The 70,822-nt window shown below is 45.6% G+C and overlaps 5 protein-coding genes and 1 pseudogene across 5 annotated transcripts; 4 read left to right on the top strand and 2 right to left on the bottom strand.

Annotated features, from left to right (window-relative positions):
- Positions 1–21,917: 21,917 nt before the first annotated feature.
- On the top strand, positions 21,918–26,837 carry LOC123428861 (annotated as a pseudogene).
- A 6,698-nt stretch (positions 26,838–33,535) lies between these two features.
- On the top strand, positions 33,536–37,929 carry LOC123428155 (receptor-like protein 13). Its single transcript, XM_045112323.1, has 5 exons — positions 33,536–34,583; positions 34,671–34,820; positions 34,919–35,140; positions 35,238–35,453; positions 35,538–37,929. The coding sequence occupies exons 1-5, from the start codon at positions 34,211–34,213 to the stop codon at positions 37,592–37,594; spliced, it is 3,018 nt and encodes a 1,005-aa protein (XP_044968258.1). The 5' UTR covers positions 33,536–34,210; the 3' UTR covers positions 37,595–37,929.
- LOC123428156 (BRAP2 RING ZnF UBP domain-containing protein 1-like) lies at positions 37,907–42,582 on the bottom strand. Its single transcript, XM_045112325.1, has 12 exons — positions 42,183–42,582; positions 41,990–42,105; positions 41,802–41,910; positions 41,592–41,706; positions 40,900–40,997; positions 40,077–40,192; positions 39,210–39,456; positions 39,064–39,117; positions 38,757–38,900; positions 38,600–38,664; positions 38,352–38,406; positions 37,907–38,248 (listed from the first exon to the last, which is right to left on the bottom strand). Exons 1-12 carry the CDS (start codon positions 42,552–42,554, stop codon positions 38,093–38,095), a joined length of 1,647 nt encoding a protein of 548 aa, XP_044968260.1. The 5' UTR covers positions 42,555–42,582; the 3' UTR covers positions 37,907–38,092.
- A 5,035-nt stretch (positions 42,583–47,617) lies between these two features.
- LOC123431045 lies at positions 47,618–48,867 on the top strand. The gene has a single exon (XM_045114860.1). It carries the CDS (start codon positions 47,864–47,866, stop codon positions 48,659–48,661), a length of 798 nt encoding a protein of 265 aa, XP_044970795.1. The 5' UTR covers positions 47,618–47,863; the 3' UTR covers positions 48,662–48,867.
- A 9,258-nt stretch (positions 48,868–58,125) lies between these two features.
- LOC123428154 (crossover junction endonuclease EME1-like) lies at positions 58,126–64,439 on the top strand. Its single transcript, XM_045112322.1, has 11 exons — positions 58,126–59,074; positions 59,847–59,995; positions 60,097–60,162; positions 60,261–60,414; positions 60,538–60,644; positions 61,321–61,496; positions 61,933–61,996; positions 62,069–62,187; positions 63,162–63,251; positions 63,797–63,911; positions 64,009–64,439. The coding sequence occupies exons 1-11, from the start codon at positions 58,162–58,164 to the stop codon at positions 64,159–64,161; spliced, it is 2,106 nt and encodes a 701-aa protein (XP_044968257.1). The 5' UTR covers positions 58,126–58,161; the 3' UTR covers positions 64,162–64,439.
- Positions 64,440–68,715: 4,276 nt separating this feature from the next.
- On the bottom strand, positions 68,716–69,948 carry LOC123431044. Its single transcript, XM_045114859.1, has 2 exons — positions 69,353–69,948; positions 68,716–69,250 (listed from the first exon to the last, which is right to left on the bottom strand). The coding sequence occupies exons 1-2, from the start codon at positions 69,852–69,854 to the stop codon at positions 68,829–68,831; spliced, it is 924 nt and encodes a 307-aa protein (XP_044970794.1). The 5' UTR covers positions 69,855–69,948; the 3' UTR covers positions 68,716–68,828.
- Between the last annotated feature and the right edge of the window lie 874 nt (positions 69,949–70,822).

Raw genomic sequence — 70,822 nt, 5'->3', positions numbered from 1 at the left:
AGCCGGAGGTTGTAGGTTTTGTCGACCTGTGTGTCCCATAACTAATCCTCCGATAATGTCGCGTCATATCCATGTAATAGAAACGGGTTTTGCTGATGGTCATCGTGCAATCCACTGGCGAGGATGATGTCGGCGAGGAGGGTGTTGTCATCGGTTGTGCCCTTCATTGGGGTGTCTCCAGCTTTCGGTTGCCTGCCGGCAGCAATGGCGGCATATCTTTCTTTTGCTCTGGTGACGGACCGTTCTAGAGAGTTTTGGAGCGCGAGGAGGCCATGGTGGGAATGATGCAGAGATAATAAAGGGTACGGAGGAGGATGAGTGTCGGCTATGGTCGGGGTTGGAGTTTATATAGCGTCATGAATTGTTATGGTGGGAGGCAGCTGGACGGACAGGTGGTATCGTAGTAGGTTCCTCGACAATTGTGTGTCATTAATGTGGGGGCAGAGAAATCGACGGGTGGTCATGGTGTCGTTTGAACGCGGGGCAGACGTCTATCTCTTGGCCAACGCTTCTCTTCAATGTCGTCGCCAATGAGAGGTCGCATCGGCTTTGACCCGGCATGAAGGCGGCCACTAATGCTCTCGAGCGGTGCTCAACGTTTCGGACGGAAAGCACGTGCGGGCGAGGGAGGAGTTTTTGATGAGCCAGGGTGGTCAGAAACAGGCAAGGCAGCGGTCCGGACGCCCACAAATCCCCCCACCCCCAGATTGTCTCCGGCTTGCTGGCAAAAGCAAGTGCGGACCCCTCAGAGAACCGATACATACCCGCGTTGGATGGCTTCCGCGGTCCAGCGTATGCGGACGGTTTAAGGGTTGCCATCAAAGATGCCCTAATCCCTTTATTCATATATATATATATATATATATATATATATATATATATATATATATATATATATATATATATATATATATATATATATATATATCGAGATTGCTATTTTACTGTCGTCCGGAGTTTAGCAACAGATCCGCACGCTTGACCCCCTCTTCGCGTATGCATGTAGGTTATGAATGACTAATCACACATGCATGCAGATTATGAATAGCTAATCATACATGCATGCACAGCAGCCTTGCGCACGATTCATTGCATGCATGCAACTAAATGACAAAGTATGACGTCAGCAAAAGGTTCATTTCATTTCGAAACTTCAAAATATTTTGTAGGTCAAAACGATGATTCGATGAGAAAACCATTTTCACATTAAAAATTCTTTGCGATAAGATCTTCAAAACTAGATTCCATATTAATATGTTTTGATGATTTTTTAGTCAAAAGTTATCACGTCTTGACTACATAAACTATCACTCCTATAGTACATAACTTATCAAGGTGTTTTACACTCAAGTTACCGGGTATGCTTCAACTACTTTTATTTTTGCGTGGATCAAAATTTACCATGGTATTTGTAAGTAAATATCTGGTCTATAAATATCATGGACCATCGATGTCGTGTTTATGCAGCGAGGTGAAGTCCATAACACAACATGGCCCGTTTATAAGATGGAACTTTGTGGATCGTGTTGGGCCAGACCCGTTTAGACGTGTTCCGAGCCATGAAGTGTCCAGACCGGGTCGTTGGCCACCTATATATGATCAGGTCTATTGTGCGTAAACGTATCATGATGTTTACAAAAAAAAATTATCAAGGGTACGTTATTCAACAACTCCTTTTGCCCAGATCAAAATTACCATGGTGTCCAAGAAAAAAATTGTTTTGAAACACCCCTTTATATTTTCTCTATAATGAGCCTGATAATTATATTCACCACAAACCTGATAATCGTAGTGGCTATATTGACCCCCAAAAAGTTAGTGTAATTATACCCTCGATAATTTTTTTTATGAATAGAATGGTAACTCAGACATCGCAGACCTGATAACTTATGCACCCTGAATCTGGTAACTTTAGCAAACCGGGGGAGGGGGCTTGATGAAATATACCCTGATAATTTTTTGTGTGAATAGCATGATAACTCACACATTGCTCACCTGATAACTTATGTACGTCAGTCCAGGTAACTTTGGCGACAGGGGGGAGTTGATGAACTTTTATGTGAATAGCATGGTAACTCACACATTACTGACCTGATAACTTATGTAGCCCGGTCATGGTAACTTTGGTGATGGGGTGGGGGTGAGATTTGACGAAATATCCCCTTCGTAGATTTTGTGCCAATAGCATGGTAACTCACACGTCGTAGACGTGATAACTTATGTACCCCGGTCCTGGTAACTTTGGAGACGAAGAGTGCGGGAGGAGTTAATGAAATATCTTCGCGGTACCTTTTGTATGAATTGCATGGTAACTCGTAACTCGCAGAACTGATAACTTATGTATCTTGGTCCTTGTAACTTTGGTGACGAGGGTGGGGGTTGTGAGTTGATGAAATATCCCCTCATTAACTTTTATGTGAATAGCATGGTAACTCACGCATCGAGACCTGATAACTTATGTACCCCGATCCAGGTAACAACGGCAAAGAAGGTGCGGGTGGGGAGTTGTTGAAACATATTATGTTAAATTATGTGCAGATAATATGGTATTTTACATCTCGGAGACATGATAACTTATGTACACCCCATGGTAACTTTGACCCGATTTGCACTATAGAACATTTTGAAGTTTCGAAATGGGAAAGAATCTAAATAGTGAGAATCTAAAATGACATCATATTTCCGTGTGCTCTAGCACATTTGCATGTGGAGAGAATGTTGGAGGAACCATTTTTATGCCCTGGTAATTTCCATGCAAACGGGATGGTAACTGACGTACCACGTATATGATAACTTACTTAGCCTAGGTCTGATAACTTTTGACCCAAAAAAAAGTTATCGAAACATACCAACATGGGATCAAGTTTTGGAGGTCTCGTCAGGCGAATCTTTTATGTGGAAATGGTTTTTAATCGTACCAACGGTTTGAGCTACAAAACATTTTAAAGTTTTGTTTCTAATGGAATCTTTGCTCACATCAGCTTTTGTTTTTTTTCCGCATGCAGCTAATGTCCAAAACCTGCATGGACATAGAGAAAATCCTTGCATGCGCGATTAATACAGGATTAGAAGAGGTGTTCGGATCTATTGCTTAACTTCCGAACAGTCGGAAGTTAGCAAAGTCCTTCTCAAAAAAAAAAAAATATATATATATATATATATAGAAAGTCTATTCGTCACCCAGGGTGTCGAATAGTTTATTCTTCACCCGAAATAATCTTATAATCAATTTAGAAATAAATTACATTTGAAATACAAATATTTACATTTATATTGAATCACTACGTAAAATTTAACAAAAGAAAAACAACAATATAGGTCACAAGACCAAAAAAATTGAGTTTATTGTATTTTTTGCACTATTTTTGTATGGTCGTAATTTTACGTGACATAAAATATTTTTACATTGATTATATTTTTTTACTGTCTCTTTTACGTATAAAATAAGACAGAATTTACGAAAAGTAAAATTACGGTGCATTTATGTTAAAATAGAGGGCGGGGTGAATAATAACTATTCCTCACCTAGGGTGACGAATAGCGCGACCATATATATATATATATATAAAACTCGCGTGAAATGTGCCAATGTGGGCCTTTACCGGTCGTTAGATATAGATGAATCCAAAACCAATTCCATCGTAAGTGACAAACGGATCGAGAAGGTCGCAACAAGCGATGTACGTATGACAAAATTAACAGCAGTAGACGTGGACTCATAGCGGAACAGCCTTGCGTGCGTCACTTTCCGGCCAGCGATTCAAAAAGAAAGGAAAAAAAACAAGACGAGAGGATGATGAGGTTGTTCCCAAAGCGATTCGAAACCGCAGTTGAGGAGGAAGTCGGGCTCGGCCACCAACCGATGAGGCGGTCATGAGTGCGCGCGTGGTTTGACGGGATGAAGCTCGCGTGCGCCCAACGGCCCAAGCACGTAGAGCTTTGGAACCAAACCTGGCGCGATCGAGAAGCTAAGCTACATTGGTTGACAAGGTGTTGATCAACTCAACCCAGTGGGAACAAAAGGGGGCTGCCTTGTATGCACAAGGGCACGACGCTTCCTCCGCTTCCCTGACGAACACCTCTTCGATGAGGGTGACTACAATTTGCAACCCAACAAAGAGGAAAACTGCCAGCCGGGTTATATGGACCTGGCGCTTGGCAGTGAAAAGCCTAAACGCCCATGGAAGCGGAAGGTGTATCCGGTTTCGGCCGTGCGTAGGAGTGCAAGGTTTAAGACTGCTAAATTTTTTTATGATGATAGATGAGAGGGATCTTTTGGAATAGCAGAGGTCTAAAGGACTTGGCTAAAATTAGATTTCTCGCAGAGGCTACTATAGAATATAAGTTGGATTTTATCGCGCTCATGGAGACTGGACGTGATAATTTTACATCACAGTTCCTGAATACCTTATCCGTAGGAGTGGATTTTGACTGGCACTGTCTTCCACCAAGAGGAAGATCTGGTGGGATCTTACTTGGGGTGCGGTGCGAGTCACTTCAGGTTCGCGATGTGGTGTTGGGAGAGTTTGCGGTGAAGTTTAGGCTGCGCTCGAAATATGACGGTTTTCAATAGGCTCTAGTAGCGGTGTATGGTGCTGCCCAGTCAGAGCTGAAACCGGATTTTCTGGCCGATTTGGACCGAATTTGTGATGACAAGTTACCTCTAATGGTTGGGGTGATTTTAACATCATTAGACGCTCTGACAAAAAAAACAATGATAAGTTTGATGGCAGATGGCCATTTATGTTTAACACTATTATTGAAAGTTTGGATCTTAGGGAGATTGAACTTTCAGGAAGAAAGTACACCTGGGCTAATTCCTTACAAGCACAGACGTTCGAAAAGTTAGATAGGGTGCTCACTAGTACTGAGTGGGAACAGAAGTTCCCGCTAGTGTCTGTTTGTGCACTTAATCGGGCTCTTTCGGATCATACACCATTACTACTGGATTCCGGGGATGCAATCCACTCGGGTAATAAAAACACTTTTTCATTCGAATCCAGTTGGTTCCTGAGAGAGGGATTCATGGATATGATAGCTCGGGAATGGAATGTCGAGTGTGGAGGGATGTCTAATGTTGAAAGATGGCAAAACAAGATTATACATCTTCGACGGTTCCTCCGGGGGTGGGCAAAAAATCAATTTGGGATTTATAAAGAGGAGCAGGATAGACTCCTAAAGTTTATTGACGATCTAGATCGAAAAGCTGAGTCTGGTTTGTTAGATGCAAATGAAAGGGTATCCAAGGATGAAGCTGAACAGAGAGTTCGTGTACTCCTTCGAGAGGAGGAAATGAAATGGGCTCTTCGAGCTAAAGTACATACGATTGTCCATGGGGATAATAACACGAAGTTTTTCCATTTGATAGCGAATGGCAAGCATAGGAAGAAGAGGATTATGCAGCTAGAACAGGACGAGGGTACAATAGTAGGTCATAAAAACTTAAAATTGTACATCTCAACGTATTATAGACAGCTCTTCGGAGCGTCGGCTAACAGTTCTATCACTATGGATGAGCAAATGGTAGAGGATATTCCTCAACTCGAAGATGCCGACAATGAGATACTATCCGCTCCTTTCACGGAGAAAGAGGTGCTTGAGGCAATTGGACAAATGAAAAATAGCAAAGCTCCTGGACCGGATGGCTTTCCGGCTGAGTTCTATAAGAAATGGTGGCCTATCATCAAGGATGACCTAATGCCATTGTTTCACGACCTGTTTTGCGGGAGACTAAAACTCTTTCATTTGAATTTTGATACCATTACGTTGTTACCAAAGAAAGAGGGGGCGACTCGTATTGAACAATTTCGCCCTATTTGTCTGCTTAATGTTAGCTTCAAGATATTCATAAAGGTGGGTACTAATCGGTTAGCTCAGGTCGCTCACTCGGTGGTCCAGTTGACGCAGACAGCGTTCATGCCTGGACGGAATATCCTGGAAGGGGTGGTCGTCCTGCATGAGACGTTACATGAAATTCACTCGAAGAAACTAGATGGGTTAATCTTTAAGGTAGATTTTGAAAAGGCGTACGATAAAGTTAAATGGTCCTTCTTGCAACAAACCTTACGTATGAAGGGGTTTGACCAGCTATGGCGGAAGCATGTAGACTGTTTCATTAAAAAATGTAGTGTCGGTATCAAAGTTAATGATGACATGTGACGCCCTCGGCTTTATCGTACGCTAATCATACACACAAATGCATACGATCAAACCCAAGGACTCACGGGAAGATATCACAACACAACACTAGACACAAATAAAATAACATCAGCTTCATATTACAAGCCAGGGGCCTCGAGGGCTAGAATACGAAAGCTCGATAAACACACGAGTCAGCGGAAGCAACAGATATCTGAGTACAGACATAAAACATGGGGTGCCTTAGAGAAGGCTAGCACAAAAGATACAACGATCGAACGAGGCGAGGCCTCCTGCCTGGGAACCTCCTAACTACTCCTGATCATTAGCGGCCTCCACGTAGTAGTAGGCACCGTCGGGGTAGCAGTCGTCGGCGGCGGGGACCTCCATCTCCTGGGCTTCATCATCTGGTCGCAGCAAACGGATCAAGGGGACAAGGGGGGAGCAAAGCAGCGGTGAGTACTCATCCAAAGTACTCGCAAGTCTTACATCAGAACTATTCTAATAATGCATCAGTATGAAAAAGGGGGTATATGTGGACTGACTGCAGCAATGCGAGAATAGAGAGGGAAGGCCTAGTCCTATCGAAGACTAGCATCTTCAGGGTCTTGCAGCAATAGACGAGAGTAGAACAGGGAGTAACACAATAATAGTCATATTGTTACAGCAATATTAAAGTGAGGTCACGCCTAAAGATCCTCCCTCGACTCCCTGCGAGGAAGCAATCCCGAGGCAAACTAAATCCAGTTAAGTAACAATTGTAGTTGTATAAGATCGGGGCACAACTCCAAGTCGTCCTGTAACCGTGGACACGGCTATCCGAATAGTTAATTTTCATCCCTGCAGGGGTGCACCACATGTTACGTCACGCTCGATAACACTCTGGCCGGACATACTTTTCTGGGTCCTGCCCGGCCTCGGAATATCGACACGTCGCAGCCCCACCTAAGACTAATCAGAGAGGCCAGCCCGCCGGTCTAAATCCTAAGCACAAAGGGTTCATGGGCCCAGTTCCCCTTCACGCTCCTGCACGTGGCGTGGGCGGCCGACGTCAGTCCTAGCATCCCTTAATCACAAGCGCGATGCATCTCGGGACCACTCGGGCGCGCGCCGCTACACTGCTCGCATCTGAAAAGCTTCGGCTGATACCGCGACGTCGAGTACCCATAATTCTTTCCGCGTAGCCGGTTAGTGCGAAAAGGTCTCCGACCAACCTAGATCAAATACCCAAATCCATTAGCATTTTAATTAGGCCAGCAACACAGTCTCGCGGGAATCCACCCGTCTTACAACTAATCACCAAAGATACCAGTAACATGGTCGAGTAACTGTGTGGTCGTAACATCGGGGGGAATCCGTGGTATCACCCTCGTTGGATTCCGAACGATGTACCCGTCAAGGTGGGCTTAGAGGAACCACCCTCGGGGGTCCCACACTCGCGGGGTGGCACGACAGAGACGTCATCGGGAATGGTGAAAGAGGAATCACCCTCGATAACCATGACCGACTAGCTATACTACAGAGATATCATCAGGAGTACTTAGCGAGGTGTCACCCTCGGTACCCGATAGTATCCCTGTAGCGTCGTACAACGAAGGGGGTGAACGTGCTGTGTCGGGTCTGGCTCGTCGATCAAAGATCGAGATTTGAAAACAAGCGGGGCAACTGAACTACGGGGTCTGAGGGGAAGACTGCTCCACCTATACTAAGCATATTAACAGTACAGGACTGAAAGTAGCAGTTCATCAAAAATAGGCTATGCATCAGATATAGGAGCTAACTACAACAGTAGCAAAATACTAATGCAAGCAGTAGAAAGAAAGACATAGGCGATATAGGAATGATCAAGGGGGGTTTGCTTGCCTTGCTGCTCTGCGGCAAAGGACTGATCGGCAGGGTCGTAGATGTACCCGGCAGCAGCGTCAGTCTCGGGGTCTACCGGTAAGAAGAAGGGGAAGAAACAATAAATAATAGCACCGATGCAACACAAATCATGACATGGAAAAATGCAGGCTAGACATGAGCTAACGCAGCAACATCCGTCATAGACGGGTCGGAAGAATATCTGACGATATTTTCTGGGTCTCGGGCTACTACCGGTTATACTGGAAACGATGGAAAAGTTCCATGTTTGCTATGCTAGGGACGCGTGACAAACGAACGGGCCGTGTATCCGGGTTCGTCTCGTTTTGCTGATCAACTTTCATGTTGAAAATATTTTGATCTGACTTACGGATTATTTAATATTAATTTTTAAAGTTTTATTAATTATTTAGGAATTAAAAACAGATTTAAAAGATTTAATAAAGTACTATTATGACATCATCGCGATGTCAGGCTGACATCAACGTTTGACTGGTCAACTGACCAGCGGGTCCCGAACGTCATAGGCACAAGTTTTTACTAAGATTAATTATTTATTAATCAGATTAAATCAACGAGGGACCCACGTGTCATACTCTAATTATTCTAATTAATTAATTTAACTAAATATATCTATTTATTTATTTATTTAATAAAAACATTATTTTTCTAATTTATATCAACTATCGCTTGGGGCCTCCCTGTCATAGACCCGGGTGCATTGGCCCCACCGGTAAGTGACCTAAGGTTTTTTTTCCTATTTTATTATTAGGTACCTAACCGTGCAAATACCGTATTTCTTTAAATATCCAAATACACAAATACATACATCACATCTCATACATGCATACATACATACGCATCTAATACACCACTTATGCTTTTTATTTTTTTCTCTCAAAAAACTCTCAACACTCATCTCTCTCTTTGTTAACACACAAAGAACTCACTTTGCTAACACAACCTAGAGGAACCAAACACTCAAATCCTCCTACCGGAGTCCACCTTCGACGGATCGAGGCCCCGTTTGCCGGAACGGAACCGGGACGTCGAGGAGAACGACAAGGTGGGAGGAGCCCGAGGAGGGGCTCACCGACGGTGACGTGACGGCCCGGTGAAGCCGGAGTTCGCACGAAGGTGACGATGGAGACGGCGTGGAGGCGGTGACGGTGACGGATGACGATGGTGGTGACGTGCCGGCGAGGGGGAGCCGGTCGGATCCGGTCGGATCTGGTGAGTTGGTGATGTCTCCCTGCCCGGTCCCTCCCGGACCGAGCGGGAGATGGCCGACGGGGGCCGGGGCTCGCCGCGGGGAGGAGGAGGCCGAGGGGCGGCCGGGGCTCGCCGCGGGGAGGAGGAGGGGCTCGCCGGGGGAGGAGGAGGCCGTGAGAGGGGGGGCCGCCGGGGGAGGTTAGGCCGTGGGGAGGGAGGCCGCCGGCGGGAGGGAGGAGGCCGAGGGGCGGGTCGCCGTCGACAGGTAGGAGGCGGTGGAGAGGCGGGCTCGCCGGCGGGAGGCAGGGGGCCGACGGGAGATGGGAGTGGAGGGCGTGGCGACGGGAGCAGAGAGAGGGATCTGCGGGAGGGAGAGAGGTCGTGGGGGGGAGGCGCTGTCGGTGGGTGGGGTGGGGGCCCCCATGAGGGGGGCTGGCGGCGGCGGTGGGAATAGCGAGGGAGGGGCTCGCCTCTCGCTAGGGTTTGGCGGGAGGGGCGCGGGAGGTGGCCGGCTGGGCCTTGAGCCCAGTTGGGCCAGGGGGGGTTGTTTCCCTTTTTTTTGATTTGTTTTGTTTTGTTTTACCTTTTCCCTTTTTCTTTTTATTAATTCTTTCTTTTAGTTTTCTTTTCTTTCTTTTATGATTTTTTTAATACTTTCTTTTTTTTACATATATGTTCTTTCGATACTTAACATGAATTTATAAAATACTTTTTGTTTGTTCTCAAAGTTTGGATCCGGACAGACTCGAATCAACGCGGGTCTGAGATGGGAATTCGATGACGTGGCATCATCAGCGGTTGATCACTGTAGCTTAATTACAATCACTACTGTAGCAAAAGTCGAGGATGCCACAATTCTCCCCTACTAACAAGAATTCTCGTCCCGAGAATTAAGAGGTAGAGGGAAAGAGCCCGGGGTATTCATCACGAAGATGATCCTCGCGTTCCCAAGTGGCTTCATCTTCAGAGTGATTTGACCACTGCACCTTAAGGAACTTAGTGACCTTGCGACGAGTTTTACGTTCAGCTTGGTCGAGAATGCGGACCGGATGCTCTTTATAAGAGAGGTCTTGTTGTAGCTCTAGCATATCGTGATCCACTGCTCGAATAGGGTCCTTGAAGCAGCGACGGAGCTGAGAAACATGGAAGACATCGTGAACCTGAGAAAGGTTCGCCGGCAGTTCCAATCGATAAGCCACTCTTCCACGCCTTTCGAGAACAGTGAAAGGACCAATATAACGAGGAGCTAACTTGCCCTTGATTCCGAAACGGTGTGCACCTCTCATTGGTGTGACACGAAGATAAGCCTTTTCGCCAGGTTGATAGACCATATCTTGATGATGACGGTCATACTGACTCTTCTGACGAGACTGAGCAGCCTTCAGATTCTCATGAATAATGCGGACTTGATCTTCGGCATGTTGAATAATATCCGGGCCGAAGAGTGATCGTTCCCCAGTTTCTGACCAATTCAGAGGAGTCCGACACCTTCGCCCATACAATACTTCGAAAGGGGCCATCTTCAGACTAGCTTGATAGCTATTGTTGTAAGAGAACTCGGCATACGGGAGAGATTCCTCCCATTTCTTACCGAAAGAAATGACACAAGCTCGAAGCATGTCCTCGAGAATTTGGTTGACTCGTTCAACTTGTCCCTGGGATTGAGGATGAAATGCAGTGCTGAAGGACAGATGAGTCCCCATAGCCTTCTGAAAACTTTCCCAAAATTTTGAAGTGAACAAACTGCCACGGTCCGAACTGATTACCAACGGAATACCATGAAGTGAAACAACTCTTGACATATAAAGATCTGCCAGCTGACTAGCATTAATCGTTTCTTTGACGGCCAGGAAATGTGCAACTTTAGACAGTCGATCAATGACGACAAGAATAGCATCATTACCTTTCTGAGATCTGGGAAAACCAGTGACGAAGTCCATTTCAACGTGGTCCCATTTCCACTCGGGAATAGAGATAGGTTGCAGAGTTCCAGCAGGCTTTTGGTGTTCTGCTTTGATACGCCGGCATATATCACATTCTGCCACATAGCGTGCAATGTCTTGTTTCATATTGGGCCACCAGAATCTTTGCCGAATGTCTTGGTACATCTTGGTACTACCCGGGTGAATAGACAATGGTGTGTCATGAGCTTCTTCCATCACCTTCCCAGTCATCCTGAGATTTTCCTTCTTATTTGGGACGAATAGGCGACCCTTGAAATATAAGGCGCCACCTTCATCAACAGTGAAAAAGGAGGGTTTACCCTTTGCAATATAGCTCTTAATCCTGTCGACATCATCGTCAAAGTTTTGTATATTCTTTATGGAGCTCACAAGATCTGGTTCAACCACTAGGTTACTGAGGGAACCCTGATTAACAACACGGAGGTTCATCTTTTGATACTCTTCAGGAGGCGGAACAAGGAAACCCTGCGGAACAATGTGGAGGTTCATCTTACGGAATTCCTCTTGCAGACGATCGTGAACCTGATGAACCTGGAGGTGGTTGCAGTATGACTTGCGACTTAAGGCATCAGCCATTACGTTAGCCTTGCCAGGGGTATATGATATACTACAGTCAAAATCTGCTATACGCTCCATCCATCTTTGTTGACGCAGGTTCAGCTCCGGTTGAGTGAACAAGTACTTCAAACTTTGATGGTCGGTGTAGATTTCACAGCGATTACCGACAAGGTATTGTCGCCATTCCTTCAATGCATGAATGACTGCGGCAAGCTCGAGATCATGAACTGGGTAGTTCTCTTCATGAGCACGCAGTTGACGTGAAGCATAAGCGATCACCTTGCGATCCTGCATTAGGACACAACCTATTCCTTGACGAGAAGCATCACAGTATATGACGAAATCCCTTTTCGTATCTGGAGGAGCAAGTACTGGAGCGGACGTCAGTTTGTCCTTGAGCGCTTGGAAACTTTCCTGACATTTATCAGTCCATTCATACTTAACACCTTTGTGAAGCAGGTTGGTTAAGGGCTTCGCAATCTTGGAGAAGTTCTCGACGAATCGACGGCAATAGATGGCGAGTCCGAGAAAACTTCTGACTTGCTTGACATTCTTCGGGGGAGTCCAGTCAAGAATAGCTTGAATTCGTTCGGGGTTGACCGCAATACCATCCTTGGAAATCACATGACCAAGGTAAGTCACTTCGTCTAGCCAGAACTCACATTTGGAATACTTCGCATAGAGTTTATGCTCCCGAAGCTTATCCAGTACAAGACGAAGATGTTCAGCATGCTCTTCTTTGTTCTTCGAAAACACCAGAATATCATCCAGATATACCACGACAAATTTGTCGAGGTAGTCCATGAATATATAATTCATCAATCGAGAGAAAGTTGCCGGTGCATTGGTTAAGCCGAAGGACATGACGGTGTACTCGTATGATCCATATCGAGTAACAAAGGCGGTCTTTGGAATATCCTCCTTGCGAACACGGATCTGGTGGTATCCCAATCTCAGGTCGAGCTTAGAGAAAACGGTGGAACCAGCAAGTTGATCATACAAATCATTTATCCGAGGTAGAGGGTATTTGTTCTGAATAGTGGCCTGGTTGATAGGACGATAGTCTTGAACCAATCGATTTGTCCCATCCTTCTTCTTAACAAAGAGAGAAGGTGCTCCCCAAGCAGAGGAACTCGGACGGATGAAACCTAGACGGAGCGAGTTGTCAATTTCTTGCTTAATTTCAAGGAGTTCATGTGGTGGCATTTTATAAGGACGCTTGGCAATAGGAGTGGTACCGGGTACCAAGTCAATGACAAACTCGACAGCTCGAGCAGGGGGAATTCCTGGAAGTTCTTCTGGAAAGACATCTTGGAACTCTCGGACCACTGGAATGTTTTCAATCCCTTCAAGAGGCGACGCATTTAATGCATTCAAAGCATACAGCCGTGCCTCAGCATTACGGACGAGATGAGCATGGTAGCTTACTAGTTCATCTGAAGGGTGTAGGAGGTGGACGGTTTTGGTGGCACAAACGATCGATGTCGTATGAGCTTTCAACCAGTCCACCCCCAATATGAGATCAATGTTGGATGACTTTAGTAGGATGGGGTTGGCAAGGAATTCTAATCCTTCAATTTCAACTGGAACATGGGGGCAAACCACAGAGGTTCGGCATTCGCCCCCAGGGGTGTTTACCACTATCGGGATGTTCATCTCTTCGCTCCTAATGTCATGCATGTATGCAAAATTTTCCGACATAAAGGAATGCGATGCTCCTGTATCAAACAATACAGAAGCAGGTACTGAGTTAACGAGAAGTGTACCCATCACGGTAGCAGGCTGGTCTTGAGCTTGACCCATATCAATGTTGTTGGCCTGACCACGAACATAAGTAGGCTTAGTGTTGAAGTTGCGGTTCTGGTTGTTGCCACGGCCAGTTGCGGGAAGTGCCAGCTGATTCTGATTCTGCCTGCAGTCTCTAGCACGGTGACCTGGACGGCCACACTTGAAGCACAGCCCGTCCTCAGGACGGGAAGGAGGAACTCGAGGCGGTGGAGCTGGGAGCCTCGGCTGCCTAGGTGGTGGAGGAGGCAGGCGAGGTGCAGCATAGGACGGCCTCGGAGTAGGAGCAGGTGCATGGTACATGTTGTTGGGAATCCAGATCTTCCGCTTCTGTGCAGATGAGCCCGAAGATGAGCCCATGTCACGGTTGCGCTTGCTGCTATCTTTGTATTCCTGCAGACCAGTCTCAACCTGAATAGCCTTGTTCACCAGGGTGGCGAAATCAGCATAGTCCTGAACGAGGAGTGTCAGCTTGATATCAGGGTGGAGGCCTTCACGGAACTTCTCCTGCCTGCGTGCATCAGTCGCAATGTCTTCTTCAGGATAGCGAGATAATTCCAGAAATTCCCGCTGATAAGCATCCACAGTCTTGTTGCCCTGGACCAAGTTGCGGAACTCACGCTTCTTCCGATCCATGATTCCCTGGGGAATGTATCGAGCACGGAAAGCAGCCTTGAACTCTGCCCAAGTGATGATAGTTCCATCGGGCTGAGAGCGCCTGTGGCTGTCCCACCATTGAGCAGCGGGACCCTTCAGAAAGTAGGCGGCAAAGTTGACATAGCTCGCCAGGGGCACATTGGCAGACTCCAACTCATAGGAAATGTCACGAAGCCAGTCATCAGCATCTAGAGGCTGAGTTGAGCTGCGGTAGATCGCAGGGTTGAGACGGCAGAAGTCTTGCAGTGTCACACCTTGTGGTTGGTTCATGTTCGGCCTTTGGACTGATCCATGAGCCCTTGCATAAACTGGCGGTTCAGCTCAAACTGTTGGATCATCCCCGCCATATACTCAGGAGGCGGGGGTGGTGCATCGTTGGCAGGGCCACGCGGGCGGCCAACTGGTCTAACCATCCTGTTAAATATTTAGCAGGGGTAGTTTAGCTTAAAGTAATTGAAAGGCATCGCACGCATTCATGAAGTAATCAAGCATAATGAAAGGGAAATGCGATAGATACTTCATAGTAGTTGAGTTCGACATACAGACCCATACATAAGTTCGATTACAGACTAACGATTAAAAACTCGAAATTTGGCGATAGCCCGGACGCATTTGATGATACCCTGGACTCACTAGGCGGCGCGCAGGCATGCGGTGGAAGAGTACCACAACGAGATGTAGCGATAAGGCTACATCAACGTCGGAGAGGACGATCGAATCCTGGTAGCTGGCGGTGAAAGAAGGTAAGGACAGGACCATGTGTCCCGTTGTGACTCTGGTGAGGGTACCGCATCCAGTCGAGCAGCTGAGGTCCAAGTGCAGGGGTTCTACCCCCAACATCAGTCCACTCGAGAGCTGATGGTAGTTCTGTCCTGCTCGGCTCGCGGATGCGCATAGGTGGAACCCTCGGACAGTGCGATGGCTGCAGCTCTGTCAACGCGTCGTAAAGACGAGCGCGCGTAACATACAACTCCACAGTCAGAGCTCGGAAAGCACGATCCATTGCCTCAGTGTACTGCACCAGAATCCGCGCGTCGTAGCGACGCGTCACGTAGGGGGCGCAGACAGCGACGTAGGAACGGTCGCTGCGCTCCCGAACGTCAGAAGCGTAGGCAGTGAGATCAGACCCAGTCTCATCCCTAGCAGGAGCATGCGGGATGTATCTGAAAGGGCTCTCCTCCAGGTGAGGGTACGCTCCACGGAGACGGGTGATGGCGATGTAGGCCGCATCATGGTCGGCCATCTCGACCGACACTCCAATACCACAGAACACGTGGCGCTCGAGGGTCTCACCGCCCCTCTGGTCGAAGATGCGAACCTCAGCCTGGTACTGGTACTGGTTGTACTCGCGGAAATCCTCGAACACAGTGTACTCGGGGTACCAGCGATATCCCAGCCTGGTCAGGAGATCGACCAAAATGGCCGGGAACCCAGTCGTCTCAATGGCCTGTGTCAGGCGCACGTGCTGTCTTGCGGGACGCATCTGAAAATAAGATTGACGGATGTCAATGACAGTGTGTGTAATACATATTCAGGAGAAAAAGAGTAAATAGTCCAGCGCTCCGGATTGATGTGATTCGAGAACCTAATGTTAGAGTTAGTAAAATCTTTGACCCGAAAGAGAAGAGAAAGTAGAGCCCAGATTATAGGAAAGGAGTAAAAGATACTAATACCACCCAATTGAAATGTGGGCCCGTAAGCCACAACATCAGTGTTAGTAAAGTTTTTCAAACACTAGACTCAACTTCGGCCAAGGAGTTGGAAAGGGGGCTACCTACAGGCAGTTGGCTCTGATACCAACTTGTGACTCCCTCGGCTTTATCGTACGCTAATCATACACACAAATGCATACGATCAAACCCAAGGACTCACGGGAAGATATCACAACACAACACTAGACACAAATAAAATAACATCAGCTTCATATTACAAGCCAGGGGCCTCGAGGGCTAGAATACGAAAGCTCGATAAACACACGAGTCAGCGGAAGCAACAGATATCTGAGTATAGACATAAAACATGGGGTGCCTTAGAGAAGGCTAGCACAAAAGATACAACGATCGAACGAGGCGAGGCCTCCTGCCTGGGAACCTCCTAACTACTCCTGATCATTAGCGGCCTCCACGTAGTAGTAGGCACCGTCGGGGTAGCAGTCGCCGGCGGCGGGGACCTCCATCTCATGGGCTTCATCATCTGGTCGCAGCAAACGGATCAAGGGGACAAGGGGGGAGCAAAGCAGCGGTGAGTACTCATCCAAAGTACTCGCAAGTCTTACATCAGAACTATTCTAATAATGCATCAGTATCAAAAAGGGGGTATATGTGGACTGACTGCAGCAATGCGAGAATAGAGAGGGAAGGCCTAGTCCTATCGAAGACTAGCATCTTCAGGGTCTTGCAGCAATAGACGAGAGTAGAACAGGGAGTAACACAATAATAGTCATATTGTTACAGCAATATTAAAGTGAGGTCACGCCTAAAGATCCTCCCTCGACTCCCTGCGAGGAAGCAATCCCGAGGCAAACTAAATCCAGTTAAGTAACAATTGTAGTTGTATAAGATCGGGGCACAACTCCAAGTCGTCCTGTAACCGTGGACACGGCTATCCGAATAGTTAATTTTCATCCCTGCAGGGGTGCACCACATGTCCCGTCACGCTCGATAACACTCTGGCCGGACATACTTTTCTGGGTCCTGCCCGGCCTCGGAATATCGACACGTCGCAGCCCCACCTAAGACTAATCAGAGAGGCCAGCCCGCCGGTCTAAATCCTAAGCACAAAGGGTTCATGGGCCCAGTTCCCCTTCACGCTCCTGCACGTGGCGTGGGCGGCCGACGTCAGTCCTAGCATCCCTTAATCACAAGCGCGATGCATCTCGGGACCACTCGGGCGCGCGCCGCTACACTGCTCGCATCTGAAAAGCTTCGACTGATACCGCGACGTCGAGTACCCATAATTCTTCCCGCGTAGCCGGTTAGTGCGAAAAGGTCTCCGACCAACCCAGATCAAATACCCAAATCCATTAGCATTTTAATTAGGCCAGCAACACAGTCTCGCGGGAATCCACCCGTCTTACAACTAATCACCAAAGATCCCAGAAACATGGTCGAGTAACTGTGTGGTCGTAACATCGGGGGGAATCCGAGGTATCACCCTCGTTGGATTCCGAACGATGTACCCGTCAAGGTGGGCTTAGAGGAACCACCCTCGGGGGTCCCACACTCGCGGGGTGGCACGACAGAGACGTCATCGGGAATGGTGGAAGAGGAATCACCCTCGATAACCATGACCGACTAGCTATACTACAGAGATATCATCACGAGTACTTAGCGAGGTGTCACCCTCGGTACCCGATAGTATCCCTGTAGTGTCGTACAACGAAGGGGGTGAACGTGCTGTGTCGGGTCTGGCTCGTCGATCAAAGATCGAGATTTGAAAACAAGCGGGGCAACTGAACTACGGGGTCTGAGGGGAAGACTGCTCCACCTATACTAAGCATATTAAAAGTACAGGACTGAAAGTAGCAGTTCATCAAAAACAGGCTATGCATCAGATATAGGAGCTAACTACAACAGTAGAAAAATACTAATGCAAGTAGTAGAAAGAAAGACATAGGCGATATAGGAATGATCAAGGGGGGTTTGCTTGCCTTGCTGCTCTGCGGCAAAGGACTGATCGGCAGGGTCGTAGATGTACCCGGCAGCAGCGTCAGTCTCGGGGTCTACCGGTAAGAAGAGGGGGAAGAAACAATAAATAATAGCACCGATGCAACACAAATCATGACATGGAAAAATGCAGGCTAGACATGAGCTAACGCAGCAACATCCGTCATAGACGGGTCGGAAGAATATCTGACGATATTTTCCGGGTCTCGGGCTACTACCGGTTATACTGGAAACGATGGAAAAGTTCCATGTTTGCTATGCTAGGGACGCGTGACAGACGAACGGGCCGTGTATCCGGGTTCGTCTCGTTTTGCTGATCAACTTTCATGTTGAAAATATTTTGATCTGACTTACGGATTATTTAATATTAATTTTCAAAGTTTTATTAATTATTTAGGAATTAAAAACAGATTTAAAAGATTTAATAAAATACTATTATGACATCATCGCGATGTCAGGCTGACATCAACGTTTGACTGGTCAACTGACCAGCGGGTCCCGAACGTCATAGGCACAAGTTTTTATTAAGATTAATTATTTATTAATCAGCTTAAATCAACGAGGGACCCACGTGTCATACTCTAATTATTCTAATTAATTAATTTAACTAAATATATCTATTTATTTATTTATTTAATAAAAACATTATTTTTCTAATTTATATCAACTATCGCTTGGGGCCTCCCTGTCATAGACCCGGGTGCATTGGCCCCACCGGTAAGTGACCTAAGGTTTTTTTTCCTATTTTATTATTAGGTACCTAACCGTGCAAATACCGTATTTCTTTAAATATCCAAATACACAAATACATACATCACATCTCATACATGCATACATACATACGCATCTAATACACCACTTATGCTTTTTATTTTTTTCTCTCAAAAAACTCTCAACACTCATCTCTCTCTTTGTTAACACACAAAGAACTCACTTTGCTAACACAACCTAGAGGAACCAAACACTCAAATCCTCCTACCGGAGTCCACCTTCGACGGATCGAGGCCCCGTTTGCCGGAACGGAACCGGGACGTCGAGGAGAACGACAAGGTGGGAGGAGCCCGAGGAGGGGCTCACCGACGGTGACGTGACGGCCCGGTGAAGCCGGAGTTCGCACGAAGGTGACGGTGGAGACGACGTGGAGGCGGTGACGGTGACGGATGACGATGGTGGTGACGTGCCGGCGAGGGGGAGCCGGTCGGATCCGGTGAGTTGGTGATGTCTCCCTGCCCGGTCCCTCCCGGACCGAGCGGGAGATGGCCGACGGGGGCCGGGGCTCGCCGCGGGGAGGAGGAGGCCGAGGGGCGGCCGGGGCTCGCCGCGGGGAGGAGGAGGGGCTCGCCGGGGGAGGAGGAGGCCGTGAGAGGGGGGGCGTCGGGGGAGGTTAGGCCGTGGGGAGGGAGGCCGCCGGCGGGAGGGAGGAGGCCGAGGGGCGGGTCGCCGGCGACAGGTAGGAGGCGGTGGAGAGGCGGGCTCGCCGGCGGGAGGCAGGGGGCCGACGGGAGATGGGAGTGGAGGGCGTGGCGACGGGAGCAGAGAGAGGGATCTGCGGGAGGGAGAGAGGTCGTGGGGGGGAGGCGCTGTCGGTGGGTGGGGTGGGGCCCACCACGAGGGGGGCTGGCGGCGGCGGTGGGAGTAGCGAGGGAGGGGCTCGCCTCTCGCTAGGGTTTGGCGGGAGGGGGCGCGGGAGGTGGCCGGCTGGGCCTTGAGCCCAGTTGGGCCAGGGGGGGTTGTTTCCCTTTTTTTTTGATTTGTTTTGTTTTGTTTTACCTTTTCCCTTTTTCTTTTTATTAATTCTTTCTTTCAGTTTTCTTTTCTTTCTTTTATGATTTTTTTTAATACTTTCTTTTTTTTACATATATGTTCTTTCGATACTTAACATGAATTTGTAAAATACTTTTTGTTTGTTCTCAAAGTTTGGATCCGGACAGACTCGAATCAACGCGGGTCTGAGATGGGAATTCGATGACGTGGCATCATCAGCGGTTGATCACTGTAGCTTAATTACAATCACTACTGTAGCAAAAGTCGAGGATGTCACATGACATGGGTCATTTTTTCCAGGCACTGAAGGGTCTGCGACAAGGGGATCCTATGTCGCCGATTCTTTTCAACATTGTTGCGGACATGTTGGCCTTAATGATTAGTAGGGCTAGTGACAGAGATCTAGTAGGACTTGTACCGCATCTCGTGGATGGGGGCGTCTCAATCCTACAGTATGCCGATGATACCATTATCTTTATGGAGCATGATTTAGATAATGCCCGAAATATGAAACTCATTTTATGCTTGTTTGAACAGTTGTCTGGGTTAAAGATTAACTTCAACAAAAGTGAAATATTTTGCTTTGGAAAAGCAAAAGCTGAACAGCTCACTTATAACCAATTGTTTGGTTGTGAGAGTGGGAACTTTCCATTTATCTATTTGGGAGTACCTATTCACCACCGGAAACTAACAAACAAGGAGTGGAAATGTATCGAAGACCGATTTGAAAAGAAGCTCAATTGCTGGAAAGGCAAGCTTTTATCTTATGAAGGACGTTTAGTACTTGTTAATTCAGTATTAACCAGTATGCCGATGTTCCTCCTGTCCTTTTTCGACTTACCAGTAGGGGTAAGGAAAAGGTTAGATTTCTATCGGTCACGTTTTTTCTGGCAGAGTGATGAAGTGAAAACAAAGTATAGGCTTACTAAATGGGACATCATTTGCAGACCAAGGGATCAATGGGGTTTATGGGTGGAGAATTTAGAGGTTAAAAACAGATGCCTCTTAAGTAAGTGGTTGTTTAGAATTTCGGTAGAAACCGAAGGCATGTGGGTGCAAATTCTAAGGAATAAGTACTTGCAACATAAGACCTTAGCACAGGTGACCGTTAAACTGAATGATTCTCCATTCTGGAAAGGATTGATGAGGTGTAAAATTGCATTTTTCAACCAGACTAGAATTGTCATTGCTAATGGTGAATCAACTAGATTTTGGGAGGGTACGTGGTTAGGGGATTTGCCCCTAGCACTGGAATATCCGCAGTTATACAATATTGTCCAACGCAGACAAGCGTCTGTTGCGACAATCTTGAGTCACACGCCTCTAAATATTCAGTTCCGTAGATCCTTGATCGGGGAAAGGTGGACAAGCTGGCTTCACTTAGTTAGAAGGTTAATGGCAATCCAATTGTCGGATAGACCACACACCATTAATTGGAAGCTGACTAAGAATGGTGCCTTTTCGGTAAAGTCTGTGTACTTACATCTTATAGATTCGGGGTACATTCCAAGATCCAAACATATTTGGGAGGTCCATGTTCCGTTGAGAATAAAGATTTTTATGTGGTTTATCCACAAAGGAGTTATTTTAACAAAGAACAACTTGGCTAAACGTAACTGGAAAGGCAACCAGCGTTGCAACTTTTGTGACAATAAGGAAAATATCAAGCACCTCTTTTTTCAATGTCCGATGGCTAAAATTCTATGGCGATCTATACACATTGCTTTTAATATCAATCCCCCCACTACTGTCAACACGTTGTTTGGGACGTGGGTGGAGGGAGTTAGTGGTCATTTGGCAAAGATTGTCCGTGTGGGAGCCTGTGCATTAATGTGGGCGATTTGGAACTGCAAGAATGATTTAGTGTTTAACAGATGCATATCTATTAATTTTTTGCAGGTTATCTTCAGGGCTACCGCACTAATCCGCACGTGGTTATTACTCACTCCTATGGAAACTAGAGAGCTTATGGTTACTGGGTGTGTCCGCTGGAAGATGGTAGCACGGGGTATCTTCAACCGGTTTCAATGGCAGCAGGCTAATATGATAGATGGCTAGTCATCGACCTATACTTCCGTCGCTGGTTGGGGCGCATTGGGCGCTTTGTATCTCTTTTTTTTTGTTCACGGATTGTTGTACTCTTGGCGGACTGGTTTACTTTATTTAAATAAAAGGTTGTATGCATCTCTCGATGCAGAGGTCGGGGCGATGCCTCCTTTTCTAAAAATAAAAAATAACGTGGCCGGGGCAGCCGCCGGCCGGTCCGAAGCGGTGATGGTCCAGGCGGGGAGAACAATTGTTGATCTTCAGAATGTGGCAGCCGCCGCCGCCGCCGGTACGGTGGTCCGAAAGCGGTGATGGTCGAGGCGGAGACTTGTGTGAGCCCGAAATGGTGACGATGGTGATGATGGTCGATGATGACAGCCGGAAAACTTGCAGAAATGGTGCATGACTGCATGCTGCCAAGTGCCAACAGTCTAACCATGCCTTTTCAGCAAAGTTACCAGTAACAATGCACTGAACACGTTTACTTTACTTGACCCCCAATTCCCAACCCGTGACCAGGGACGAAGCCAACATGCAAGTATAGGGGGGGCAAGTTTGTTAATGGAGGAGACAAAGTTCATATGAAGAAAAAAAAAAGTAGCTACAACAACCATTGTTATAGTAGAAAAATCAATTTGTTAGGGACCCCTAGAATCGTCCCTGCGCGTGACATAGGCTGCTGAGTCTTGGGCTAAGTAAAGTTACCGTGGAAGCAATCTTAGTCCTGGTCTCCTAGTAGTAAATAAACTGTATTATTTGCACGCCCCTAGCTATAGTTAACACAAAGCTGGGGAAAGATAACAGCTCGATCGCCTCCCACCTAGAGAGACGTCAAAACCACTCACCATTTCACCATTTTGTCTCGAGGCCTGGCCACTAATTAGAGAGACTAACCAATCGATCCAAGTGCATATCCACGAAGGCCAGAGGAGGAGAACTCATCGTCAGATATGGGTAGCTTCCTGCCATGGCGATCGTTGTCTTTGACAGTACTATTTCTGTTGTTACAGTCCAAGCTTCACTTGTCCTCCGGCTGCTTCGTGGAGGAGAGGGCTGCTCTACTTGACATCCAGTCTTCCCTGCGGAGAGCGCATTCCCTGAGGAGTGCGCTTGATTCATGGGGGCAGGAAGTCGATGACTGCTGCTCATGGGATCTTGTGAAATGCAACAATGGCACCCAACGGGTGTCCCATCTTGACCTTAGCTTGGTATATTTCCCGGGAGATGTAGATGATCGTTGGTATTTAAACTTAACAGTGTTTTCTGCATTCCATGAGCTTCAGTACCTAGATCTGTCATACAACTATCAATCTTCTCTAAGCTGGGAAGGTACGTACCTGCACCTGCTCCACATTCTCCTTAATTATAATATAATAATATGCGTGTGTGGCTGTTTCTTATTCTCCTAGTTGTACAAATAAAACACCTGCAGGGTTAGTTGGACTATCCAAGCTTCGATATCTCGACCTCAGTGGCACTCTGTTGGGAGTGGGTTTCCTGGAATTTATTGCGAAAATTGTCTCACTGGAAGTCTTAGATCTCAATGATAACAACCTGAACGGAAGTCTTCCATCCACGGGTAATACAAAATTATAAGTACTTCTTATAGTACAGAGATAGAGATCAATTTTTTCATAACCATAACGATAATCATCTCGTGTCCATACACACTTTGCAGCTGTTGAAAATCTTAGAAATTTGCGACAATTGAAAATGTCTGGGAATAGATTCAACGGAAACCTCCCAGAATCACTATTTTCACTTCCTTACCTAAAGATCCTGGATCTCTCCACAAATAACTTCGCTGGGCACATTCCAGTTAGTTCATCCTCAGGGCCAATTTCACTTGAAGTCTTAGATCTCAGCGGTAATGGCCTCGGTGGAACTCTCCCAGTTAGAGGTAAAAGTTATCATATAAAGGGACTTCATGTTCCATACCTCAAATTGTTCCACCTGCAATAACTATACTACTTGTCTGCATCTCAGCCTTTGAAAACATCAGGAACTTGAATTTGGGTAACAACCTATTCAGTGGATCTCTTCCTGGGTCAATATTTGCACTTCCTTATCTGAAGTTCCTTGATCTCTCATATAATAATTTCGAGGGAAGTTTTCCTATTAATTTCTCTTCAGAACCAGTTCCACTTGAAGTCTTATGTCTTAACGATAATAGCATGAGTGGAGCACTGCCGACTGAACAAGGTACAGATAGGTTGAGCATTTCCCGCTTATGGCCCTAAAAGGAGTGTTGGCAATATTTCTAATTGTTACATGATTTTCCTATGTTTGCAGCATTTGAAAATCTACAGAACCTACGGGAGTTGTATCTGAGTTCTAACCAATTCATCGGAAGCATTCCAACATTCTTGTTTTCGCTTCCACGCATTGAACAGCTAAATCTCTCAACTAATTATTTTGAAGGACCATTTCCGATAAATCCATCTTCGAATCTTTCATCGTCACTTAAGAGTCTTCGGTTCTCCCAAAACAATCTGAGTGGTAGACTTTCTTTCGTTTGGCTTGGAAACCTCACAAAACTTGAAGAGATAGATCTTTCAGCCAATGCTAACCTGTTTGTTAATATTTCCGGATGGACACCTCCCTTCCAGTTGAAACAACTACTACTCTCTGCTTGTGACCTTGACAAAAACATAATTGCGGAACCACATTTTTTACGCACACAGCAGCGTTTAGAGGTGCTTGATTTGTCCAACAATAACTTGTCAGGCAGCATACCAAATTGGTTGTTTACAGAGGAAGCAACACTACAGGTTCTAAATCTTGGGAATAACTCATTAACTGGATTGCTGGACCCAATATGGCATACCCAATATTCTCTCATAAGTATCGACATACACATGAACCATGTCGCAGGACAGCTGCCGGCCAACCTGAGCTCAATGTTTCCAGTTTTGTTTGTTCTAGATTTTTCTAGTAACAACTTGTTTGGGGATATACCAACGTCACTGTGCGATATCAGCTCCATGAGAATTTTAGACCTATCAAACAAAAAACTTTCTGGGGAGGTTCCAGCTTGTGTATTTACTAACGTGGGACTGATCTTGAAGTTCTCAAACAACAAGCTTTCTGGTCCGATTTTTGGTGGGATGAATAATCTGTCCAATATATATGAATTGTGCCTGGATGGTAATAAATTTGAAGGGACGTTGCCTCATGATCTGTCAGGACAGTCTATAGGGATCATTGATTTGCATGATAACGAGTTGTCTGGCGAACTCCATATGTCATTTTGGAATATGCCCTCTTTGTTAGCACTAAATCTAGCAGGCAACCATATAACAGGCAAAATTGACCAGCACGTTTGTGTCTTCAAAAAAATTAGACTTTTAGATCTGTCGTGCAACAACCTTACAGGGTCAGTACCAAATAGTTGCTTCATAGTGCTGAATTTTCTTAACCTTACTGGTAATTCCTTATCTGGCGATGTCTCTTTTCCCCTTTTTAACACATCAAGTCTAACTGTTTTGGATATCAGACACAATCAGTTCATCGGCAACATCAATTGGGTAGGTTCCCTTGAAAATATTAGGCTACTTTCCCTGGGAGGAAACATGTTTGAAGGACAGATCACTCCAAACCTGTGCCAGCTCATGTACCTGAGAATAATTGATTTCTCGCACAACAAGCTTTCAGGTTCTCTGCCAGCATATATTGGTAACATATCTTTCAAAGGTGACACAGATGATCAAGTTTTTCAGTTAATCGATGGGATTGCAACTCCCACCTACAGAACTTCCTTTAACTTAAGAGGCTTCACCTTTGCTACCAAAGGTAATCTCTACACATATGGTCCAAGTTTCTTCGTTTCAATGTCAGGCATCGACCTATCTGCAAACATGTTGGATGGAGAAATTCCTTGGGAGCTAGGAGATTTGAGGCATATCAAATCTCTGAATTTGTCATACAATTTCTTTGTTGGCCAAATCCCAGCAACCTTGGGCGGCATGGAAGATATAGAGAGCTTGGACCTCTCCCACAACAAGTTGAGTGGACCAATACCTTGGCAGTTAACCCAGTTATCTTCATTGGGGGTGTTCTCTGTGGCATACAACAACTTGTCAGGATGCATACCAAACTCTGGTCAGCTCGGCTCATTCAGCATGGACAGTTATCTAGCCAACACCAACCTTCACAACAGTACTCAGGCGAATACTTGTGCTGCTCCCGGTCCAGATCCTGCTCCAGAGAAAGATGTGGATGAGACGCCCAATGACGCAGTTCTATGTGCGGTCACAGCTGCCAGCTTTGTGTTGGCATTCTGGGCCACTATTGGGTTCTCATTTTGCCATCCTTACGGAAGATCTGTGATGCTCAAGCTGTAGTACTTTAGCAATTACACATTGTAAGTTATGTTACTGAACCGTACTGGTCATGTAGCGCTCTGTAATGTAAACTACACTCTAACTGATTGCACTATTTCTTAAAAAGAACGCATCATACCCTTTACATATGCAGCAATAATAGAGGTTCATCAGTTCATGCAGTCATGCTAGCAAAGTACGTCCCCGCTAATTCCTTCTCTTGCTTGTTCTTGATAACCCTTTACCCTTTCAAGAATCTGATTCTATGACCAGTGGCACCAGCATACCTCCTTTGAGATCATTAGCCAATACACTATTTTTGACCTTTTTACAGAAAATATTTTATCTCTCTAATAGTCCGTAAAAAGGAATGTATCTGGAACGTCGTCGTTGAGTCGGGAGGGTCAACAAAAAACGCATCTGAACCCACATCGTCCCCCCTCCAGCATGGCTTGCCTCTCCTGCCACCATCGCCGGATGAGTCCGCCGGGCGAAGCCCACACCGGAGGACAAAGGCGGCGTGGCTCTCCGCGCGCGCGGCGGCCTCGGCTTGCGGCGTGAACCCGTTGTGGTGGGAGGCTCGTCCACGGCGTCTCTGGCCGGTGTGGTGGCTGTCCGGCTCGGCGTCCTCGTCCTCTCGCGGGTGATGGTCTACCGGCTGTTCGTGGCTGCCTCGACGCGGCGGTGTCCCGAGGTGCCAGATCTGGCCCGTCAGCTCCGGCCGGTGGTGAGGTTGGTGGTCCTGCGTGGTGACCGTGTCGTCGCCGCGTAGGAGGTGCTTGTGCCAGTGGGTTCGCAGGCCGGTTTATATTGAGAGAGAGAGAGAGGAAAGGGGAAAGTAGCCCCTCTAGGGTTTATATTGATATAAAGTGTACTGTAAAGTAATAAGCTTCTTAGCAATTCATCAATGCCCATTACAGATGCGAGCACCTGGCTTTATAGCCTGCTGGCGACAGACAACGGCGAGTGGCAACGGAACTTAAACAGTAACGGCAAGTGAAACGGTACAGTGACGGCGAGCTGCGCGAGCCGTTAGATGCGATCGATCATGACCGTTCGTTAACTGCAGATGGCGCCACCTTGGTCTTGCAGGTTCAGTACTGACAATGCTCCCGGGAAAGATCGAACTTGTCCTCAAGGAGGTTAGCGATTGAACCAGCGATCGACAGTAGCTTTGAAAAAATGTTGGAAACGTCTTTTTCATGAATGCTGCATCTTCCCACGAAGCTTCATCCGGAGGTAGGTTTGCCCACTGAACGAGCCATTGGACGACCGACAGGTTGTTGCGAGGAATTTGGCGTGTCTCCAGAACCAGGACTGGCTCAGTGAGGATCATCCCATCAGATCGTAACAAAGGAAGGTCTGAGCAAGGAATCGCCTTAGGTCCCACGTGCTTCTTCAACTGGCTGACATGGAAGACTGGATGGATGCTGGTGCTCTTTGGCAGAAGGAGCTTGTAGGCGACGTGTCCCACTTTGGCAATTATGCGGAAAGGGTCGTAGTACTTGCTCTGGAGCTTGATGTGGGTACGCAGTCCGAAGGCATTGAGACGATAGGGTTGCATTTTGAGGTACACCATATCGCCAACTTCCAGGATCCTTTCTGTGTGTTTCTTGTCAGCATACTTTTTCATGCGAGCTTGAGCAGCAGTGAGGTTTTCCTTTAGGTGCTGCTTCTCTGTCAGAGAAAAACTGTTGTGCGTCTGCTGTCATGTTGTGAGGCAGAATGTTCTCACAGATGTTGGGTGGTGGATATCCATAGGCAGCCTCGAAAGGTGTTTTTTGGAGGGAACTGTGGTATGCTGTATTATACCAATACTCTGCCATGGCCAAGTGTTTGGCCCATTGCTTGGGCTGCATTGAGCTGAGACAGCGAAGGTAGTTCTCTAGGCATTGATTCACACGTTCTGTTTTGCCATCAGATTCAGGGTGGTAAGCAGAACTGTACCTGAGGTTTATGCCCATGCCCTTAAAGATGTCCTACCACAACTGACTTGTGAAGATTCTATCTCTGTCAGAGACAATGGCCAAAGGAGGACCATGCAGCTTAATCACATTATCAATGAAAGCTTGGGCAACTGTTTGAACAGTGTATGGGTGAGATAAGGGAATGAAGTGAGCAAATTTGGAAAGTCTGTCTACTACCACCAATATAACATCATGTCCCTTTGATTTAGGCAACCCTTCAATGAAATCCATGCTCAGGTGTGTCCACACCGTATCAGGAAGTGGTAGAGGATCGAGATAGCCTGGGTAAGGACAGTTTTCTCCCTTGTTTTTCTGGCACACTGGGCATGTTGCCACAAAATTGTCTACTGCTTGTTTCAGCCCTGGCCAGTAAAATATATGTTTGATTCTGTGATAAGTTGATTTTCTGCCAGAGTGACCCCCAATAGCTGATGAATGGAGGGTTGTTAGTAACTTTGTTCTTAATTCCATGTCCTTCCCCACATAAATCTTCCCTTTGCGACTGATGATCCATGAGTGTAAGCTGTTTTGGTTTTCAGCATGGTTTGGCGAAAGTAAAAGTCTCTCCAACAGTGTTTGACATGTGCTATCTTGGGTATAAGAATTTTCAACTGCAGAGATCCACTGGGGTGTAACTACAGAAATAGCCATGAGAGAATCTCTTCTAGACAATGCATCAGCAACAATGTTCTCCTTTCCTTTCTTGTATTGCGGGGTGAAATTGAATTCCAACAGTTTGAGCATGAGCTTGTGTTGAATGCTTGTGGAAATCTTCTGGTCTATCATGAATTGTAAGCTTTGATGATCAGTTTTGATGATGAGATCATTTCCCAGAAAGTAATGTCTCCACCTTTTGAGAGCAGCAATGATTGCCAAAGCTTCTTTTTCATAAGTTGAGAGTGCAACATTTTTGGGGCAGAGAGTGGAGCTGTAATAAGCTAGTGGCCTTCCTTTCTGCATCATAACTGCTCCTATTCCCATTCCAGAGGCATCTGTTTCAATGGTGAATGGTTCAGAGAAATCAGGAAGTGCTAGTACTGGTGCCTGAATCATAGCTTGTTTTAGGTTAAAGAAAGCAGTGGTTTGAAGAGCTGTCCAATGGAAATTGTCTTTCTTCAGAATATCATGCAGTGGCCTAGAAAGGGTACCAAAGTTCTTAATAAACCTTCTGTAATATCCATAGAGACCTAAGAATCCTCTGAGTTGCTTAACTGTTGTAGGAACTGGCCAATCAGCAACTGCAGTGATTTTTGCAGGGTCAGTTGATACCCCTTCTCCAGTGATGATGTGGCCCAAGTGATCCACTTGTCTGGAAGCAAACACACATTTAGATTGCTTAACAAAGAGCTGATGTTCCTTGAGGAGCTGGAGAACAATTTGCATGTGCTCCAAATGTTCAGAGAGGGATTTACTGAAAATGAGAATATCATAAAAAAAAACACCAACACAAACTTCCTGAGATATGGACCAAATATGCTATTCATCGGAGCTTGGAAAGTCCCAAGTGCATTAGCTAAACCAAAGGGCGTCACTAGGAATTCATAGTGACCAAAATATGTCCTGAATGCAGTTTTTGGTATATCTTGTTCATTCATTCTCACCTGGTGATAGCCAGATCTTAAATCCAATTTGGTGAAGTATGTAGCTCCCTGGAGTTCATCCAGCAGATCCTCAATCACAGGTATGGGAAACTTGTTTTTGATGTTTGCAGCATTAAGTTTCCTGTAGTCAATGCACATTCTCCATGTTCCATCCTTCTTCATGACCAAAATTGCAGGTGAGGAGTATGGGCTTTCACTGGCTCTTATAATCTTATCTCTGAGCATGGAATCAATTTGTCTCTCTAGTTCATTCCTTTGCATGTGTGGTACTCTGTAGGGTCTGGAGTTGGGTGGGGCTGATTGATCCTTAAGGGGAATCTTGTGGTCATGATCTCTTTTTGGGGGTAATCCCTTTGGTTCCTGAAAAACTTCAGGGAACTGTTGCAGTACTTCCTGCACTGGTGGTGTAATTTCTTGTGGAGCTGGTGCTTTGAGAGAAGTGTCTCTGATGAGATGCAGAACATAACCAGGTGCCCCTAGAGCTAGTAATTTGTCCACTTCATTTACTTCTATGGGGGTTGCATCAGCTAGTGTGTCACAAGCTCTAATTGTCACTGGAGTGTGTTTATCCCTCATAACAGAAATCTGTCTGGGGTTATAGTGAAAAGCCACAGGGCTATGTTGTTCCATCCAATCACTGCCCAAAACTATGTCATGCCCAGGAAGATCCAGTACTCTGAACTGTTGAGTAAATTTGGTATTGCCTGCAATAAAAGTTGTGGGTGGAACATAAGAACCAGACCAGAGTGTCTCTCCTCCAACAACAGTTACTGCCCTGGAAGTGTCTTTAAAAATGGTGCAGTTAGTAGATAAGGTAAATTTGAGGCTAATGAAGGTTGAATTGCTTCCAGAATCTACTAAAGCAATCCCATGTTTTCCTCCAATCTGCACTAACAGAGATATAGTGTTGACATTGTCAGATTTCATTGATTGTGCAGATAGTGTCATACAGTTCTCTTCTTGTGGCAGCCGTTCTTCCATCTCCTGTTCCTCCCCCTCTTCAGTATCTTTTACTTGTTCCGTGGGATCTTCCCCAACCAATACATTTAATGCAGGAGCCATTTTGCATTTATGTCCATGAAACCATGCATCCCCACATCTCCAACACTTACCAGGTTCCCTGGCTCTTTGGTTGACAATAGTAGGTTTAGATTCAGGTGGTTTCTCCTGAGTGGTAAATTTCTGATAACCAATGGTGGACTTAGTAGTTCCAGAGTAACTAGTGTAGGATTTCTTCTCGGCAGCTCCCTTTTCCAGATCCACTGCTAACCAATAGGCTTCTGTTAGCCCAGTAGGTCTCAAGGCCCTCACTTGAAACTTGATTTGATAACGCAACCCATTGACATAGCACCTTATAAACCAACTTTCATCCATGATAGGATTATCAGACTGAACCTCTGCCATTAGCTCTTCAAATTGGTCAGTATATTCAGACACAGTGAGAGTGTTCTGCTTGAGGGTGTTAAATTTGTCAGTTAACTCATAAGAGCTGGCTGATGAGAACCTGCGTAAGATCTCTTCACAGAATTGTGCCCAGGTCAACTGCTTTTTAAGGATCCCAGAGCGTCTTAACCAAACATCAGCTCTTCCTGTCACATAGAGCTGGGCTAAGTTCACCTTGAATTCTGCTGGTGCTCCGACCATCTGGAAATATTTCTCACATTGTTTGATCCACCCTGCTGGGTTATCTCCATCAAAGCGGGGAAAATCCATACGTGGCCCTTTAGTGATGCTCTTCAGGAATTGTGTACGCATCTCTTGGTCATAATGCTTCTGGAAGTCATCCCAGCTTTGACAAACTCCTGGTGGTTGGAACCCATGGAAACCAGGTGTCCTGGCAGTCTTATATGCTGCAGTAGGAGTGGCATTGCCCGAATGTATTTCCGCTGGTTGACTGGCTCCGAACCCTGGAGGAATAGCAGGCCTGGGTACCTGGATGGGTGGTAAGTGGGTTGGGATCTGTGCTGCGGCCAGTCTTGATTTTTCCTGTTCCATCACAAGTCGTCGTCGTATTTCTTCAGACATGGCTCTTTCCACTGTTGTTGTTTCTTTTTGTGGCAGATCAGGTAATGATTTACCCTGTTGTGCTGAACTTGAGGCTTCCGTGGATCGAAGGGACTTGAGAACGTCTGCCATAGTTGACAGCTGCGAACTAAGGGTTGAGACAGTTTTCTGCACTCCATCCAGAACAGAGACCATCGTGTCCTGCTTGAGGTTTATGTTGTGGACATCCTTCCGCAAGTCATCAACCTCGCCTCTCAAATCTGCAGTTTCTTCTCGATGCTGCATGAATTCGCCCTTCATGGCGAGTAGATCCACAACTTCCGACTCCTCCAGGGTAGATTTGGAACGCCCCATCGTGATACAGTGGTACAGAGAGGAATTTTACGGTCGGAACAGCTCCGGTAACCCAATCTGACCTGAATCCTGCCGCCGCCCGAGAAATCGCCGCCGAAACAGCACCACCCGTCACTTGACCTGGGATTTTACTTGAGGAGCAGGATGCTCTCCAATCAGTCTCGCTCAACGAGCTGCCGTCGAATTAGTCTACCGCCGTCGTGACCGCCGACCCCGCCACCATCGCCACCAAGTCCGTCGAGAACAAGGGAGGGAAGGGTGGGAAAAAGTTTTGGTAACTACTATCTATCTCTTCTCCGAGGAAAGACTGCGCTCATGATACCAATTGTCACACCCTAGCTATGAATTTCAGTAAGAACGCGACGAACTCATGCACAGATCGAGAGAGGAAAGGGGAAAGTAGCCCCTCTAGGGTTTATATTGATATAAAATGTACTGTAAAGTAATGAGCTTCTTAGCAATTCATCAATGCCCATTACAGACGCGAGCACCTAGCTTTATAGCCTGTTGGCGACAGACAACGACGAGTGGCAACGGAACTTAAACAGTAACGGCAAGTGAAACGGTACAGTGACGGCGAGCTGTGCGAGCTGCGATCGATCCTGGTGGCACCGGGCGAAAGCCAACATCGCGGCGTCTGCGGATGTCCCTCTACTCCTAGGGATCGTCATGGAGCGCTCTAACCTCTTCCGCTCTCGGGTCACTTTTTTCGGGTGAAAGTCTAGGTCCTGCGGTGCAGGGCCGGACGATTGGTCGTCTTGAAGATCGTGATTCCTTGCGTGTTTTCCCGGGGCCAGACTTGCACGGCATCGCGTCAGGTGGTCGGCAATGCAAGAGATGCTAACTGGAGAGGCCCGGAGGTGGAGCGGTGTTACTTCCTCCGCATTGACGACGTCGGATCTCGACGGCATGGCACTGTGGAGTCTCGGCGTCCAATGCATGTAGATGGACTCACGTAGGAGGATGATTTTGTCTGGCGTCGGGGCCGGGTGACATCGAGGACAGGCCTGGCAGGGTCGATATGTCAGTAATTGCTCTGAAGATGGATCGGTGAAAGACGGCGGCGGCTGCCTCTGAGAGCGTCGAACCGGTGTGCAACCCAGACCCAGAAACTTGGCTTGGTTGGGGCCTCCGGTTTTAGATGTTAGGGTTTGCTGCGAGGTCTGTTTGGTATTCGGCTCGGACTACCGGCACCCCTTCATCAAGTGGATAGGAGTAGCAAGAGATGTTGCCAAGATGATGGCTTCAGACTTACTGATGTATTATTTTGTAAGGTTTTTATGAATAATTAATAAATTGACTACATGCATCGCTTAGAAACAGATGTCGGGGGTCTTCCTCCTTTTCTAGAAAAATCTGAAACGTCGTTATTTAGATAGTTAAAACTAAACCATACTGGAAAAAATGTCATTTTTGGTAGCGCTTGAGCAATTACACATCCTTACGCAAGATCTGTAATGCTCGAGCTGTAGTGCTTGAACAATTACAAATTGTAAATTATGTAATGCAAAACAGTACTACAGTTATGTAGTGTGCATTCCTGAAATTACTTTCTGGGTACGTAACAGAATTGTATTTTGTATATCAGATTCTACGTTTTCTTGCTGAGTGTATCAGATGAACTTGATTAGTACAGTGAGAGAAACTACAATGAAAGAGCGACTTTGTGCTTCTCACACAAAGACAGAAGTTAACATGCAGAAGTTTAGCATATATGTACAACAAATGATGGAGGATTGGAGATTCATGCATTCATTTCAAACTAGCAAAGTCGCCGCTAATTCCTTCTCTTGATTGTTCTTGACGACCTTTCACCCTTTCCAGAATCTGGTTGGACAAGGGACTTTGAGAGCACTCTCGAGCCCTCCCCACTTCCCCAGGCTGTACGTCTCCGCCAAATTGCTGCTTGGAGCTAATATGTGGATTAACACGGACAGAAAGCGTGTTGTGACTGGCCTTAGTCCACAGGCCTCTGGACTCTGGTGTTTCTTCCTTCAATTCTTTCTCTATTTCTTTGGATACCCTCCTTGTAATTCAACTGTTTCCGTCCTCAAATCATGATGAAAGCAGTCTTCGTATGCATTTAGTCAAAAAATAGGATGATTGATTCCTCAAGTCTTGGTCCAAGTAAACGGCCCAGTCCCAGCCAAGTTGTGCTCCTAGACTTTTATTCCTTGCATGTCCTAGTCTATAGCTGGTGCGAAGAAGCTCGCGAAATAGTGCAAAGCCCAACTGTAGTTTATATGCACGCAGACAGGAGACTAGGGAGAGGGAAAAGCTTACTACTGTCCATAATTGCTACTGTCAGATATGGGTAGCTGCTTGCCATGGGGATCATTGTCTTTGGTGTTGTTTCTCTTGTTACAGTACATGCTTCACTTATCCTCTGGCTGCTTCGTGGAGGAGAGGGCTGCACTACTGGACATCCGGTCCTCCCTGATAAGAGCGCACTGCCCGTATGCGCTTGATCCATGGGGGGAGGATGGTGACGACTACTGCTCATGGGATCTTGTGGAATGCAATAACAGAACGCAGCGAGTGTCTCATCTCTACCTTTCCTCTGTATATCTGAAGACATATGTAGATGATTGTTGGTATTTAAATTCATCGGTGTTTTCTGCATTCCGCGAGCTTCAGCACCTAGATCTATCACTCAATTCTTTCTGTTCAGTAAGCTTAGAAGGTAAGTATCTGCTCCAAATTCTCTTAGAACAATATGTGTGACTGGTCACTTCTCATTCTCACGGCAGTACAAAAAAATCACCTGCAGGATTAGTTGGACTATCCATGCTTCGTTATTTCGATATTAGTGGCAGTTTGCTGCTGGGAGGGGGTTTCCCGGAATTTATTGGGCAAGTTGTTTCACTGGAAGTCTTAACTCTCAACGATAACGAAATGAACGGAAGTCTTCCAGCAGCAGGTAATACAAAGTTATGGTACTTACTTTGTTATAGAACTAAAGGAAGACGTCAAAATTTTCATACCCATAATTGTCTGGCGTCCATGCACACTTTGCAGCTGTTGAAAACCTTAGAAACTTGCGACAATTGAATATGTCTAGGAATAGCTTCAGCGGAAACCTCCCGGACTCACTATTTGCACTTCCTCATCTAAAGATCCTAGATCTCTCGGGAAATGAATTCGGTGGGGGTATTCCGGGAAGTTCATTCTCGGGGCCAAATTCACTTGAAGTCTTAGATCTCAGCGGTAATAATCTAAATGGAACTCTCCGGATTAGAGGTAAAAGAAATCTCGCATTCGAAAAGGGGACTTCATGTTTCATACCTGCCCCATTTTCTGCTACCTGTAACAATTACATTACTTGTATGCATCGCAGCTTTCAGAAACATCACGAGCTTGAATTTGGGTGAAAATCGTTTTAGTGGATCTCTCCATGCGTCATTATTTTCCCTTCCTCGACTGAAGTTTCTAGGTCTCTCAGGGAATAACTTCGAGGGACGTTTTCCTAGTACTTTGTCTTCAGACCCAGTTCCGCTTCAAGTTCTGCATCTGGAGTATAATAAGTTGAGTGGAGCTCTTCCGACTGAACAAGGTACAGAATGAGCATTTTTCGCTTATATCAGTAAAATTAATGTTGACACCATTGCTAACCATCATGATTTTGCTATGTCAACAGCTTTTGTAAGTCTACAGAACCTCCGAGAGTTGTATTTGAGTTCTAACCAATTCAGCGGAAACTTCCCAACATTCCTGTTTTTACTTCCACATATTGAACAGTTGAATCTCTCGAGCAATTTATTCAAAGGACCAATTCTGATGAATCCGCCTTCGAATCTTTCTTTGTCACTTAAGAGTCTTCGGTTTTCTGGAAACAATTTGAGTGGTAGATTTTCTGTCATTTGGCTTGGAAATTTCACAAAACTAGAAGAGATAGACCTTTCAGGCAATGTGAACCTAGTTGTCCATGTCAATATTCCTGGATGGACGCCTATGTTCCAACTGAAACAGCTACTGCTCTCTGGTTGTGACCTTGACAACAACATTATTGCAGAACCACATTTTTTAAGCTCACAGCGTCATTTAGAGGTGCTTGATTTGTCCAACAATAACTTGTCAGGCAACATGCCAAATTGGTTGTTTACAAAGGAAGCAACACTACAGGATCTAAATCTTGGAAATAACTCGCTAACTGGATCGCTGGACCCAATATGGCATACCCAATCTTCTCTCAGCAGTATCAAGATACACATGAACCATCTCACAGGACAGCTGCCGGCCAACCTCAGCTCAATGTTTCCATATTTGGGTGCTCTAGATGTTTCAAACAACGACTTGTTTGGGTACATACCAAAGTCAATGTGCGAGATCAACTCCATGGAATTTTTAGACCTATCAAACAATAATCTTTCTGGAGAGGTTCCAGCTTGCGTTTTTACCAACATGGATTTGATCTTGAAGGTCTCAAACAACAAGCTTGGTGGTCCGATTTTTGGTGGCATGAATAATCTGTCCAGTATACATGAATTGTACTTGGATGGTAACAAATTTAAAGGGACACTGCCTCATGATCTGGCCGCAGAGTTTCTAAGGATCATTGATTTGCATGATAATGAGCTGTCTGGCGAACTGGATACGTCATTTTGGAATACGCCTTATTTGAAAGCCCTGAATCTTGCTGGCAACCATATAACCGGCAAAATTGATCAGCACATTTGTGGCTTCACAGAAATTCGCCTTGTAGATCTATCGCGCAACAACCTTACAGGGTCTGTACCAAACAGTTGCTTCATGATGCTGAATTTTCTTAACCTTACTGGGAACTCCTTATCTGGCAAGATCTCTTTCCCCCTTTTCAACACATCTAGTCTAATTGCTTTGGATATCAGACATAATCAGTTCATGGGCAACCTCAGTTGGGTAGGTTACCTTAAAAACATTAGGCTACTTTCGTTGGGCGGAAATAAGTTTGAAGGGCAGATCACTCCAAACCTGTGCAGACTAGTGTACCTGAGGATAATTGATTTGTCCCATAACAAGCTTTCAGGTTCTCTGCCAGCATGTATTGGAAACATATCTTTCAAAGGTGACACAGATGATGAAATATTTCAGCCAATCGATTGGATAGCAACTTCCACCTATAACTCTTCCTTTGACTTGAGAGACTTCACCTTTGCTACCAAAGGTAATCTCTATACATACGGTCACAATTTCTTTGTTTCAATGTCTGGCATCGATCTATCTGCAAACATGTTGGATGGAGAAATTCCTTGGGAGCTAGGAAATCTTAGCCATATCAAATCCCTTAATCTGTCCTACAATTTATTTGTTGGCTCGATCCCGACGACCATTGGCGGCATGAAGGAGATAGAAAGTTTGGACCTCTCCCACAACAAGCTGAGTGGACCAGTACCTTTGCAGTTAGCCCAATTATCATCATTGGGGGCGTTCTCTGTGGCATACAACAACTTGTCAGGATGTATACCAAACTCTGGTCAGCTCGGCTCATTCAGCATGGACAGCTACCTACCCAACACCAACCTTCACAAGATTATTGAGGGGAATACTTGTGCTGCTCCCGGTCCAGATCTTTCTTCGGTGAAAGATGACAGAGAGACGCACAGTGCCCCAGTTCTATATGTGGTCACAGCTGCCGGCTTTGTGTTGGCATTTTGGGCCACGATTGGGTTCTCATTTTTCCATCCTTATGGAAGATCTGTAATGCTCAACCTATAGTTCGTGCTTGAGCTATGTAGTGCAAGTTCTGGTCATGTAGTGCAAGTTATGTAATGTGTACAGTCAAGTAGTGCTTGGGCATTACATTTTTTTTTACATTGAGCATTACATGTTAGATACGTATACTTCAAATGAAAGATCCTAGGAGCTTCCTTACATTTATTTCTGGTTCTGTAATGTAAACTAGTCCACTTTGTAACAGATCTGTAATGCCCAGGCTGTAGTGCTTGAACAATTACAGATTGTAAGTTATGTAATGCAAAACAGTATTAGTTATGTAGTGTGCATTCCTGAAATTTCTTACTGGGTATGTAACAGAACTGTATTTTGCATCAGATTTTATCTCCCTGGGAGTGTGTCAGATGAACTTGATTAGTGCACAAACAAAGAGTGACCTTGCACTTCTCGTACAAAGTCAGAAGTTAACATTCAGAGCTTAGCATATGCAACGAATGATGAAGGTCCATGCATTCATAGTTCATACTAGCAAAACCGCCGCTAATTCCTTCTCTTGCTTGTTCTTGACGACCTTTTACCCTTTCCAGAATCTGATTCCATGGCCAGTGGCACCAGCATACCTCCTTTGAGATCATCAGCATGTGAACTCTTCGCAATAGACTTTTGTAACTTAATGGAATATCTGAAGTCTTTTATCTGCATGGATTATATAGGACATGTTAACGAACGCCCCTAGTACTGAAACCCACCTCCAGATATTATAGCTTTTACAGGAAACAGCAATGAAAAATATAGGCACCTGTTCTTCCAGGTCAAGAATCATATCATCCTTCAGCTTCAACTGTGCTCTCTCCCTGTGAATGCATGATCATCAAACAACCTCTAAATAAGACTGAATATGACATAAAGTATATAGTTCAGCAAATCATTTCAAGTATCTATGTCCATAATGTGCCACAAAAAATGCATTATTTGACTTCTTTCACATGACACATCTTGAATGGAGAGCAGCTACTACCATTTTCAGGTGGAAAGATCAAAACATACCTTTCCTCTATTCCTTTCACTGTCTGGCGCCATATATCCTGGCTCTTCGTGAGTTTTTCATTCATCTACAGAATAAGGCATAGGATGTCAGTTACATCAATAGGCAAACTGGTTATACTTTATATCGGAAAAGGCAGCGTGATTAAAATAAGCTCACTTCAGCAACTTTCTTTTTCTCCAACATCGTATTTTCAAACTTAAGTTGCAGCTCTTGAAGCTTATCATTTATAGTTTTATCCACAGCAACAGAAATGTGGTGTTCCCTTTCTTTCTTAGCCTCTGACAATAGAGCTTCGTAATACTGTCAATACAAACAAACACATGCATATAAATGGATCAGACTAGTACGTAACTAACTATAATAAAATTTATCTCCAAAAAAAACTATATGAGAAGCTCTAGAACAATACAATGGATAGTGACCATACAAAAAAAATTGTACTACAAAGGAAAGAGCACTGCACCTCTCGCTGAGTTTCAAGTTGGCTTGCTAAAAGACGATTGTATTCATCCACAATCTGTTAAGAAGAGCAGGGCACATGATTTTGAGGAACAAGAATACCAAGAAGGTGTTACAGAGAATCAAAATAAAGAAACTTAAATCTCTTACAGTGTCCGCTTTGCTGCTAAACATAACTCCACCCATATCTGAGTCATCGTGCATGCAGTTTACACAGTTATCCCCGGGATATTCACACTTTGAACTGAACTTAGCATGCTTTACATCACTTTTTGAGTGATTGAGCCGATGGACATAACTATCACCCACATAATCCCATACACGCTGAGTTTCCAAATCGAGAGAATAGCAGTGCTGAGTGCCTTTCCAGTGCCTGATTGAATGCCCTTCTTTATACCTATAAACAGTAAATTAATAAAGTGAAGGTTGATTTGGGCATGATAAAAAAGTAGAACTAATCATATATTTAACCTCTAACATAGTTTTCTTTAAATAATCATGTTAAATGCTTCAAAACAGCACATAGCAGCGCGACTATGGGTCTGAACATCTGAGAAAAAAGGTCAAAAGGAAATAACTATTGCTACATAAAAGACACGTATCAGGGAGTCTAGGAGAAATAAAAGCGATGATATAGTTAAGTTTCATGTTAAATGCTTTGAAATAGCACATAGCAGAATGACTATTAGTTCTGAACTTCTGATGAAAAAAAAAGGTCAAAAGGAAATAACTATTACTCCAATGTATCAGATAGGCTGGGAGAAATAGAAGTGATGATATAGTAAAGTTCCAATGTATGTTTCCTACTTTTATGACATATAAAAGCCAAATATCAGGGAGTCTGAGAGTAGAAGTGATGATATAGTTAAGCTCCAATGTAGGTTTCCTTTCTTCCTAACTTCTACTGAGAGCACCAGTACAATATATTATGTAAAGGTGTGAAATGCTTTAGCATTCCTGCCATAGTAGGACGACTACGAGTTCTGGTACACTTTCAGTCAGCCGGCATTAGCATACCTTCCGCATCCAACAAAACCACATATCACACAGATCCAGAGGTTTTCAGAGGTCTGGCAAACAGAACATGTAGGATTTGTAGGAGCTTCAGACAGCTTCTGACAGAACTGACAAACCTGAAATGGAAGCAACAATAATTAAAGGCAAACTACGATGGAACCCAATACACAGACAATTTAATGCTACACATACATGTGGTTAGAGTATTGGAAACTTGGAATGAATGTTTGTGTCTATAAAGCAGCATTTACTCGTTTGCAATTTTATGATCTAGCCAATTGAAGTGAAAGTTAATATGTATCTTGGATAATTAGATTCAAACAGCTGGTAACAACATTCAATACTTTATGCCAGGTAAAATATATTCATATGAGCACTAGACACAAGGTTTAATATTTAAGTCAATATGTATCTTAGATAATTAGATTCAAACAGTTGGTGTGAACATTCAATACTCTATGCCGAGTGAGATTTATTCATATGCGCAACAGACACAAAGTTTAATATTTAACACTGCAAATACCCCTGAACCTGAGTAGGTTCAGGGTGCCTGAGAGTACAAATATAGCCCAATGTGTGATATCAGTCACCAGATGACTGCACATTCGACATTGCTGTGGAATTCTTGTTACTTCACTAACCAGTCCTACTGAAGAATATTAGAAGTAAGTGAACACATGAGAAGATTTATATAAAGCAAGTAATGGCAACCCGGTGTAGTGTAAAGACAAAACAAGAAAGATGACTTTCATCTGAAACAAAGTGATTACTAGTTTCCCCGTTAGCATGCAATGAAACAGTGATTAAGAAGATCTTTCCTTACCGGACAAGATGAACTGACCCACATTGAAACGCATGAACACTGGAAAGAATGGTCACAATTAGTAGCCCCAATTCCGCTGATGTCTTGATCCAACCTTTCTGAATCACACACAAAAGATAGTCAAGGAACAGACTGGTCATGTAATACCTTACACTAGATACATAACTAAAGTGCCAAGCAAAAAATCCTAAAACTTAATGATGAGGAAATAATTGAATATTGATAGATCTAATTAAATGGTTTCTAAACTGTAGCCAGAAAACAAGTGGGTGTATCTATGGATGGTTATAGTTAAACAACAGAAATGCATGCATAAGCCGTTAGATTTTACCCCAAAGACACAGTTCTGCAATTTGATAGAAACTACATGGGATCAGTCTAGTAGCTTAAAAGGTTGCCTCCATAAGCTGTCTGTGAGAGAGAGACAGCATCAAAACCGATTTGCGTAATATTGCGGGCTGCCCTTAAAATAAGGTAATCTGGATTTTGTGAGGGTAAAAACTCCACAGAAATGTACATTTGATATTTGCAGATTGTGTTTCTGACAAATAAAAGTGCCTAAACTTTGTATAAGATTATTACAACTGGGTTTTCTCCAGCAATGCGACCATAATCAGAAGAACACTTTGCACGAAGTTCATATCCGATGTTAACACAATACTAGCTTGTGTGTATGCCTAAAAGGAGCTTACCTATGCAAACAGGACAAGTAGGAAGCTCGGTAGATCCAACCGGTGGGATGAGGTCCAACTCAGTGGATGATGTGTATTGCACAGCAACTATAAACAGAACATGGCACACCTCTACCTGCGCCATGGAACAACAAGCACATTCCCCAAATTTAGCAGCAGCATTACACAAGATGGATAAACCAATCAGCACCAAATTGACGATCTTACAACCTCTGACGACGAGAACCTCCAGCCATTCAGGTCCAGATAGAATCCGTCAGCACTCTTCTGATCATCAAACTCAACAAGCACGCTGTACCGGTCCTCCACCCCATCGTCGCTACGATCATGACGCGCATACAAAGTGTTATGTGTGCATAATCAAATGCAATCAACTATAAATGAGTTCGGACATTCACCTGATGACACGGATCTCAGAGGCGTGCTCGACGTAGGGGCCGCAGAAGCGGACGAAGTCGTCCGGCGTGACGCGGGTTGGGACGGCGAGCACCAGGAGGCGCGTGCCGCGCCATGACTGCGAGGGACAGGAAACAAGGCGTGAGCGCGCGCGGAAACGAGCGAATTAGGAAGAAACCAAGGCGGGATGGTTACCGGGAGCAGAGAGTCGCATGGGAGCGGTGGGGCGGCGGGCCCGGAGGAGGAGGAAGAGGGGGTGGCGGTGGCGGCGACGGCGGAGGCGTAGGACGAAGCGGGGGAGGAGCGGTAGAGGTGGAGGACACCGCGGGTGTGGTGGATCCTAGGGTTCCGTGACGCCGCGGCGGAGGTCACGCCGGGAAGCTCGAGGGGGGTTGTGGCGGAGGTGGTGGAGGGTAGAGGGTTGCTGGAGCGCGGGGAGATGGGATTGGATGCGGATGTGCCACTGGCCGCAGAGCTGCTGGTCCCGACATCGTCGGCGGCGGCGGAGACGGTGAGGGCGGCGAGGGCGTCGGGCAAATCGACGGACTGGACTCGAAGGCTGAACATGTTTGGTTTGCTGTGGGGTTCGGTCGTGTCAGGGGTATTTTTCAGCGAAAAATAATAATCCGACCTGTTTTTTTTTAAATCCGAGTTGTTATTTCTAAATTAACCAAGTTGCACGCCGTGATGCCTAGAATCATCAACAAACTTGCGCACAATTTTAACCTGATCACTGGCAAAAAGGTCATGTGCGGTTGCAGTGGAATAGAAATAACACACGTTTTTAATGTACATTAATAATTATGACTCAAGACCTTAATAAATTCTCGTCCTTATTTTCACATGACATCATATTTATGTATCGACATTCGACAATGGCATCAGCGCTCACATAATAAAAACATGTTTAAATATGATCAGTTCTAAGGCCTCTCTCCCTTGCGCGCGCTCGCTCGCTCGCTCGTTCGATCGAAATAAGATGAGAAATATGTTGTTTTCCCGTAAGGTTTTCTAGAAGTGTGCATGCGTGGTTATTAATTTTTTTTTTCTCCCAATCTGATTTTAATGGGTGTTTATTTGCATTTCGTTTCGTCACTCGGAAAAAGGATTGTGTAGTATAAATCAAGTTTGCATCAAAAATGAAATTAGAAGAATATTTAACAGCTATAAATAACATCATATTTAGATTCTACGTATTTTCTAATCAATTTTATATATAACTTGTTAAAATCAAAGTTATGGTTTGAAAGATATGAATGATTTTGTTTTATATTAACTTTGAATTGAATAACTAAAAAAAGAGTGGGGTTTCTGTTAAAATAAAATAAAAATCTGCTGACTTAAATATGGACGACGGGTTGATTAGCTCAAACATCGGAGGTTTAAAAAAATAATACAATGTGACTTAAAGATGAACTATGAATTAATTATTGAGAAAGGTACGGACTTCTTTACAAAAACACTGATTTGTACTTTATTATTAAATAGAAAAGATCACCACGTTCAACCTATAATAGACAGGAAATGGTATGAGGCTTGGATCAGTTTGTTTAGATCTTTCATCAAAATTTAGATTATTAAAAAGACATGTAAAGATGTTGTTTTTTGCAAAAGGATCTGATCTGTTATTTAAAAAGTTCATCGGAAAGTATAAAACATATCAAACATAATAAAAATTAATTTAGGACTCTAAATGTCCGAACCACCACTACCGTCGTCGTCGCGCTATTGTCAATGCTCCCTTATCAAAGTCAGTTTAACCTTGTCAATAACAGCCGGAAAGCCTTTGTGCATGTGCCCCTTAGAACGAGTAGTGATCGTCGTTGAACCATTGACTAGATCTGAAGTAACTAACATCAAATCTCAGAGTAGCACACGGACGACAAGAAACCCTAGCCTCATCATCCCAAGGAGACGGCATGAATGAGGGTCGCCGCCAACCTTCCCTTCCCTTCGGCCACCTTCCCCTGGTCAAGCCGAAGAAGGAGCCGACGGCGACTGTCGTGGTGAAGAAGGAGCACGAGGCCATGACCGTCGACCTCAAATGGTCGTGCAATGACTAGGTGTGGGACGAGATGGAGCGCCAGCGCCGCGCTCTACAGGAGATCGCCGAGTGGAACCGTAGCCACGAAGAGGGTGGTTTCATTGCCCTCTCCGACAGCGACGAGGAGACGACCGCGTCGACCCTGTCTGTCCGCGGCGGCGACCCAACGCAGGGCTGCAGCAAGGACGTCGGCGACCCACCGAGCGACAGCGACGACGACGATGACTACACCACCTTCTACAAGCTCCTCACCATAAACTAGCCTCGAGGCGACGGTGTAGTTTTTTTAGTTATTATGTATGTTTTTAAATTGGCATAAATATGATTGAAATCGACTATATTTCATTTAAAATTGGGTAAATTTTATTTAATTTAAGCCGAATTTGTGTTTGAAATCGAAGTTTGGGGGTCGATTCTCGAGCGACGGCTCAAAACGACAACCCGCACGCCAAAAAAAAGCGTCGGCGAGCCGCATGAGGCCATACTTCAACCCGTGAGTGCAACTCCAACGGGGCGACCCATTTCGTCCGTCGCTGTCCGTTTGGGTCTGTGCGGGCAAAAACTCGGCCCAACGTGTTGACCCAAACGGACGCGCGTCCGCTTTTTGTTCGCGTGTCGACCCATTCCCGACCCAAATTTGAGCCTGATTTGCATCGGCGCGGACACGAAGCGAACGCGCACAACGCGCGCCTACTCCCCTCCCTGGCCCACAAGTCGGCGGCAAAGCGGCCTGTTTTTCCCTCCATCCCCCCCCCCCTGCTCGCTCCCGCACCCGCTCCCACCGTTATGGACAACGACCTCGAGGCCGTCGCCACCATCGCCTCCCTCGCCTCGTCCGGCGCTACCACCGAAGCCAGAGGCAAGGCCCATGCCCCCGCAAGGCCGCCGCGCCACCCAAGAATAAGAAGAAGGAGTTGATGCTCGAGGAGCGGGCCGTGGAGTCGGCCAAGAGGAAGGGCTGGAGGCACGTGCAGGATGCAAGGGGTGAGACAGCTACCGCCGTCGCCGCGCAGCATGAAGATACCAATTCCCGGGTGAAGGCGACGACGAGGTAGGCCTTGTTGTACCTAGGGTAAATCCTAGCTAACACGGGCTTGTCGCCGCACGGCCGCGACCAGCACGGGCTCGTCAGCATATCCTCGGATGATGTTGTCGGATTTGTCGCGCGCGTCTCCCACGCAGCCGATTCCCGGCTTCCACATCTACCCATAAGGCAAACGCTTCTCCGGGGAATGATCGTCGGAGGTGAGCATTATGGCCCCTTCCACGCCCACGCGGGTGACCATCGACCTCAACGCCACGCTGGTGGCAGGCGGATCATCGTCCGGGGTCATGAGGAAACGCCAGCGTGAGATGCCAGCCGACATGCTCACCGGTGCCCGCAATCTGTTGGACGGAATGTCGGCAGTCATCGATGATGACACGACCAACCGTTTCCTTGAGAACATGATCTTTGAAGGCGGTGGGCTGGCGGCTGGTGCTTACTCCGCGGCTGCGTACGTTCCCGATGAGACCCAAAGCCAGGACGGTCGAGCACCATTCACGCAAGCCACCAATGATCCACATGATGCCTTCATGCAAGATCAGGTCGGCCTAGACGGCTTCCGGCTCGACCATGAGTTCCCGGAGGACTACGACCTTCAGGAGGAGGATGATGACATGGACATCGACGGGGAAGCTTTGTTCGAGGAGGAGCTTGCCAACCAAACTATTGCCGGGTCGAAGCCAAAGCGCAAGAGCAAGCAGACGAAGGCATACACGTCGACCGAGGACAAGCTCCTTTTTGAGTGTTGGTGGGGCATTAGGAAACATCCGAAGGTCGGTGCCGAACAAAAGTGGCCAGCCTTACGGACTCGTGTTCATCGTGAGTTCCATGAGCACAAGAAGTTTCCCACATACCAAATGCAAAGCAAGCGTGAACGGGTGTCACTTTCGAAGCGTTGGAGGGTGATTCAACAAGAGTTCAACAAGTTTTTTGCCACCTATGAGAGCATCAAGGCACGCTCCGTGAGCGGTCTCCGCATGCAAGACATGGTATCCATGCCCTCTCATTCCCTTTTGGTGCCACGTATTTTTCCCGTGGATTGCATGTCCATTTTGCCCAAATATGTTTGCTTGGTTTGAATTGTAGGTGTTCCAAGCTTTGGAGGCATTCAAGGTTCAACACGAGGACAAGGCCTTCCATCTCTCCCATTGTTGGACTATCATCAACAGGGAGGAGAAGTTCAAGATGCAATATGCCACCCTCTTGGCGCGTGGGGGAAAATAAGTTGTGGAGGACCATGGTGACGGCGAGAAGGCTTGGCCGCGGGGGAAAACCAACTCGAAGGAGGAGGAAAAGCGGGACGCGGCGTCGATCGCCTTGCTTGAAAAGGTGGAGGGCATGATAAGCAAGAAGGACTTGAGGAAGGAGAAGCGTCAGCAAGAAAAGGAAGAGCAAATGAACGCCTTCATGAAAATCCAAAGGAGGAGGCTCGAGACGAACGCGAAGAGGCAAGCCAAGATGCTTGAGTTGGAGGAGGCGAAGCAAGCCAAGATGCTTGAGATCGATGCCACAAATGCCAAGACCAAGGCGAAAGAAGTGACCCTCGCAAGCATGAAGACGGGCGTAGAGACCATGAAAGTTAATCTGAACACCGTGTCGTCGAGGAAGAGGCTATGGTTCGAGAAGATGGAGGCCGAAATGCTGAAGTTCGACCAGCTGTGATCTACGACGGAGATCGGAGTCCCTTTTTTGTATGCCCGCAAGTGTGCTGGCATGACCACGGACCGACATGGCGTGGTCGAATTCTCATTCCTTTTGATGTGCTCGCATGTGTGTCGGACGCTGACACGGTGCCGACATGAACTATGTGATGATTTTCTGTAGGATCGCGATGTATGTCGGTCGCCGACATGATGTCGACATGAACTCTTAACATTGGCATGTAGATCTTTTTAATCTAAATATGCGGACGTAAATGGATCGTCCATGTTAAACGCATGACCAAGTCCAAATAAACGAACGGCCAACTCAAATGAATAAAAAGCGGACAAAATCGTCTTTCGTTTGGTTCGATCGGTTGCAGTTGATTTGAAGGGGCCGAACGTGTGAAGATGCTCGAACAGACCAAGCTATGGCTTTGCCAAATGCTGGTCATGCGGCAGGGACACGTCGACGGTCAATGGTCACGTCCCCTCAAATGATGAACGCACGGCTCGTCGTCGTGTGGTCAGGTCAGAGGGCAGAGACCACAGAATCCTTGGATCCGCACCTGCACCAAGCAAACAGACCGACGACCTCCCTCTCCCGCCAAAACCACCCCCCGCCCGTCTCCTTCCTCCTTTTCTCGACGCCACCGTTTCCTTTCCACATATGCGCTGCTCACCCCGCACAACAGCCTCCGCTCTCCATGACAACTCCGCCCCACGCCGCGCACGGGACCCGCCGCCACCGAAAGGGCTCGGCCACGCCGCGGTACCTCGTGGCAGGCCTGTGCAGATTGTAATTAAAGAACCTCTGAACCTGCAATCTATGGCGCTGAGTGTACTAGGCCGTAGCTTTTGGAAGGACTAACCCCGCCTCGGCGACGGCGACGGCAGTTGATCGTTACGAGACAAACAGTGGGTTAGATTAGATTATATCGTTTTGATTAGACAATGAGATAGCCGCTCTAAACGAGAGGCTAGTCCTCTATTTTGTTGCGACCGGAACGAGCTTCACTGACCAGTGAGGCAGGCCACTACGCCCTTTGCAAAGTACAGTGCGCGCACTCGCCGCTCTAGCTGAGTAGACCACTGACACTGAGGCTGGGCTTGGAGAGCGAGCTGAGGGCGGAGGGCGGAGGCCGAGATGGCGACCGACGGCATGTCGAGGCTGAGCGTCGGGGTGAGCGTCATGGTGGCGCTCAGCCTGGCCGTCTTCCTCACCATCGTCATCCTCCTCCTCGCCGACCTCTTCTGCTCCCACCTCCGCCGCCGCCGCCTCCGCGCGGACGCCACGGATCCGCCGCACAAGTGGCCGAAGCGCGGCCGCGGCGTCGCGGGGTCCTTCTCCCCGCCGCACACCGCCGGCACGGCTGCCGACGACGCGTCCGTGGCCACCACGGCCACCACCACCACCACGGCGCGCGAGGCGCTCACCAGCACCCCGCCCTTCTACTACGCGCACGGCGTCATGTGCGCGCCCAGCCGCAAGGACCTGCTCCTCGCCATCCCCAGGCTGGAGGCCGCCGTGTGGAGGTGGTCGCCCGCGCGCCGCTCCTCGCCGTCCCCCTCGCCGCCGCGGTCCGACGAGCCCACGGCCCGCGGCTCCTCCTCCTCCTCCGCGCACAGCGACGGCCTCATGTACATCTCCAACCCGGTGTACGAGCGGGGCGCCGCCGCCGGGCACGAGCACGACACGCCGTTCGAGACGCCGGAGGCATCGCCGTCGCGGTGCGGGATCACGGAGGAGGGCCGGGAGGGCGGGGCGTTCTCGCCGCCGCTGTCCATGATGAGGAAGCTACCGCCGCTGGGCGTGCTGGCGTGCCCCCCGCCCGCGGTCTTCGATGGCCGGCCGCCGGTGACGTTGTGGCCCGGCACGGTCGCCGACGCCAACCGGGCCTCCTCCTCGTCGTCCAACTTCACCGCGCGCTTCTTCTCTTCCTAGTCGCCGGAGTAGCAACCCTCTTGTGATGCGTGATGTAGGTGCTAGCTAGATCTTTGATAGGATCCATCGTTTTGCTCTGGCTCCTCTGTTCTATGGCCCGTTGGATCTGCTCGTTTTTGCACTTGTTTTTTGCCAGGAGAGTGTAGTGTACCCCACTTGATGATCTATGGCCGGATGATGCATGAAATTCTGGCTGCAAAATCAAACTCTGTCGTTTGCATGTTTGATGATCTACATGCACTGGTGCTGGAGTGCAGAAACCCACGGGCGGTTTGGACTACTCTCACTCACTCGAGGCCAAAATGCCAAGAAATCAACTTCTTATTTTCTTCTTGGCAAAGGAAATCAATTTATTATTTTCTGAAAGAAAAAGAAAAAGAAAAAGAAATCGAGATCTGAATCAGATCATCGAGTTGCGGAACGAGGCTTTGATGGTGCCAATGATCAGTACTTTTATTTCGTTTTTTGCTTGGATAAAAATGATAACAGCTCTCCCCCTTGCACCGATGTACGTACTACTGCAGATTAATCAGCATCTAGCGACCATTCTCAGTTTTTCACTGCTCTTCCTCAGAGCTCAATAGTCAATACTAGTACGAGTAGCTTTTGTTCTGAGCTGGTGTCAGAGGGAGTCCGAGGACTGATACAGTAGGGAGCCGGCCGTTGTGGTGCTCGAGCTCGACCGGAGTGGGTGTTGCTTTGTCAGCGGGGTTCGGTATCCAATCCAGCGGAGTAAAACTGTTCCCTGACCGGAGGCAGTGTTAGCTTTACCTCCTACTATGTGAAACATGGTTATGAATAATAATGCATTCGTGAAAAAGAGCACTTGATTCTAAAAAATCTTCACCCTCTGTCGATCAAACAACCATGCACCACTACACTTCTTCATTTTCGGAGAGCAAAGAAACTCCTCCCACTGGCCATTCGCCATTGGTCTCCGTGGAGTTCTCCACGGAAACCATGCAGCATGCGTAGTGCGTGCCCGTCGGCACGGCATATCTCGGGTTCCCGGAAAGGAGAGGCCGATCCAGGCGTAGACCAACATGGTCGCATGGCATGCATGCATTGGCCTGTGGAAAGCCGTGAGGTGCAATTATTTAGCCGCGCGAAAAAGCCTGAGCGGACGTGCATGCATGCTGCAACTACGCCTTTGGCGTTTTGGGGCTTGGCCTCCATTGTTCACAGAACGCGGGCACGCAGCTACCACGGGCAGCATGCACCACAGTCCACAGACCACACTTTGGCGAGCCGTTTTCTGCTCCGTCGTCGTCTCGGCGCCCGTGGCCGTCTCCTGAGTCTTGACCCCAAAAGCTGTTGCTGGCTTTACTGTGCGGTGCTGCGTACGTAGAGGTAGGTACGTGCCCTGGCGGCTTCTCTCTGACCGACTTCTGTTTTATTGCCTGCCTGCTTACATTGTTAGTGGCTCACGCCAACTCGACAGCGCGACGTCTGTTTTGCCTGAATTCTGTTTGTTTGAGTATGACGATGAAGTCGTGTCCGGTCCTGTCCTGGGATGTGTTGGACGTGCGTCCGGCACGCGCTGGACGTGCGTCCGGCACGCGCTGCATCCTGTCCGCCTTATATTAATAAAATACACAACCACGTGTCAGGCCAGCTTCGTGGGTGGGGGTAAGAACAGAAAAAGGAGGCCCGTGCCACCGACGGGCGGGCCAGGGGAGGACAAGCACGCGCGTCCGGTCTGTCCGCGCGCTATCCGTTTTACCCCAAAGACAGCACAAACTTGCGTCGGGATGGGTCAAGAACGGACAAAAGTCCGTTTGCTCTCGCGCGCTGGGCCGTCTGGTTCATCCGTTTTACTCCAAACGGACGTGCGTGGACAAGATGGGGTCTTGCGGTGGAGTTGGCCTCAGTGCCGCTCTCGATGCGCACAGTTTTAATAAGGGTGTGTCTAGGTCGCAGTCCACCAACGAAGTCTTAGTATAGTATGCAAGAAGAAAAAATAACTAAAAAAAAATTATCTGCACGAATCTCAATACAAAATCAACGAATTGTAGTATCGACTAAGACTTCGCGAAGTCTCAGTCGACTGACTTTAAGCAAAGCCGTCTTAATAATATAATGGCGTTGCGCATGCCGACGACGCGCGTACTTGGTTTTTTTATGATAATATGTGTCTCATTTCATATCATAGAAATCAAATCACAAGTCATACGTAAATAACGACATGATAAAACTTAAAAGATTGGAAAACATCGTTAAGCTTGAAACCAACGTGTGTCACCTGTCTTTAGTACCACCATAGCAGCCATCAAAGAGAAAAATGACGGATCACCTCCTCACCTGAACTCGACGCGGCTCCATTGCTGATACGTAGCTTTACGGACCTTGAAGATGACTCACCAAAAATATAGTCATTGCCGTTGAACGAATCACACCGGGCCAACAACCCGAACACGCCACTCCATATCTGGCATCCACCACGACTAAGACGTCGAAGGAGGAAACCATACCTGCCATCCATCAATCATGAATCCAACACACATTATGTTTTCCAGTTATCGTTGATGCAGACGACAGTCTACATATGTTCCTGCCTTCCTGGACTACCTCCCAAGCTCCACGTCGAAGTTGGAACGACGCCATCGCAACGACGGAGTCCGAGGACACAAGTTCACTAGAAATATGTCGTCGCCACCACGATATCCCCGCTTGAACGAATTGGTTCCCAAATCCATCATCGATAATAGAGACGATTGCCTCAGGAAAGAATCTGAAGCTTCTTTATTCAGCATCATTGTCACCGCCGTTGAAGCCATGACGTCGGACGATCCAAAAACCTAAGCTACTAGGGCCTAAAACCTAAAGCGAAAAACGATTCGCACATGCAGGATCCGGCGACTCCCCACATGACTGATGACCAAGAGATCGTTGACGGAGGAGAGCCGCCAAAAAACAACGCGAGAAATTGATTGTCTTGGCGACGACAACGGCTAGGGTATATGACCGCTAGCCAAACCTGCCCCCACGATAGTTATAATGCACGGCAGTAATTGTACGACACACATACTTGGACCTTGCTGGCACGGCTTGTGTGGGACGACGTGTAGACGACTGTATTGGCAACCTATGATGTGCCACTCCACGCTTGCTCATAGCGTCTAGAGCCGGAACTTACAAATACGTTCCCTCAAATGTCCGCGGACGCGTCCGGTTAGTGATCGGGCGTGTTTCCTATTTGTTCGTCCGTGCAGCCACACTCCTCATTTTCTTCCTCATATGTCCGGTCACTTGTACGTGATTGATGAAGAGGAAGAGAGAGAATGAAAAAAATAATAAACAAAAGAAAAAGGTTATCCGGGATAGGGTCGCGTCCTATGTGGTGGACTGACCGGGCACGTCCGCGAGCCCTCAGATCCTCTCCATATTTGAGATGAATAAAAGGGTTCGCGGACACCCCGACCATATAAGGACGATATGAGGGGTCTAGTTGGGTCACTTTTTTTCTTCTCTCTCTTAATCATTAACCGGGCGTATGTGTAAACATACGAGGGATCGTTTGAGGAGTTTGGCTGTGATGCTCTCAACTATACCTAGCCATGGGATACCCGACATGGTCGGCCCGACCCGACCCGACCTTGCCCACGGGCCGGGCTCGGGCCTAGACTTTGAGCCCGTCGGGCTCACCGGGTCGGGCTCGGGCCTAGAAAAATCTGATTTTACGCCTAAGCCTGGTCGGGTTGACGGTTTTTGGGCTTGGGCCCAGAAGCTAGGGCCGACGATCGGGTCGGGCCGGGCTCGGGCCTGCGTTTTGTACCACGGTTTTTTTTTACCCGGCCCGGCCCGACCCGAGTTTTGTCGAGGTATACTCTCAGCGAAAAAGAAAATTGGAGGGAGGGACAAACGTTGCCCTCAACATTTGCATATGGTTTGATGCTCTCTAAAATGAAAGTCAAGTTATTTTTCTGCAAGTGCAAAGAATTTGTACGTGATGTAAATTGACTGTGACCCCTTAAATGGAATTATGTTGAGCCTCCTTTCGCTCAAGAAAAGAAGGAAGGGATAAAAGTGACCCTACATTTTGTTTTCTTCTTCTTTCATAGGAGTATATATCTACTATTTATTTCATTTTATTATTTTTGTGGGAAATCCTTTTATCCTTTTAAAGTATTATATGGAAAAGTTGTGTCATTTGGAATTTGAAGACTTGAATGCATTTGTGGCCTATGCGAAATGTAATATGACTCTGTTTGGATACTCTAACTCGGTTAAAGGTTAGAGTTAAATTCTAAGCCTGGACTAACTCTAGACTAACTCTAACAAAAAATGTGTTTGGATGGCAGGGTTAGATTGTCAATAAATGTACATTTTTCAATCATTTGACTCCTTTAACCAGGATTTGGTGTGGTGGAGGTAGATGGAAAAGTAACTTTTTTTGAACCCCACCTAACTCAAACCAAATAAGCATCTCTTGGGTGGTTAGTTCTTTTGGGTGAGTTAGATGCATCTAACCAACTCTAACCCTCCTGTTTAAATGTTTTGGGATTAGTTTAATCTAATCTAACCAACTCTAATTTCAACTCATGGATCCAAACAGGGCTTATGACCCATGCAAGATTGTGATCCCTTAAATGCCACGTTTTTAGATCGATGTCTATTTGGAAGTTCTAGCTTACAATTCATAGTTTCAAGAACCTCCAGCTTTCAAGATACCTCAAACTGAAACCCGGTGAGACGGGAATACTTTTTGGTTTTGTTTTGCATGGTGGACTCTCGTTGTCCCAGGAGATGAAAATTCAAACCGAAGAGCGCGTCGTGGCCAAGAAGCCTGATGTTTAAAACTCACAATGATAGACTCCCTTCATTTCTAAATATAAGTTTTTTTTAAAAATTCACTACGAAACTATATATGAAGTAAAATAAATGAATCTATACTCTAAAATATATCTATATACATCGGTATGTAGACCCCTAATAAAATCTTTAAAATAATTTATATTTAGGAACAAAAGGAGTACAAAATACCTCATTCATTGAAATTTTTAAGTTGCCCCAACCGGGTAAGGCGAAGTGCCAAATGACAATCCAGTTAATTTGAGAGGCCAAAACACCAATGTCTCTCCAATATCCACCGTACACAAGGTACGTATCTGCCTACTAATATCGTCATCATTTGAATGTCCATGACCAAAATAAAATAAAATAAACAATGCGTTGTGAGTGCACTGCACAAGAAACAACGGCTAAAATGGCCAAACTACCATCTCGTGCAATGCATCCATTTAGGCCGCGATTGGAATGAGTGTAATCAAATACAGACGCATTTATTTTACACCTGTATTTTTTCGATCACTAGTATATTTCTAGATGAAAACAAAACAGTAGGTAGAGATCTGTATTTTTTTTACAGGGTTATTTGAAACGAAAACGGCAATCCAAGCAAGGCTTTACCCTTTGCGGCAAATAGGAGAGCAACCCTTGAAGTATTTCTTTGGCGAGTTGGCCAAATATGTTTTACATTTATGTTCATTTCTGGGTTTTGTTTTACATTTATAAAGTTCCCTCTGTTTTTTTATTTACATTTTATCATGTATTTTTATTATTTCTATCCCTTTTATTTTTTAATATATATGTATATATATATATATTAAAAATACATAAACAATTAAATGCATGAATATTGTTTTTCCATGTGCATGAATAGTACTTCTATGGTACGTGAAAGTTATAATTATTAGCATTTATATTTTTCAGTTATTTATTATTTACACTAATATCTATCATTTGTTTAAATATATGAATACTTTTTTAGCACGTCACATGTCATGATTTCTTTTTCAAATATATGAAAATCTTTTTTGGTTACACGTGGGCATTTATTTTTTGTATATAGTTGTTGGGACACGTATTTTTCCATCATTAAACTTGATTTATAGGAGATTTCTTCAGGATTTATAGGAGATACATTAGCAAACATGTCCATGCGTTGTAACTGGAAATTGTTTTTTAATCTTAGCCATTATTTTTATTTTTATTCAATTTTGATTCTGATTTGACATATTGTCATATTGATGCGTGCACCTACGACCAACGCCGTCCGCCGCCCGTAGCCTACTGTTCCCCGACCGTCCCAGCCTACGCCGCTCGCCCGCTCGGCCCAGGCCTGGCTCGGCCGCTCAACTTGGCGCCCCCTCGCCCGCTCCACTTGCCCGGCCGCTCTGCGCGGCGCCCCCTCACCTGCTCCACTCGCCAAGCCGCTAGCTCCACCCGCCGCCCGCCACCCCCTCGCCAGGGTGCTTCGCCCCGCGCCTGCTCCAGCCGGCGCCCGCACAAGCCTCCCCTGGTCCAGCATGCTCCCAGAAGCAGAGAAATTAGGTTTAGTGTGCACAAAATATGAGTCTTTGTCTAAATTTTAGTTGTCTTGTTGTGATTTCTCTAAGATGGGGCGATGACTATTATGAAGACTGGGTTGAGGAATAAGATGGGTAACAAGTGGTTGAATCATTCCATGGTGTGCAATATTGAGCGAGAAATATTTGCAAATATTGATGATGATGCTATTTTATATCGCTTTCAATCCTATAGATGTCGCAAAGGAACTCTACCTCGTCGTATTAGTAAGTTTTCAACTTTGTAAAATATTAATTGTTTTATTTGATGTTTATGCCTTCTCTTATGAAATTTTGCTTCAGATTTCTCTAAGGTGTTGACTCTTCTTCCAATGTCGATCAATATATGGAAGGCACTACTGAAGCAAGCCATTGATTTGGTACTCTTTTTTATCATGTATTGTTTGTAGTTTTTGTCATATTTTTATGTATTTTGTTATATCTATAAGCATTTAAATTCTAAATCTCTTGTCCAATGGAGCCACATTTGAGATATCTATAAGATTTTCTCTCGCGACAATTTTTTTCTTGGGCCCGGGGCTTGTTCCAATCATGGATCCGCCACTGACTATTGATGCGTGCACCTATGACCACACTCACAGGACGTCTGGATAGTCCTTTTGACACTAAGGAGGCCGGTCTATAAATAAACTTTATTTAAGAAAGCTTATATGTATCACTGTCGCATGCAACACATGAAACACAATTTAAGATCGTATTTATTAGTTCAATATTGTCGTTCATAAATATCACACAAATAGTTCGGACATTTTCAAAATAAACCATCATGTACTTATGATGTTCATAAATTTATAAGTGTGTATACCTGCACAAAATTGTTTATGTACCCACTACAAAAAAATATGTAGTCCAATGGTAAGCACGCACGTGAATTTCATCAAGAGAAGGTATGTACATAGGGTCCTAAACCACGAAACATGTAGAAAGAGAAAACCTGATGAAAATATAGCATGACCAAGGATTATATTTTTTCCTTCGCTCGCTCCGTGCTAGTCAACGCCGGTACAAAATAAAGACAGATCGTGCACCATTGATTAACATTGCACCCAAAATTGCATTTTAAAAATAATGAACATGTAAAATAACATTGTATTCAAATTCTACCTATTTTTTAATCAATTTTCATATATAACATGTTAAAATTGAGTTACGATTTAAGAGATTTGGTTATTTAAAAATATACATTTATTTTAATAGACTGCGAGGTGATTAACGCAGATACCAGGAGTTTTATGTATAACAAAAAATAAACGGTTCACTATGACTTAAAGATGTACCGTGGGTTACTTAGCTTAAAATGCAGGGTTATTTGTGTAAAACATGAAAAAAAAGGTTCGTTCTGGCTTTAAAAAGGATCATGGGTTGATTATTACAAAAATGCCGGTACGGCTAAAAGCAATTTGTGTTTTATTATTAGGTAAAGATATAGGGAAAGAAGTTTTACTAAAAATAGTAGCACACGCAATCCTAGTATTTGCAATGTCATTGTTGTTGATCCCTAAGGGTGTATGTAATAAAAATGTTGGACATTCTTGCAACCTTTTGGTGGGGAGATGATGAAGAGAGGAAAAAGATGCATTGTTTCGCTTGGTGAAAGTTGTGTGCGCCAAAGACATTGGGAGGTGTGGGCTTTTGTGATCTTGACTCATTTAATTTGGCAATGCTTGCTAAACAATGTTGGAGGCTCATCTCATGTCCAGATTCTCTATGTGCGGAAGTGTTGCGAGTCAAGTACTACCTCGATGGAAATTTACTTCAGGCAGGACCAAAAAAGGGATCTTCATTCACTTGGCAAAACATCGTGGCTGGAATTCAAACATTCAAACGAGGCTACATATGGAGGATTGGTGATAGAATGGATGTGAATATTTGACCTTGGGTCCCAGGGAGTCCAGATAGAAGAGTGGTTACACCAAGAGGCCAAGTTGTCTTAACAAAAGTTAATGAACTCATAGATCCAATGAATGGACAGTGGGACGACATACTAATCAAAGGAATAATGTGACCTATTGATGCAGCAAGAATTCTCCAAATACCGCTTAATCTGTCAGCTTTCAATGATTTTATTGCTTGGCACCCCTCTAGGACAGGGATCTTTTCGGTTAAGTCAGCATACCAGGTAGCATGGAACCACAAATTTAGAGCAAACTTGTTACAATCTAGAACATCAGCAATCAATCCAGTGTGGAAGTCGCTCTCCGAGCTTTCGATTCCACCAAAGGTACACATCTTTTGGTGGAGGAGTTTGCGTGGGATTGTACATGTGAAATTTATCCTAGCAAATCGTCACATGGGTTCAAACGGGCAGTGTCTCGTTTGTAAACAAGGCGCCGCGGACATAAACCACCTACTGTTCTCTTGCAACATGGCAGTGCAGCTTTGGATCAAACATATCTATAACCTGATTAATGCAGCTGATCAACCTCATCTTTCGGGTTAAAAGCTGCTTGAAATACTGATTCGTGGAGACAACACAAACATGCCGGGGACGCCATCTGTTGGGACTCATGAAGTAATTGCGATAACCTGCTGGTACTACTCATGATGACCTGCTGAGTACCTATGATGGTTAAGGAGACAGTTTACTCATGAGGGGATCACACACCACCTCGTGCGAAGTGCCATATCTATTCTGGCAATCACTGCGAATACATCAAACTGTATGAAAAAACAGTTGTCCGAACCTGAAGCAAAGTGAACTAAACCGGAGATAAGAGCAGTCAAGCTAAATGTGAACGCTGCATTTTCTGCTAACGAGGAAGATGGGGATACAACGACTGTCATGCGCGATCACCAAGGTAAATTTTTAGCAGCCCAATGCTAATTTGTACCTCATACAGCCGGTGTTAGTAATACGGAGGCAATGGCAATGGGGATGTAATGTGGTAGAAGCAAGGTCAGGCCGCGTGAAAAAAAGGTAGAGATAGAGGCTATTAGAAGTTTCCCCCCCAAAAAATGGAGATAGTATTAGAAAGTAAAAGGTGTGCCGGTTGATGGGCCGCGCGAAATGCAGCCCATGTGGAACACCTTCACTTCAGCAGCCGACGCGGCTTTCCCGTTGCGGCACCCAAATCTCAAAACCGAAGCCCTCGTCTCCGGCAGAAATCCTCGATTCCCCACCCCACCCCCGAAATGAGTCCGATGGAGGACGCCGTAGGCGACAGCGCCATGGCGCCGACCATGGACTCGCGGGTCTCCGCCGTCCGCATCGCCGTCGTCGAGCTCGACGACGACGACGACGACACGGCCGCCTCCACCCCCGCCCCGCGCTCCCGCGCCTCCCGGGGCCTCCTCGACGCGTCCTCCTCCTCCCCGGCCTTCCCAAAGCGGCGGCTGCCGATGTCCCCCATCTGCATCGACGACGACACCCCTCCTCCCCCGCCGAAGCGGCGGGAGCCCGGATCCGTCGCGCCCGGGACTCCCCCGTCGTTCGTCCCGTGCTCGCTCGCCCCCCGCCCCCGCGCCGCCGCTACCGGTTCTTTCTTTCCGAGCCCGTTCCGCGCTGCTGCTGCCTTGCAGATCCCTGGGTCGGCCGCCCTCGGATCTATCGACCTGGACATTGTTGTCCTGGAGACGCCGGGCTACACCCCCGTGCGCCTGGTCGGGGCCTCCCCGGGGTTCGTCCCGTGCTCGCTCAGCCCTCGCTCCGCCGGCGACGATGCTCCCCGGACGCCCGATTCGGTTCTCCGGCGCAATATTGACTTTGACGATGCTGCTGATATGGGGATACCTGGCTCGGCTTCCCCCGGCTCTGCCGACCCTGACATTGTTGTCCTGGAGACCCCGGGGTTCACCACCTCGCCCCAGGCCGGGCCTTCCAGCTTCCCAATCGGGACTCCCCCGTCGTTCGTTCCGTGCTCACTCGCCCCACAATCCCGTGGTGCTGCTGTTCCTGATGCGCCTGTTCTACCGCGCTCGTTCGACTTTGATGCTGCTGATTTGGGGATCCCTGGGCCGGCTTTCCCCGGATCTACCAGCCCCAACGCCGAGACAAGTTTCTTCACCAACCCGCAGGTGGATGTGGCAGGCCCCTCCACTTTTCGAGGTTTCTCTTCTGCTGCCCCCTGCAAATACATTCTTTGTTGAAATTCTTAACTAGCAGTAGGCTTGTAGCTGCCTTTTCTTTTAGGCTCGAGAGCTGAACAATGAATATCTTGCCCAGAAGTGAGCAATGTGTACACTGGCTTCATTTATGAAATTTGCTCCATAGCAAGAAGATAGATGAGAATTAGTTTTGGTCATGCTTAGGTTGCAATGCATTTAGCTCTCCTTACGTTTGTGTCAAGCGAGGTGAAGTAGGTGTTGTTTCTAAAAAAGATTGACAAGATAGGTGTCGTTTTGCAGTTTTAGATGATTTGTTACTTGGTATTTGTTTTAGCATCTGTTGTAGATGCAGGCCAAGTAGGTGCAGATAACTTCTTTACCACTCAAGTTCATCACAGCTACTATTTTGGATAACACTTTTACTGTATATTCAGCCTGAACTAATATATTGTTTATGTTAGATTTCTTCAGAAATGAGCTTTTATAACATGAAAATCAAGAATTTCAGCTCTTGCGTCTTAGAGAGGTTTAGTTTTATATTCTCCGTTTCTTATGTGGAGGCGTCCTATGCCACCCCATTAATTACTACTCCCTCCGTCCCAAAATAACCGTCTTGACTTTGTACTAGCTCTAATACAAAGTTGTACTAAGCTTAAGACAGTTATTTTGAGACGGAGGGAGTATTTACTAGACGGGGGCATGTTCTGTACACATTATAACTTGGATTCACTTAGGTAGGAGTAACTGAGTAACTTTAGTTTGTACCTTTTCAGGAGCTTCTTCCCCTATATCTTTGGACAGTGATGATGAGATGGATGACTTTGGATACAAAGAGCCATTGGGCAATTTTATTTTACCCCGTGAAGAGTCCATGCAGGAAGAGCAGAAAAACGACAACACAGAAGAAGGAAACACAAAGCAGGTCTGGCTGAGTAGCAAAGCCTGACAATAAACAAACCTCTCATCAATTCAAGTTTCACAATAGATGCAACTTCAGCGATAAACCTCTCTTTCATTATATAGGAAAGGAGGCGACTAATAAAGGAAGGGAAAGCGAAAATGGTTGAAGAAAAGAAACGACAGAGGGAGGTCTGTCTCATTAAGCATTTTATAAAAGAAATGTTTACTGTGGTGCATGATAGAGAATAGAGAATACAGAAGATAAGAAGGTGCTGTTTACTTTGCAGGAAAATAAGCTGATGAAAGAAGCTATTAAAGCTCAAAAGGCAGAGCAGAAGAAATATGCAAAAGAAAAAGACGAATGGGAATCAGGAAAACATGCTTTAAAATCTATTGTCGCTGAGATCGACTCAACAATTATTGAAACTGGCTCAGTTGGAGGTATTTTAAAATTTAAACCCCAGCCAGTTAATTAGTTGCATCAAATTATCAATTTAGTCTCAGTTATCGTGATTTTCTCTCTGTCTTTCTTTATTGCTGAGGTATTTGGACCTTTGCGAACAGGTACTCTTCTAACAAGGTTTGCGGAGAAGGGCCTTAAGTATCGAGTTCAGGCTAACCCAATCAAGGGATCAATTTTGTGGAAGATGGAGGTTCCTCCAATTGGCCAGGTGCTTGTTGGTCATAGCTATAGCTGTCATTCATATTAGCGATGAATGCTTCTTCTCTCTTGGTTTAGCCTTTAGAAATTGTAGTCCTCCATTTTTCGTCCGAAATTCTTCTGTTCCAAAGGGGCCCTTACTAGATTGCATTCAACTATATTTTTTTATGTGGGACAACTTGAACTCCTGGAAACAACGATGATAAAAAGGGAACTATTGATTAAACAACTTCTTTGGAGCAGTCCTAATGCTAGTGTTCTGTCACCAAACCCTTCAAAATAAACTCCCTGATGAGGGAAAAGTCTGGTTAGCTTATCAATAGAGGTGCTACACTGTTAGGATTTTCGAATGTTATATAGTATTAGTACCATATCATAATATAAAGGAAATATCTATATACATTCCAAGCCATGGAGAAGTAGGATGTAAGTTAAAGCACTTTCCCGATGTTTCATTTTTGTTAAGCTTCCAGAATAAATTTTTTATCTTTATGACTCAAGGTTACTGTAAAATATAGATCCAAGGCATCGTGACGTACAAAATTCAGCACATTTAGTCTAGTACCACGTCATGAGTATCCTTATGTGGCATATCTTTCTGCATAACCAGCACTATGGCTTTGTGTGCAGGACCCAGCTTCAGTGGCAGAAGTGCCATATATCCTAATTGACATTATTGTGTGCAGGACCCAGCTTCAGTGGCAGAAGTGCCATATATTCTATTTGTGCTTCAAGCTGAGGAATTCTGTGATCTTATCAGCAGTGGGTTTTTCTGGAATCATGTTCGCCTTGTTCAGGAGCGCTATCCAACTTTCACTGTTTGCTACGTCACTAATAAATTGATGAACTACATAAACAAACGGTTGGTTGTTCAAAGTCCGAATTACCATGTTCTGCCGTTTTCTTTATGTCTTGAGTTCATTGTCTCCGTCTAAAGCCCCTTTTGTTCTTTGCATATTAATGCTAAGTAGCTGCCAACATATTTATAACTTTGGTATGCTAGTTTTTTTACTCTTCATTGTCGTTCACCTAAACTGTGCCCAGTGCAGAGTTTCTGACTGCTGTTACATGCCACTCACTGCTACATTGTAATGTCATTGTCCTCTTGTCCTATTTATTGTGTAAGCCATGACCAGCACTCAACCCTGGGAACATTATGCGAGAAATTTTTACTTGCATGGTAGTTCTGCATAATATTTTTAAAATTTCCTGTAATGTTATAACTTGTAAGTAATAGGAAATGTTTCTTCTTTTGCTATTGAAGTTGCTAATGCCCTTCCCTTTTTCTGGCATGTTAGCGAGCGAGCTCAGTATAAGAATCCATCCAATTTTAAAAGCTGGAAACGCCCAGCAGTGGAAGAGGTATGTTTTTAACTTAAAAAAAAAATCTGAAGTTCCCAGTTTTAGAATGTGTAATGGATTTTTTTTCTTCAGGTTTTATGCAAATTGGCAACACACTATGTTAAAGTTCACTCAAGGCAATGCGCAGATGAAGCTGAAGTAGCCGAGCATGTTGTTGGCTTGACATCTAGTCTTGCAAATTGCAGATTCAGGTAAGTTGGATTTGTTTGATCAGAATAACTCCACCAATGCTCTGTACTTTCTTTTTGTCAGTTTTTTTTCTGGTTCTACTCCCCTGTATGTCAGTTGCTCTGTGCAGTCAGTGCTATTCAGACAATTTTACTGAATTCTGACTGATGTATAACAGTAGCTTATAGCATTGGTCATTGGTATAGGAAGCAAAAGTACTCCCTCAGTTCACATATAAAAGACCTCATAGAAATCTGAGCTCAACTTTGACCATGAATTTGACTTATAAAATATGAGTCATATACTACAAAATTATACTCCCTCCGTCCCAAAATAAGTGTCTTAAACTTAATACAACTTTGTACTAGCTCTAGTACAAAGTTGAGACAGTTATTTTGGGACGGAGGGAGTATCATTTTGCTTTTGAATACGAATCCGCTGATATAAATTTTATGTCATTTTATTGCTCAAAATTAGTCAAATTTCAATGCGCCCTTTCATATGTGGACGCAGGATGTATGAATTTCATATAAGCTATTTTTCTTATAAAACTGATTTGCATGATTATGCTAGATGGATATACCTGATTTGACTACAGCACATCAAGTTCAGTTCACATGTTACTTTTCTAGTGCGCACCTATTAGTCTTGCACTCTGTCTTTCACGCTCATCAAACCAGGGGAAAATGTGCCAAGGTTCCTATATACGCTGAAATCACAGCTCTAATATTGTAAACTTACTGTAGAAAGGCAAAAACAACAACAGTATCACGAACCTCTGTTCCTCTTCCATTATGGTGCTGATGTTTTATGTACCCGCAAGGCCAACTTGCCAGCCGAGCCAGGCTTGGTCCTTAATGACCATTATTATAAATGTTGCACATATTCAATGATGTTATTTTCTATTTTGATGCTTGTTTGCTGCACAAATTTAGTTTTTTGAATTTGGAAGCAGCTCCATATTTCATTAACACTTTCTTCATGGACTGCCGTGCAGGAAACCACTGTCATGGCTATCTGTGCATGCTAACGGTGCAGTGATTCCTAAAAATTTCATTGACAAAGATCTGGCTAAGAAGGATACTTGGTAAGTTGTGCTTAGAACATATACAAAATTAGATTTCTTGCATATATTGTAATTTGCACATTTCCAGTATTTGCCTTCTGCGGAACTGAATTTCCATTAGTCGTTAGACTAAACAGTTTTGCTTGTTCCTACACCACCGAGATTCCTTCTCTGCTATCTAGCCTAGTCTGTTTCGGTACCTTGGTTCTAAACTCTATCAGTATTATGCTGTAGTTCTTCCCATCAAAATTTGCAAGTTGAATTCTATGAAATAAAGGAAAACCAAATTATATATCTGGTCGAGTTTGGCTTCAACTTGTACATTTAAAGCCAGTCTTGGACCTCTTGCTCCCTACTGGATTGCAATGTCACAGCTGCTATTTACACAGAAATGTTGGCCATGCTGATGGCAATTCTATATTATGTTGTTTCTAGTCAAGCCATTCAATTTTAGCATCCAACTAGGCATCCATGCATAGAACAATGTTTTTTTAAATTCCAACGTTGAGACCGGAGTTACATGTCCTTTATCCCATCTAACTCTTCAGATAAATTATTTGTGGCAGGATGAAGGCTCTAATAGCGATCCCAAAGGTCCAGCCACGGTTTGCCCTCGCCATCTGGAAGAAGTACAGCACCATGAAATCTCTTCTGAATGTGTATATGGATTCCACCAAAACTGTGAGTGCTGCCCTTTTACCACTCTTGAAAGTATAGCCAGCCGGACAGGTTCGTCCTCGTGCCCTCTCAAGTCTTACTTAACCTGTGCATGCACCAGGTTCGCGAGAAGGAGCTTCTGCTGCAGGACCTGAAGTGCGAGGACCGCGTAGGTGAGGAAAGTCGAAGGCTGGGGCCAGTATGCTCTAGAAGGGTTTACAGGACTCTCATGGCAGAAGACGGAGCAGCCGAAGCGGAAGCTGGTGCTGAGTAGTAACGCTAACGGTAGACCTGCATGCAGGCGATCCTTTTGGATCTGCTAGCTACTTAGTGCATATGTATTGGGTGTTGTACCACCAAGCTAAAACTAAAACTCCACGCAGCTAGTATTGTAATGAAGCCATTACGTACTAGCTGTGTTGCACAGTGGCTCTTGTTATGTTCCGAGAGACTTGTATGAAAGCGGGACCAGAATGATCATATGCTTATTAGGGGATTGATGTATGGAATGTTGTGCAGTATATATACAGTATGTATGCAAGTTGTGTTGTATATTGTGTGGTTGAATGACATTGTCGACTAGAGTCAGGAGCTCTCGCAGTAATTATTTAACCAAATGTTTAGTCCTTTTTGATCTGCAGGTATAGGAAAAGACATGATTCAAATGCCATGCTCGTTTTGAGTTTATTTGATGGGAGCGCCTGGAGCTCTGAGAAACAATTAGGTCTCATTCACCACACGTCATCGGTATTGCGTTTAGTCTGTTGTCGTTCGCGCTTTGTCAACCTCGTGGTATGTTGTTGTTGCTATGCGTCGTATTAACCCGGCCCAGAAGATTCAGAGTGTACTCGCGTCCACCTGGCCCAATAAATCACGAGCGCGTCCACCTGGCCAGTAAATTACGAGAAGGCAAAAGAAAAAGCAAATCTTGTGTATTTGTGTTCTTGGACACAAAGAATGAGAAAAAAGATAAAATAAAATAAATAAAATGAGAATAAATTACATTTGTCTATGGCATGCACAAATTGTGACTAGTAGAAAAAAAAAACAGGGCCAACACCAGTTGTGTGAGTGTCCATTACAATTGTGTATGGATGTATCACGTGTAACTTGCGCACATACAACTTGTAGGGTGACATAAAAAGATGAAAAATAAAAAATGAACTATAAATACTTGCAGTTGCGCACCGACTATAAATACTTGCAGTTGCGCACTGACTATGAATACTTGTAATTGCGTTTTGACTTTGAATATTTACAGTTACGATTAGATTTTGAATACTTACAATTGTGACCCGACTTTGAATACTTGCAGTTGCGGCCTGACTTCGAATACTTGCAATTGCGACCTGACTTTGAATATTTGCAGTTGCGATTAGACTTTGAATACTTGCAATTGCGACCCGACTTTGAATACTTGCAGTTGCGGCCCGACTTCGAATACTTGCAATTGCGACCTGACTTTGAATATTTGCAGTTGCGATTAGACTTTGAATACTTGCAATTGCGACCCGACTTTGAATACTTGCAGTTGCGGCCCGACTTCGAATACTTGCAATTGCGACCTGACTTTGAATATTTGCAGTTGCGATTAGACTTTGAATACTTGCAATTGCGACCCGACTTTGAATACTTGCAGTTGCGGCCCGACTTCAAATACTTGCAATTGCGACCTGACTTTGAATATTTGCAGTTGCGATTAGACTTTGAATACTTGCAATTGCGACCCGACTTTGAATACTTGCAGTTGCGGCCCGACTTCAAATACTTGCAATTGCGACCTGACTTTGAATATTTGCAGTTGTGATTAGATTTTGAATACTTGCAATTGCGACCCGACTTTGAATACTTGCAGTTGCGGTCCGACTTCGAATACTTGCAATTGCGACCTGACTTTGAATATTTGCAGTTGCGATTAGACTTTGAATACTTGCAATTGCGACCCGACTTTGAGTACTTGCAGTTGCGGCCCGACTTCAAATACTTGCAATTGTGACCTGACTTTGAATATTTGCAGTTGCAATTAGACTTTGAATACTTGCAATTGCGACTCGACTTTGAATACTTGCAGTTGCGGCCCGACTTCAAATACTTGCAATTGCGACCTGACTTTGAATATTTGCAGTTGCGATTAGACTTGGAATACTTGCAATTGCGACCCGACTTTGAGTACTTGCAGTTGCGGCCCGACTTCAAATACTTGCAATTGCGACCTGACTTTGAATATTTGCAGTTGTGATTAGATTTTGAATACTTGCAATTGCGACCCGACTTTGAATACTTGTAGTTGCGGCCCGACTTCGAATACTTGCAATTGCGACCTGACTTTGAATATTTGCAGTTGCGACCACATTTCAAATCTTACAGTTACGACCCGACTTTAAATATTAATGTCATTAATATATAAAATGAATCACTAAAATATATAAAAAATGTTACTAATAAGTGCCATGTACATGCCCAACATGGCCGTGCGAGCATGTCCTCACCCGCGCAAGCATATGGATAATAATATGAATAAACGAAAATACAAATGAGAGAAATAAATAAATAGTAACACAAAAATAAAATGATAAAAATATTTAAAATTAACCAAATTTCATCTTATTAGAAATCAGTTAGAAGAGTGTCTACATATACTCTCCCCTCAAAAGAACAGAAAGAGAAAACAGTGAAAATAAATTGAAAAAAAGAACTTTAGAAAGTGTAAAAAGGATAATAGAAAAAATAGAAAAATGAAAACAACAAAGGCACAAAGAAAAGGGTCACCTCTTGCAATTATCTATCCCATGCACCCCAATAACCATGGAAAAAAAAGGAACATACAAAGCATTGAAAACAAGCCCGGAACAAGCCCAACAAACACAACGTGAGATAGAAAAGCACTGTAAAAGTACGAGTCTTAGCACAGTAATCAAACGGCTGTGCTCGTGAGTGAGACCAAACTAAATCTCAGCTAGCTGAGTTTTAGCAATCCCGTTGTTTGATTGCATCGTAGAAGAAACCACATGATTTAGGAAACGGGAGGAGGAGGAATATAGGGAGGTTAGGAGGAGCAGGGGACTATTGTTTGATGAGAAGTCCTACGCGAAAGAGACAGAAAGAGTATCAAAGTGGCGCGACAGGGAACACGTCCAATGATGTAACGAAACATCGAATGGTCTAAGCCCGGCTAGTTCAGCGGCTCCGCCGTCCCTCTCGGCGGCCGGCCCGATCGCGGAGAGCGAGCGACAGAGGACGCTTCACTGGTCGAAGACAGGACGGAACGGGCGAACGGCATGGCACGGAAGAGGTCTGGTTTCCTGGCTTGCTGTTGATAAATCGCGATTGTGGAAGTAAGTGGTGAGCAGTGCTACTCGGGTAGCCCAGCTCATCGTACACACGTACGGTAGACCTGCTAGCTTGTGGACGTAGCGTGCCGCGGTGGAGCGGAGCAGTGCGTCCCGTATGTGGCTTCCTTCAAGCCAAAGGCTGGGACGACGTGTGCTAATAACTCTGCGCTGTGGCACTGCACGTTGCGCGCTAGAGATCCATCCAAGTTGATAGAGACTGGGCCACACAGAATCTACTAAGATGGTTCCCTTAATATTTCTTTTTCCCTTTTCTTTTTCGTGATAATGGGACTTTTGATGACGGTAACGCTTCAATTGCGGCTTCTGCTATTCATTTGTTTTCGGACAATTTGTGATGACATTTTACCGGAGCTCCTACGAGGAGCCCGGTCCGATGAAGTACAAGTGTTGCCCATTATGTTTGTTGAGTGGTGGCACACTATGGAACCATCAAGATTGACTGGTCGTCGGGGCCGGGCATTTGGGTTCTTTGATGCTGCGAGAGTAGGTCTATATTTTCGTTTGTGGAGAAGTACCGACCCTCCCTCGTAAGACCTTGCTGCTCCTTTTTTTTTAATGAATTGAGCCAAATCTTTTGCCTTCGTTTTGAAATAAGATTGATGTGGATGCTAGCTATGTAATGGAGGAAGCTTTTGCGAGCACCAATGTTGCGGCTAGAGATCACTAGGGAGAAGCTTTGTTGTCTTCATGGGAATTCCACCCCATTTGCTCGGGTGTGGACGAAATGATGCTTTGCTTCAGGCCTCTTTAGTGTGTCCTTGTGCCGTCGTTGCCTTGTACAAAGGCAGTCATCATGGAGACTTAATGTGTTTTCCTAGTCAGGTTAACTTTTGCCGGTTTGAAGAGACAACCCTTAGGTGTCTTGAGCCTTATATTTCCCAATGTACCATACTATGAAGAAGGTGAATCGCGTTGCGAATGATGGTTTGCTTGAGAGAAAATGCTAAAAAGACTTATATTTAGAAACAGAGGGAGTATATGACAAATTTTGTAACTAATGAACGAATGATGTGTTGAAAATATTAACACCTTTTTAATTTGGCAAATATGGTATGCACTTTATACCGATACCTAGACATACTATCACGTACTTCCGCAAAAAAAAAAAAAAACTTCCGCAAAAAAAGACATACTATCACGTACAGTACATAGAACCGAGATAGAGCAGGGGAGAAGGAGGAGGACCGCGTGTGTACAAGTCCTCTTTCCAAGCTTTTAATGGCAAGTGATAAAGCAACCTTTATAAAGGGGTAAAATTCCCACCACTTCTCGTACACTCATATGGATCATAAAGATTAATCAGAAATTATTTTCTTGTATGAGCTTGAACCCATCTATAATCCAACATGATTTTCTTTTAGTCAATAAAATTTTTAGCAAGATCCTTTTTCCATTCAATCATATAGAGTTTTTTTTTAGGGTCAATCATATAGAGTTAAGTCACTTGAAGACCGGTTAGAAAATCTGTTAAGTGTCTTGAAAACCGGTTAGAAAATATTTATTTACAGCAACATTAGCAAAGTACTAGTCTTAAAGAATCAGAAGACCAGCATCAACCCATATAATGACAAATGAGATATCCACAACATCAGCAGTTCGGTAGCAACCAACACAGCTTCACGTCGAAGGCATTGGCGTCTTCATGGTGGACCATCTTCATCACCATCAGCTCCACCACCACCTCCTCCGTCAGCGCTTCCAGCACTGCAACCGCTAGCTCGGCACCGACGTCCCACCGCCCCAGCCGGGCATCCCCCCTCTCGCCGGGCATGTCCAATGGTACGAGGTCGTGCCCCTTGGCCTCAAACATCTCCTCCAAATGTGCAGCAGTGCTGCTAGCACGGTCAGTTCTCGTGAGAGTCGGTGCGGGGTACGCCGTCGGCGTCGTCGTCGGTTCTGAAGTCTCCGTGAGGGCATCGTCGGACTTGCTGCTATCTATGGCAACCTTCCGCTGGAGCAATGCGGGCTTGCGTGCCGCCTCCAGGAGCTCGCTGAAGACAACGACGGCCTCTGCGATGGTCGCAAGTATCAGTGCGTGAGCTCGGTACGACAGTGCATGATCGACGAGCAATGGCGCGGAGGAAGAGATATGGGGGCTGTGTGCTTGCTTACTCTCGGCGTACGCCCGCGGCGGCTTCTCGAATGTCCGGCGCTCCAAGACGGACACAGGGCTCAGCTGCTTTAACGAGTCGTCGTCGTCGTAGCTTCCTCCCTCGTCGTCCACTGCTTCAGCCGTGTGCGCCTCGACGGCGTTCTTTATTTTGCTCGCCGCCTTCTCGCCTTTGACGGAGCACGGGCCAATGGCGGCCGACCGCAGCCTCTTCTTTCTTTTCGTGGATGCAGGCGCCGCCGGGCTGCGGAGGAGCTTGGACAGGAGGCCGCGCGCCGTCGTTCTCTTGCTGGCCGTCACCCGCCTCGGCGCCGGGGAGGTGTCTCTGCTCCTCGGCCAGCAGGTTAATGAGGCAACACCGCAGCCTCCGGCTGCGTCCAGGGTGGTGAGGGAGCAGCCCTTCTCGAGGAGGTAGAGGTGAAGGGAGAACGGCTCTTGCTGCTCCTCCAGGAGCTCCGACAGACGGCGGCTGCTGCCGGACGACGATGGTGAGGGGGCGGCCATGGGCTCGGGTGATCTGGTGGTTTGGTGGAGTGGACAGGGCAGGGCCGGATGGCAGAGACGTATGTGGAAGGCAGGAGAGTTTATAAAAAAAGACGCGAGGGAAGGGAAGATGGTGTGTGACGGTGGGAGAGGAGACACATCACAACTTTCTTTCAAGTAGTTGCACGAAAGAGGTCTACAAAGAGGGTGACTCACATGAATCCTAAAATGCAAGGGTTATATACACTAGCAAAGGTGCCCGTACGATTGCAACGGTAGAAGAAAAAAAATCATCCTTCCTATACACACATGACGACATCAACAAATCCTTCACCGCGTCGTACAAGAAATAACATGATAAAAGGTAGTATTGCGCAAAAACATAAAGGTGAAACGATTTTTTCAATGTACCGAAGGTGTGTCTAATTTATTATGCAACAAATATATCTACCTAGGTTTCGGTATTAATTCATGTCTTTGTTAACGTTTCTCCTTAGTGATTCCCAGAAAACAATGCATTAGGCTAAACATAGCAAGGTACACTTTAGTTCTCAATGTTAGCAAAGCACATATTAGACATCTTCACCTGAAACTATCAATCTGTAAGGGCATGCATAACGAATGTTCAAGGTTGCATATCAACATTGGTTCTTACAAAAAAAAATCTATGGGCACCATTTCAAATAATATGGAAATCGGTATTAAGCCAGTGGTTTACATAAAGCTCGTATTAGTAGTTTAGTGTACGTCATCCTATATGGGTTGGTTATTGTGCAGTGTGCGAAATAGAGAGGATGATTATGTGCATGTTGTAACCATTAGCATATACTCACTCAGTTTCAAATTATAAGATGTTTTGGATATTTTAATATGAACTACATACCTACTGAAATGAGTGAGCAAAAACAATAGAACACGTCTATATACATTTGATTTAGAAAAAGTTTGAACATCTTATAATTCAAAACAGAGGGAATACATTGCCTATG

Source organism: Hordeum vulgare, chromosome 2H (genome assembly GCF_904849725.1).
Source record: "Hordeum vulgare subsp. vulgare chromosome 2H, MorexV3_pseudomolecules_assembly, whole genome shotgun sequence".
Lineage (NCBI taxonomy): Eukaryota > Viridiplantae > Streptophyta > Magnoliopsida > Poales > Poaceae > Hordeum > Hordeum vulgare.
This window is presented reverse-complemented; position numbering and strand designations above follow the sequence as displayed.

Coding starts and splice junctions, on each gene's coding strand:
- LOC123428155 (XM_045112323.1), top strand. CDS start 34,211: ATGGGTAGCTGCTTGCCATGGGGATCATTGTCTTTGGTGTTGTTTCTC. Junction 34,821..34,918: donor CGGAAGTCTTCCAGCAGCAG/GTAATACAAAGT, acceptor CACACTTTGCAG/CTGTTGAAAACCTTAGAAAC. Junction 35,454..35,537: donor AGCTCTTCCGACTGAACAAG/GTACAGAATGAG, acceptor CTATGTCAACAG/CTTTTGTAAGTCTACAGAAC.
- LOC123428156 (XM_045112325.1), bottom strand. CDS start 42,554: ATGTTCAGCCTTCGAGTCCAGTCCGTCGATTTGCCCGACGCCCTCGCC. Junction 38,901..39,063: donor AACTTGAAACTCAGCGAGAG/GTGCAGTGCTCT, acceptor TTGTATTGACAG/TATTACGAAGCTCTATTGTC. Junction 38,665..38,756: donor AGAAAAAGAAAGTTGCTGAA/GTGAGCTTATTT, acceptor CTTATTCTGTAG/ATGAATGAAAAACTCACGAA.
- LOC123431045 (XM_045114860.1), top strand. CDS start 47,864: ATGGCGACCGACGGCATGTCGAGGCTGAGCGTCGGGGTGAGCGTCATG.
- LOC123428154 (XM_045112322.1), top strand. CDS start 58,162: ATGAGTCCGATGGAGGACGCCGTAGGCGACAGCGCCATGGCGCCGACC. Junction 60,163..60,260: donor AAAAGAAACGACAGAGGGAG/GTCTGTCTCATT, acceptor TTTACTTTGCAG/GAAAATAAGCTGATGAAAGA. Junction 63,252..63,796: donor CTGGCTAAGAAGGATACTTG/GTAAGTTGTGCT, acceptor TATTTGTGGCAG/GATGAAGGCTCTAATAGCGA.
- LOC123431044 (XM_045114859.1), bottom strand. CDS start 69,854: ATGGCCGCCCCCTCACCATCGTCGTCCGGCAGCAGCCGCCGTCTGTCG. Junction 69,251..69,352: donor GCCGCGGGCGTACGCCGAGA/GTAAGCAAGCAC, acceptor CGACCATCGCAG/AGGCCGTCGTTGTCTTCAGC.